Source organism: Neodiprion lecontei, chromosome 3, assembly GCF_021901455.1.
Source record: "Neodiprion lecontei isolate iyNeoLeco1 chromosome 3, iyNeoLeco1.1, whole genome shotgun sequence".
NCBI classification, from domain to species: Eukaryota; Metazoa; Arthropoda; class Insecta; order Hymenoptera; family Diprionidae; genus Neodiprion; species Neodiprion lecontei.
The window spans coordinates 15,590,806-15,662,894 of NC_060262.1; the positions used below are offsets into that span (position 1 = coordinate 15,590,806).

At 41.2% G+C, this 72,089-nt stretch overlaps 3 protein-coding genes across 3 annotated transcripts in view; 2 read left to right on the forward strand and 1 right to left on the reverse strand.

The window, feature by feature from the left end:
- Positions 1-18,010: 18,010 nt before the first annotated feature.
- On the forward strand, positions 18,011-18,406 carry LOC107227824. The gene has a single exon (XM_015669084.1). It carries the CDS (start codon positions 18,011-18,013, stop codon positions 18,404-18,406), a length of 396 nt encoding a protein of 131 aa, XP_015524570.1.
- Positions 18,407-44,779: 26,373 nt separating this feature from the next.
- On the forward strand, positions 44,780-45,433 carry LOC107216739. Its single transcript, XM_015654018.1, has one exon. It carries the CDS (start codon positions 44,780-44,782, stop codon positions 45,431-45,433), a length of 654 nt encoding a protein of 217 aa, XP_015509504.1.
- Positions 45,434-67,304: 21,871 nt separating this feature from the next.
- Positions 67,305-72,089, reverse strand: part of LOC124293441 (uncharacterized protein K02A2.6-like) — a 10,799-nt gene continuing 6,014 nt past the window's right edge. The window contains exons 2-4 of the mRNA XM_046734299.1: positions 70,186-71,429; positions 69,576-70,059; positions 67,305-69,476 (exon numbers count right to left, since the gene is read on the reverse strand). Of these exons, the coding sequence (XP_046590255.1) occupies positions 67,305-69,476; positions 69,576-70,059; positions 70,186-71,429 (3,900 nt within the window). The remainder of the gene's footprint in view (positions 69,477-69,575; positions 70,060-70,185; positions 71,430-72,089) is intronic.

Consider the following 72,089-nt stretch of genomic DNA (forward strand, 5'->3'; position numbering starts at 1 on the left):
CGGCGTTTCTTCGTCGCGAACACGCGTTCGTCACGCCGGCTCGAGCTATCGGTCTCCTCTTTGTGCGGCCATTCGTAAACAAGTCGCTCTTGACTCTCTCAGCTGTGTGTGTGGATAGGACACTTCGGACAATAGTGCGTGCTCTCTCGCTCTCGTTGCTGAGATCGATCTTCCTCGCGACTCTCGCGCTATATACACACGCGCTTGTGCTCGTCGGTATAGTGCTTCGACAAATATAACGGTTTTTCGCCTCACGCATTGGAGGCTCAGCTGTGTGTGTGGATAGGACACTTCGGACAATGGTGCGCGCTCTCTCGCTCTCGTTGCTGAGATCGACCTCCCTCGCGACTTTCGCGTTATACACACACGCGCTCGTGCTCTACGGTACACTGCTGCGTCATACGCCTCGTATTCAGTAGAGGCTCAGTGCAAGTGAACTCGAACACTTCGAACGGTGATACGCGCTCTCTCGCACTCGCGGCTGAGATCGCGCGCTCACGTGACTCGCGTTCGCGACAACCGCGTCCTTCGGGCGCTTCGGTTTTTTTTCCTTCGACCGTGCGGTTGTTCGATACTTCGGGTGATATTTTCGGGACAAATTGCGAGTGTATTACGTGACCTTGTGACATTTCGCGTTTTTCGGGCTACGGTTGGTTCGAGATTTTTTTTGGACAATTTTGCCTCGATTCGCGTTCTGATTCGCCGGTCCCTCCGACCTGAGTACTTTCAGTGACCTTCCGTGAATTTTCAAACACAGTATCTGCTCGAGTCTGGGCGTGGTTCGCGTCTGACAATTTCGTGCCGCAACTCGTTCGAGCTCTTCGGTCACTTCGCGTTCCTTCAAAGATCCGGATACTTCCGTGATGACGAGCAACATCGCCAAGAGGGAGCGTCGCATCGCCGGGCTCATCAGCACTTTTCAGTGCATTAAGACCCTCGCGGACAAGACCATTGCGTCAACCCCGCAGAATACGAATACAACGTTGGCAACAACACGCCTATCGTTGTTGGAAACCAACTGGGAAAGGTTTCAACGGGAGCACGCCATTCTTCTCGAGATGAACTGCGAGAACTTGGCGGAGACGGAATACTTCAAGGATTGCCTCGAAGCCCAATGCCAGCAGGCGTACCAGGATGCCAAGGTGGCTTTGCTCGCCATCAAGGAGCACTATGAGCAGGTCGATTCCACGGGGGCTAACCTGGCTGATCTTTCGGCCGTTCCGGGATCTTCGCACATGCGAAGTGCACTTCCAAAGATCAAGATTCCAGACTTCGATGGAGAATTTCATTCGTGGAGGTCATTTCATGATCTCTTCGTCTCCCTTGTCGGCCAGAACCCGGATATCACTGCGGTCGAAAAGACGCATTATTTTCGGCTCTCCCTGAAAGGCGATGCCGCCCAGCTCATCGCCAATCTACCGGTCTCTTCAGAATCGTTTATTACTGCTTGGGATCTTCTGGTCGCTCGGGACGAAAACAAGCGCCTCTTGGTCACTTCCCAATTGGACCGCTTCTTCGGAATCCCAACCATCACACCAAAATCGTACAAGTCCCTCAACGCGCTCATCAACACTACGAGTGAGGTTCTAAACGCGTTGAGGTCTCTGGAAATGCCGGTGGACGAATGGGGCACAATACTGGTTCACTTCATCGTCTCTCGCCTTGACCATCACCTACGAGAACAGTGGGAGTTGAGATTGGGCTCTTCAACGGAACCGGCGACACTTCCGCAGCTACGAGAGTTTCTGATAACCCGAGCTCGAGCCCTCGAGAGTATCGACATCGGAAAAGCCTTTTCGCCACGGCCAAAATTCTCGGGCACTTCAAATATACCACAGAAACGGTCGTCTTCTTCGGTCAAGGCGTATACGTCGCAAACAACCAATCCGCAGGCCAACTAAGCGGACGGCAGAAGCCGGAATATCGACACAGCGGCAGCGGTCGCAGCGACAGCCCCTCTGAATCCAGCCGGCAACGCGACACAGTGTTGTCACTTCTGTCTCGGGTCTCACTTCATAACAAAGTGCGGCCTCTTCAAACAAAAGAGCCCCCAGGAGCGCCGCCTCGTCGCTGAACAACGGCGGCTCTGCTTCAACTGCCTCGGACCGCATTCGGCTACGAATTGCCGCGTCACGGGAAGATGCTTCGAATGCAACGGGAAACATCATACGATGATCCACCTCCCGTCTTCTACCCAACCGGCCGCTTCAACCTTAAGGCAGTCAACTTCAAAGGATACTTCGAGCAACCGACCACCGACGTCGAAGCCAGTGGCCACTTCGTCGCCGAACGAGCCTCAGGCTTGACTCAGCGACAGTCACTTATGCGACGCGGTTACTGGCTCGCTCGACACCCCGGCACGACTTCTGACTTCGGTCGCTTCTGACTCTTTCAACCCTTCCGCAACTTCAAGGGACCTTTCAACGACACGGGTTTTTAGGCCATCAGTCCCACTAGCAACGAGCCAAGCAGTTCTGACGTCACCTTCCGGCGACTCGCATCGAGTCCGATTACTGATTGATCCCGGTGCTGAACTTTCGTTTATTTCAGAACGCACGGTACAACTTCTCCGATTAAAACGGATGGCCGCTTCGATCAATATTCTCGGAATCGGGAGTCGGTCTGCGGGCCGTACGCGGGGAGCTGCCACCGTCACCCTGTCTTCAATCTATGATTCAACTTCAACCTTCAAAGTGACGGCGTTTGTTCTCAACGTTCTCACTCCAACGCTCCCCTCGTTCACGACTTCAATCCAATGGGAACATCTTCAAGGACTTCTTCTAGCCGATCCAGACTTCTTAAGAGCAGGACTAATCGACGTCACCATCGGAGCTGACTCGTATGGTCTCTTGGTCGAGCCAGAAATTATCAAGGGTCGAGCCACTGAGCCTATCGCCCAACGGACACTTTTTGGATGGATCGTGCTCGGCCCGGTCAACGATTCTACTTCAAGTTCGGTTCGCGTTCAGCACACTTCAATCGACGACAAGATCGATTTATTGCTCACGAAGTTCTGGGAAAAAGAGGAACTTCCTTCGGATTCGGCCCCTACACCCGAGCCGGAAGAGGCATCTTGCGAACAACACTTCAAGGACACGCATACGAGAGACAACAACGGTCGTTACGTGGTTCGGCTTCCCTTTAAGGCACCTCCGTCTTCTCTCAGAGATTCGTTTGTGTTGGGAAAGACGTCGCACGATGTATGCGTGTATGAGTGTGTGTGTGTATGAGATGGTAATTTTGGCAACGCCCAAATTACCATATACAATTCCGAACCACCGTTGATCCGTGTGGATTAGTCTGAACGCGAGGCTCACCGAGAGCGCACCTGCACACAAATCTTTCTTCAAATATAATAAACACATATATTACAACAGGTTATGGGCCCAGGAGTCCAAAGTAAAGAATAAAACTAGTGGCCGTCGAAGTCGGTGTAAAAATAAGAATAAAAATAATGGCAGACACAGGGTCGACCAATATTGTCCACAAGCTCAATGAGAGCAATTACAAATTGTGGAAATTTCAAGTGGACGCCATATTGCGTGGAAAAGAGCTAAACAAATACGTCCATGAGACGATTGCAAGAACCGCGACTTCAGCAGAAGTCGATGAGTTCAACGAAAAGTTGGCAAAGCGATGGCCATCTCAATTGCAACATTGGAAAGCGACCAAGCAATGAATGTGTTAACATGCAATTCAGCAAAAGAAATTTATGACAAACTGAGTGCTATTCATGAAAAGAGAAGTGAAGTGAGTGTGATGACTCTTTATGAAGAATATTTCGCCCTGAAAATGTCCGAGGACGAATCTGTAACGACATACGTCTCGAAGGTGATGAAACTTGCAGCTGAGATTGAGGATCAAGGGGAAAAGTTATCTGATAATATTAAAATGTCAAGAATAATCAGTAGCCTCACGCCAAAATTTCAAAATTTCAAGACGGTGTGGTACAACATACGAGAGGGTCGAGATCTCAATAGCCTATTAGCTCGCTTACGGCAAGAAGAGGATCTAATAAACAAGACCAAGGCCGTTGAAGACGGTGCCTTCGCAGCAAGAGGAAAACAAAAGCCGTGGTCGAGACAACAAGATTACAAACCAATCGCGCAAAGGAAAAGGGAATCACAGTGTCATAAATGTGGACAGACGGGACACTGGCATCGAGAATGTTCAGAGAACGAAAATGTAAACAATGAGCACACAGACAAAAAAAATTCCAAGAGCTACACGGTTTTCCAAGCCTGTATTTTTCCCAAGAACGAGACAGCTTTCGTAGCAATGCCGAATGGAATCAAAAGTAGCCCGCTGAAAGACGTATGGATCGTTGACTCAGGAGCGACGCAGCACATGACGAGTAGAAAAGATTGGTTCAGTGAGCTCGACGAGACACCGACCGGGAGATATGTGCGTGTAGCGAGCGACGCCAAGCTACCGATACATGCCGTGGGCAATATTCATGCATCGATGTGGAACGGTTTTCAGTGGGACTCATGTGTGTTAGAGAAGGTACAATACGTGCCCGGTCTAGGACCGAACCTTTTCTCGACGGGAACGGTGACGTCTCGCGGATTTGTTGTTATCGAGAGAGAGCACGAGTGTGAAGTGCGATTCTCGGACGGAAAAATAGCAGTTGTCGGTATCAAAGACAGCATGAATCAATATCGTTTAGGCCTGCAAGTAGATCGATTATGCGAAGCATACAATGTGACCACTGAATCGTGCAGTAGGTGGCACCAGAGACTGGGACATTTGAGTTTTAAAATGATGCAGAACATGTTGAACAAAAACAGTGTAAATGGAGTATCATTCGTCGCGAAAAATAAGTTCTTCTGTGCGGACTGTGTTGTGGGAAAAATGCACCGCATGTCTCACCCATCTTGCGAAATCCGTGAGTGCCGACCTGGAAAAAGACTCCACGCGGACGCTTGTGGTTCAATGCATGTGACCTCAGTGGGAGGGTTCAGATACATCCTGGTGGTAAAAGATGAGGCCACAAGTTTTCGATACGTGCATTTCCTAGTACAGAAGTCTGACGTCGTCAGTAAAATAAAAGAGCAAGTCAGTGCAGTCGAAACCGTTACTGGAAATCAGGTGAAATCGTTCAGGACGGATAACGGCTTGGAGTTTACGAATGAAGATATGTCGAAAGTACTGCGAGAGAGAGGGATTGTCCACGAAAGAACATCACCCTACACGCCTGAGCAAAACGGCCGCGTGAAACGTGAGAATAGGACCATCCAAGAGTCTGCCCGGACGATGTTGCTGACCAGCGGCCTACACATGAGCTTGTGGTCTGAGGCCGTTCGCACAGCGGTGTATATCCTGAATAGAACCCCCAACGCCAAGAATCCATCAAAAACTCCTTTTGAGCTATGGTTTAAGTCTAAGCCCGATCTGGGCCACGTAAGAATCTTTGGCTCGGAAGCGTACGTGTACGTCCCCAAGGAGACCGGTCGAAAAAAGTGGGATGCCAGGGCCAAAAAGATGTACCTCGTAGGGTACGAGTCAAGTGCGAAGAATTACAGACTGTATGACCCAAGCAAAAGAAAAATAATTGTGAGCTGCGACGCTGTGATCAACGAAAACTGTGTCGCTACGTCCGAGGAAGAAAGCTCACCCATCGTTGTCCTGGCTGATGAAGACGCTGTAGACGAAGAGAACCATAGACCAGCAGACACGCGAGTTGACGATGATAAAAACGATGCGGAAACTTTTGTTGATGCAGTTGAGGACGCCCGTGAAGGAGCAGCACGCTCCAACTTGAGACCATATATATATGAACCAGATCGATATGAAGAGAACGGACATAGCGCGATCATCGAAGAAGTCAATACGTATGAAGAGGCAATGGTTTCTAAAGATGCTGACAAATGGCGGCAAGCCATATGTGAGGAGCTCGATGCTCTCAAAAGGAACGAGACGTGGGAACTGACTGCAAGACCGCCGCACAAGAATGTAGTGACGTGCAAGTGGGTGTTCAAAGTGAAAAGCGCACCAGGGTCAAACGAAGTGAGAGCAAAAGCTCGTCTTGTAGCGAGAGGATTCTCACAACGAAAAGGAGTTGACTACGCAGATGTCTTCTCCCGCGTGGTGAGATATGATTCGGTTCGAATCATGTTGTGTATCGCCGCGCAAGACGACTTAGAGATTGTTCAGTTCGATGTGAAGTGTGCTTTCTGAAATGGGGAACTTGAAGAGGAAATCTTCATGGAACCGCCACAAGGACTTGATATAGAAGGTAAAGACTTTGTGTGCAAATTGAAAAAAAATTTATACGGACTGAAACAGGCCTCGCAAATGTGGAATCAGAAATTCATTTCGTGTTTACAAAAATTTAATTTCGTGGCCAGTACAGCAGACCCATGTGTGTTCAGTGGGAGAGTGGATGGACACGATGTATTTCTGTTGTTGTATGTAGACGATGGACTCATCTTGTCAAAGAGTGGCATTGTTTTGAAAAAGGTGATTGAATATATGCAGAGCTGTTTTGAAATGACCGTTGGAGCATGTCGATATTATGTCGGAGTTGAGATATTAAGACAGAGACAACAGAAAATTCAGTATCGGGCAGAAATCGTACATCGAAAAACTCATCGAAAAATTCAACATGGTGAACGATGTGCCGTCAAGCACGCCGTCTGATGCAAACATTCGATTGACCGCTCCAAAAGAGACCTGCGCCAGTGTTTTTCCTTATCGTGAAGTCGTGGGGTCACTGTTGTATGCTGCGATGGTTTCAAGGCCAGATGTTGCGTATGCGGTGGGAGTAGCCAGTAGATTCCTTGAAAAACCCAGCACTGAGCGCGTAAATGCAGTCAAAAGAGTCTTAAGGTATCTCAAATCGACCTCAGAGTTTGGCATCACGTACAATTCTGCGACAGGTATCGTCGGATATACTGACGCAGACTTTGCTGGCATGGAGACTCGACAATCGACGACAGGCTTCGTTTTCACCATGGGAGGCGGCGGGGCTGTCACTTGGAGAAGTCAGAGGCAAAAGAAAGTCACACTTTCCACTACCGAGGCAGAATATGCCGCCAGCTGTAAGGGTGCGCGTGAAGCGTGTTGACTGAGACAGCTCCTCAAGGACGTTGGAAAGGAGTTGCGAGACCCAATTGATCTGAACATCGATAATCAAAGTACGCTGCGACTAATCAAGAATCCGGAAGTGCACGCCAGAACCAAGCACTTCGATGTGCATCTGCATTACGTGAGAGAGGCAAATAAAGACAAAATAGTGCAAGTGCAGTATGTATGCAGTGACGACCAGTTAGCCGATGTCTTTACAAAAGCTTTAAAAGTCTTTACATAGCGACAAATTCGTGAAAAATATCGAGCGCTTGAATGTGTGAACATATGCGAGTAGTATGATAATGTGTACATCGTACGCCGAGTGGGAGTGTTGGAAAAGGCGTCGCACGATGTATGCGTGTATGAGTGTGTGTGTGTATGAGATGGTAATTTTGGCAACGCCCAAATCACCGTATACAGTTCCGAACCACCGTTGATCTGTGTAGATTATTCTGAACGCGAGGCTCACCGAGAGCGCACCTGTACACAAATCTTTCTTCAAATATAATAAACACATATATTACAACAGTTTGCTGGCGCAAAACGTTGTCTTCATCAACTTCTTCGGCGGCTCTCGACGAACAATCCGTATCCCGAGCTCTACAACGAATTCCTTCGAGAATACGAAACGCTATCGTACATGGCTCGTGCGACCAACACGGACTCTTCAAGATCACGATTCTACCTTCCGCATCACGGCGTCTTTCGCGCCCACAGCACCACAACGAAACTTCGCGTCGTCTTCAATGAATCCTTCAAAATGACAAGCGGCGTGTCGATCAACGATATTCTTCTTTGGGCGGCCGAGCTCCGGTTCGCGCCCACATTCTTCAATGCATCACCTGTGCAAGACTTCGCGGACTTCAAGCTCAGCAGCTTATGGGACAACTTCCGCCCGCCTGAGTCACGCCTTCACGAGCCTTCCTTCACTCCGGTCTCGATTACGCAGGTCTCTTCACAATAAAGACTTGGCGCAGACGAGCAGCGAAAACCTACAAGGGCTACCTCGCCGTCTTCGTTTGCTTCGGAACTTCTGCAGTCCACTTCGAACTCGTCACCGACTACACTTCAGAAGCCTTCATTGCCGCGTATCGGCGGTTTTCAGGACGGCGAGGCATCTGCCACACATTGTACAGCGACTGTGGTACTAAATTCATCAGAGCTGACGCGGAACTTCGAGCTCTCTTCAGGGCTGGTTCAGCAGAAATGAACTCTACAATCACTTCTCTGACCAACCTCGGAACAACGTGGTCCTTCAATCCTCCGGCCGCACCTCACATGGGTGGAAAGTGGGAGGCCGCGGTATAATCTGCAAAATTTTATCTTCGTCGGGTTATCGTGGACGTTTCGCTCACGTATGAAGAATTTACGACTCTTCTTACGCAAGTCGAGGCGATTCTCAATTCAAGGCTACTTTGTCCATTGTCGGACGACCCTGAGGACACTTCGCCTCTTACACCAGGCCACTTCACGACCGGAGAGGCGCTGACAACTATGCCAGAACCATCGCTGATTACGATTCCGAAATCTCGACTTTCGAGTTGGCAATTTCTTCAAGCCACACTTCAACATTTCTGGCAGCGATGGTCAACGGAGTACCTTCAACGGAGCCTTTCAATTTCGAAATGGCGTCATCCTTCGCACGAAATCCAACTCGGCTCACTCGTGCTAATTACGGATGAATGACTTCCGCCTTCAAGATGGCCGCTTGCTCGAGTGATCGAGCTTCACCCCGGATCCGATGGCCTCACCCGAGTAGTGACACTTTGTACGGCGACTTCAACCTTCAAGAGACCAACTTCGAAACTGGCGGTGCTTCCAGTGGACTCTTCAACGACAACGGTCGCCGAAGGCGGGGAGAATGTTCAGGATTCTTCTGAGCGTTCGGAGTTCACTCGAGATGGCGGCACATACTGGCCGTCGCCTCGCTCGGACTTCGAACCCGACGAACAACCACCCCCCCCCCCCCCCCCCTTTTTTTGACTTTTCGACATGAGGCTCCGCCGCAATCTTCTTCGACCGGTATTCTTCGAAATGCCGCGATACGTTCAACTCATGCTCTTCAGTTTTCCAACAGTTTTTTACTAAAACATCCCTGGCTCACTTCGTCAAATTAAATCAACGAACTCTCGCGATTTACGCCCGCGATCCGTTCCGCGATATTGTTTCGTTTTTCGGTCTCTTCAGTTTATAAATATTCGTTGAGCTCTTCCAGACGAAAAAAACGCGTGTGCGCGAAAGGCTTCGCCATCGTTCGCGCGACCTCAGTTACCCAATTTTATATATTTAAAATTAATCCAAAATCAAGGGAGAATAAATCTCAATTATATTTCTTTGTTAATTTCTGTGTGCGGACTCTTCGATTTATTTCCGGCCTATTCATCTTTTCCATCCTCGATTTTCCTCACGATCACTCTTTACCAAAATTCGCGGTCTCTTCCAAACAGTAACATGAGATCGAGATTCTTTTCGTCGGTATCGATGGCAATTCTGTTCACCGAATTTGGTTTAAATCGAACTTTTCGGTCGCTACTAAGGTGGTGTATCTGATTCCTCTGACGTGCAATTGACTTGGTCGTTGGGCGGTTTGTCTTTGAGGCTGGCGTTTTGAAAATTTGCGTCTCGCTTATTACCGTTAGTATTACGGCGTTGCGTTGGTCGTTCTGTGGTCGGCGCGGAGCGTAACAGTTCTGGCTGTGGTGTCCTTTGGTTCCGCAGTTATCACATACTGCTTGTTGTTCATGGGCGGTCCGATGTGTGTTACAGGTGTGGCATTCACATCTCTGGAGTTCTTTATCTTTATATTGTTCCGCTTCATCGTGGTGGTGGACAGACGCTGGTGATCGAGGAGTTGACTTCGGCGAGTTCGTCGAGGTTCTTTGTTGTACCTAGAATCTTTGCGTATCTTATGCGCTGCCTGACCCGTAAATTTGGGACTTGTTCCAAAACGTGGGTTTCGAGGCTGTGTCGTTAGTGTTCATCAACTGTTGTTGATGCATTCGGAAATCCAATTCCTCGCCTTCGGCTTCTTTCGCGGCCTTCTGGGCTTCTCATAACTTGAAGTACTGACGGTTATTGACTTGATGGAATATCCTCGGATTGAGTCCGTACAGATAGTACTGGCACACTCTATTTTCGAGGTCTTGAAGATTAGGATCGATGTTCACTCGCAGTTGTTGATTCGAGAAGGCAGCTACGAGATCTTGGTAGATCTGATTGAATTTGAGGTTGTAGGCGTCCACAGTGTCGCCCTTTTGGCCTGTTCTGCCAAGCTTTATTTCCAATGTGGTGGCACTTTTCTCGACAATGACGGCTGATCTTATGACTTTGTGTAAGGTTGGGATTGTACGAGGTCTCCTCTGCTTGATGGTCTTCTGAAGAGCTCTTCCCGTCTTCAAGCTGATTACCATGCTCAAAAACGGGAAACGTTGGGTTGGCATAACTACCATATCGGCGGCTTTCACTTGCATGATCCAAGCGTGTACATCTTTGCCTGCTTTTCCTTCCAGTCTGCAATCAATCATCTTGATGACTTGAAACGCGGGTAGGAAATCTTGGATCGCGTAGGGCTCGTCCACAGGGCGATTTGGTTCTCCAGGGTATCTTCCAGCAGCATCGGGGCGTAGGCTGACATCGTTCAAGTAAGCTTCCGTTCGTGCATACGGGCCTGGGTCTCTTGGATTCCGAGGGGGAAGCATGGGGAATTCCTGTTTGGTTTCTTCGAGCGAGTTCCTCAATGTTCCTTATTATCTCCTGCTGTTCGCGTAAAGCTTCGGGATCACTCAGAAACTGGGTCATACTGAACGTCACAGTGTCCGGACGACGATCTGTTAAAGTAGCAGACATTTTCAAGGCTCTTCGAAGTTCGTCCTCTTCTTGCTGTTCTAGACGACGACGCGGGACGTTGCCACGGGTATTGCTACCAGTGCCTCGTGGGATTTCGTAGTACGTCGGACCAATAGGCCACTGTGGACTAGGCCTTGGTGTAAGGCATACGTTCGGCATCTGTGATGAACATCGGCTTTCCTGGAGAACGCGTTGCAGTGTCGAATCCGTATCCGACAAGATATCATGGTTTACATTGGCTCGCGCGGTGGAGAATCGGTCGTTTTCTAATGAGCGATTTTGGTGAAGGATCGGTATTGGCATCGTATTTATACCTTGATGATCCAAGTCTGAATTGGCTGGGGAGCCGACCTCATTGATGCGCGGTGTCGGTGGCAGCAATCGGTTTTGAGCGAGCCCGTATAATTCCGAGTAACGTGGTGGGTTTGTTACGGTTGAGGAAGCTATCTGAGTGGGACCTTCCACCTCTGATTCTACGAGACGCGCGGTATCTACTTGAATTCGCGGTATTGCTCTGGTATGGTTTCCGGGCGGTCTTAAAATATTAGAAACATTCGGATCATCGCTAGTTGTTAAGCGATAATAGTTATTGATTGCTTATCGATTTATTTTCACATTATTGCGACGAATGAAGTCGTGTTCACGGCGTTCTTGATTTCTCAATTGAATAAAACGGGTAACCTCTTCTATAGGCAAATCTTCACGGGGAGCAAGTTGACGCGCAGTTAACCTCTCTCCGTTTAATTGCTCTAGACCAAGACGGTATCTGCCCATTGCAGTTAAATCATTACGTTCGGTGGTTTCTTGTAGCCTATTCACAAGCTGAGTCATTTGGTTTGTCAAATCCCAAAATCTCTCTTCAAACCGGGATTCAGAAGTGACGGATTGTCCATTTTCTGCAGTCTCAACAATAGTAGGAGGTACTGCCGATCTCCGGTCATTGTTTTCGTTTACATCCATTGTGAATTTATTTTTAAATTCAATTTGAGTCAAGCTTTGTCTTTATTCATTTGAATGATTCAAGTTTGACCATCAAATTCTTAGTTTCGATTACGATTTTTCTTCGATACGTTTATAGTGACTCGAGTTGGTAACAAAATGCTTGTACTCACGCTAAGAGTAGCCAAATTGAGGTGTGAAGCATCACAATCGAAGATGGTCGTAGCCGTCGGTACGAGGCTTCGATGTCCTGGAGTCTCTGACAGGCACCGGAGGCGAGAATATAAGAGCAGTTCGAGTCTGAGTGTCCTTATTCTCACTTCACTTCACTTAGATGGTTTAAACGCGAAGTTTATTGTATCTAAGGATGCAGAATTTTATACTTGCTTCCTTTCCAATAAATACACAAGTTTACTATGGGAATTGTCCAGTGTAGAATCGGGCGGTCTACACTCAGTCCCTGATTATCAAGCGGTCTACACGCAGTCCTTGATTGTCTACGCAAGGCGGCCTTTCACTCTATCCCTTGCTAGGTGCAATTCGTAATAATTACTTATAAACGCGTAGCCGAAGGTTCGCGCGTGAATTTATTGGGCTTATGCACTCACTTTCAAAGTTCGTCACTATGATCCGGCCGTTTGATACGCGCGCCGCGTTCGTTGGTTTAAACCGAATCCTGGCAGGATCGCCAAATTTGTCATGCGAAAATCACGCAACGATTATAGTATATATTCATACGTTTATTCAAAAGAGAGAATTACGTCATAATTGATAACAACAATGGTGAGTGCGGGCGTTGCGTGATATTAAATTTATATATATGCAAAATTAGGCGTGCGTTACGCTGGGAAGCAGTATTGAGACTGCTTACACGGCCGCTCGCCGGGCTCAACGACAGTGCATATAAAGTGCATATAAAGTGCATATAAAGTGCATATAATCGCGTAATTTGAGCACTGCTGCCGATAAGGAAGCCAAGCGCGCAAGGCGGGCTACGCTGCACGATGAATTTCGTGCTCATTCAAATGATCCCCGGCATGTTCCTAGGAGAGGATATAAAACTGTTACATTTTATGATAAATGTTCCAGCTCTATCACAAACTCGCGTCAGATCCGTAGCGCGTCAGATCCGTAGCCTGATCGAAAAAGCGTAAGACGGATGGAGAGGGGGTAATATCCCCCTCTCTTTCCATCGTACGGCGAAAATGTATGCCTGCTCCGTCTGTCTCGTTTAAGTAGCGCTGGGCGCCTGCGCATGTGTGTTTGTACTACAGCCTGCTACGCGCATCTACAGATGGTGACTGCTGATGTGTCAATCGTCTGTATACTTGTGAAATTCGTGTATTTAAAGTGCTCAAAAGATGGAAAAGGAAGAAAGTGCATTTATTAACAAAAAAGGGATGAAGAAATATCGAAAGAAAATAAGTGAGTACTTTATAAAAATATACATATGTACCTACACATTATAGATGTAATATTTGTAATATGTTGATAGTTTATAGCGTTAACCTATATGTACGCGCGACAAATTTTAGCGACATATTTGAGGGAAATCGTTTCTTTTTTAGTAATAAATTAAAGCAATGCGCGCGTGACTCATTAGTTCTTGAAATTAGGAGTATCAATTGTGATACTGGCCACATTGACTTATCCAGTGCTTTGCTAATCGAGTGTAAAAACGTGTATTACGTAGAAAATCATAAAAAATACGATACCAAACATATAATTTAAAATAAAAATAGATGAAATAAAATAATAATAAATAATCTTCGTTTTTCAGAAAAACAAAAGAAAAAAAGGAATAGAAATCAGAAATATCAATGTGCATGGCGTCAGCGTAGAAAAAATTTGAAAAAAAAAGATTCGAAGGATGAAAAAAAAGAAGAAAAAAGAAAAGGACATCGTGAAAATCGAAGGGCATATTATTTATGTAATATAAATTGTCATGTTTGTCTACGATAGCGCAATAAATGAATATCGTATTTTACCACATATATGATAGTACTTTTATACTGATAAATAAAACAATTTGTGCGAAATTATTCCCTAACCATTCCTACATATTCAAATAACTTCTGCCGGCACTCCCTTAGTGCAACCCGTCGTTTTTTTCAAAAAAAACCTGTTTATTCTACTCTTATGAAATTATTCGTATATTTGATGACACACTACTACTAATACTACCACTATTAAACTGTGTGCCATTTGTTGACTATTACAGAGATCTTAAATAAAGAAAACACACATTATGTAATTTTCAAAATTTTAGAATCCTAGAATCATGAAGATGTATAAATTAGAAAAAACTTACGATCACAGATTTATATGCTTACATGGATGCGAGTTACGCAACATGCCGTCTTGGTAATATCTGCTTTCTTTCATACAATAATATAACGCTAGAAGGCGTCTGCACGCTGCACATCGATGGATTGCAGTTCTCCTTGTACATGACGACATCGCACGCACGACGGTAGACTATCGATGTTAAAGAATGTTATTCTTTTATGACTCGAAAACATTGCTCTCTCATCGAGACCCTCTTCTCGCGCACAATTTGCGCAATACACACCCTCTGGCCACCTCAAGTACATGACCCAACGGCATTTAATGGTGGTGTAGAAATTATGATGAAGGTCACGTCCTCGATCCGTCCAGCGGTTCCGCAACAGAACAACGGATCCGGACATCCGGATGATGGTTAAAATGACCAGATCATTATTATTAAAAAGACGCGCAATTCGAGCTGACAAAAATTATTGAAAGTTACTTTCTGAGCTATGTAATCTAAAATACAGCTTTTTTCAAAAAATAATCAATCTTAGTTTCATTCAATTGCTCAGCCATTATGATAATGACGACTCTCTGATAATTTGGACTATGACAACGACGATGATGATGATGATGATGATGATGATGATGATGATGATGATGATGGTGGTGGTGGTGGTGGTGGTGGTGGTGGTGGTGGCGGTGGCGGTGGCGGTGGCGGTGGCGGTGGCGGTGGCGGTGGCGGCGGCGACGACGACGACGACGACGACGACGACGACGACGACGACGACGACGACGACGACGACGACGACGATGATGATGCTGGTGTGGTGGTGGTGGTGGCGGTGGCAGTGGCGGTGGCGGTGACAGTGGCGGCGGCGGCAGCGGCGGCGGCGGTGGCGGTGACGGTGACGGTGACGGTGACGGTAACGGTGACGATGACGATGATGATGATGATGTTACGTCCGGCGTATTGCTCGGGCGTACCTTTTCCGAAATCATTATATAACTAGGACTCTTAATACGTGAAGTGTTTTTCAAACTTCCCTTTTAACGCTGTAACGGAAGCTATAGTCATAGACAACATCAACATATTGTATTGCCTTGACCGGCGATTACCACCCCTCCCGGCAAAAGTCACGTACAGACCAGCAACGATCCTAGTATAAGGTTCAACATTGTTTCTTATAACTAGTACCAAGAACTGAAACAAGAGACTGTTGAATTAGCACCAGCAGCGCTCAGCCTGGAAATATTTCTCTTTTTAAGTCAAAATTATCATCAAGAATTAGGATAAACCACTACCGTTGGAACTACCAAATTAAAATAGATTATCTGTCGAGATGTGTGGATGAATGCGTGAGAATTATCTTGAGATACCTTTTGTCAACATCTTACACGTGTGAGTGACGAGATTGAGAATCGTCGGAACTCCGTCGAAGAGCGCGAAGTAACGCTCACCGTGTAGATTTGGGCACCAGGAGGTCGCCCTCGCACTTCATTGGCTGATTATCGTTGTAACTTAATGCAACTGCAGCTTGGACCCTTAGGCCCAAGCAGCCTTGTCCTTCGTCTGTCAAGTCGCGAGGTGCGTGGGCGTCAACCCGTATTAACCCTTCTTAAGTAACAGTAGCGTTCGGAAAATCTTAGTTGTGACCGGCCTAAAATCTCTTGCTAATTCGTCAATTCAAGAAATCATATTATCTTGTGAATTGAAAGGACTCACTATCTCCTACCTTCCAAATTTTTTCCTGTTCTTTACTATTTCTTATATCTTCGAGAATAGACATTTTTATGATAATCCATTTTCCTCAAATTAAACCAAGTTTGGCCCAGATTCAATCCCGATCTGGTAATATTAAGCATTTACTTTAATAATCAAGAACTCAAAAACTTTCGTAAAATAATCATTAAAATAATAATATCAAAACCACGAGTGAAACATTCGGACATTTATTGTGAACAGTAACTTTTTGATAATCAACCTATCGAAATTAATCAAGACTGAGGGACCGGGTTCATCGTTTGCAATGTTATCCATCCACTCTTAAGAACTCGAGGTGGGCCCCTGCTCCAGAATACTACTGACGCAGACCGACACGATCCGACGGCTCTCAATCTCGTCACCACAAGAACACATCTAAAAATAAGTCAATCCGAGTGCTAATCTCCAACATCGAGCGAATTCTTGTTTTCACCTTTCTAATCAAAATTTACTATTATAATATCCATTTCAAAGCAAGACTAGAGTTGGTGGCTAGCTTCACTACCCCCAATTAGATCAAACGTATTGTTTCTCAGATTTAAACACAATTTGAAATAACAGCAGCAAGAATTAGTGTCCAGCTACAGACAATTCCCTTGGGAATTCAAAGAGTTATTCTCCAGTCTTTAGCTCGGCCCCACTTTATAATCATTATAGGATATAACCAACTGCATGGTAATTTAAATTCAAGATAATCTAAAAAAAGAGATACAATATCAAATAATCACGACCAGCTAGTTATAAGCATCATTCAGGATAGATGTTCTCGGTATCACTATCAATAATATCATTCAGAATAGAATAACACACTATTTGCTCAAACACGCAAACGGTCAAATTTAGTGATTCTGCAGCTTCTCTGCATTTGAATATAAATTCGTCCGTCGGTGTGGATTGTTGTATAAACTCAAACACTTTATAAATTGTTACTTTCGGCTTCTACGTCATTATCGTCATTCATTGTTACCAAACATTTCAATCACCGAATCGTTAAAGAATACACTTCATCTTTTACCAGTTAAATCATTTCAAACCATTTATTTTGAACGACGACCTTTTCCTATTTTCATTATTATAAATTAGCCTCAACAATTTGAACAAGCCTCACAGACCTGTACAGGACTATAGCAACACAATCCTACAAATTACGGGCTTATCGAAAGGTAGGTCTTTCTTAGTTTTAATAATTTTTTATTCATTGTCGTTACGTGGGAGCATCTTTGATTATTCATTAATCATTAACTACTACCGCTTAGTAAACTCTCACCCTCACGTATCAATGATGGTAATATTGATGGTTTTTGCTAGGGAAAAAGAAAAAACAAAGAATGCTCATCATTACGATGTACAGAACAAGAGACTGTGTAATGTCGCAGATCCCGCAAAGCCGAACAATGCGGTAACCTTGGAAATCCTCAGACGAAAATTCAACTCACTGCAAAAACAAATTGATGACCTCGATCAAATGATCAATGATTTGTAGATCACCACGGAGAAAGCCTTGGATACCTTCTACGAAGATTTTAGAGCAGGCAGAGACCTGTGGATTCGAAACGCAGAAATCATATCCAAATTGGACATCAGACTAAGAGCATTGGAATATAAACGAGAAAAAGCTAACGCTAGTGACGGAACTGCATAAGCCTGCACGCCGTAATTACCCACGTCGACGTGTGGATGTGCGCCGCGTCGACGAGACTTGGCAGGCAGATCTTGTTGATATGATGTCGTACGCTGAACAAAACAAAAGCCACAAGTATATGCTCACAGTCATTGATATTTTTTCGAAGTATGCGTGGGCTGTACCGATAAAGAGCAAGTCCGGAGATGATGTTACAAAGGCGATCTGTGCTAGTTCAAGGACGGGTACCGAAAAAATTACACGTAGACAGAGAAACGGAATTTTACAACTCAAAATTTGAATCTCTTATAACACGCTATGGAATCAAACTTCACTTCACGTATAGTAATTTGAAGACGACGATCTGTGGACGCTTCAATCGTTCGCTGAAAAGTAAAATGTGAAAACGGTTCAATATACAAGGAAGCTGCAAATGGCTCGACATCTTATCTGATTTGGTATCGGCTAACAACAACACCAAACACCGAACCATACGAATGAAACCATCGGATCTCACCGTTGCGAACGAAAGACAATTATTACGTCAGGCGTACGGAGGGCTTCGAGCGGTACCTACCAAACCGGTAAAGTTCAAGACTGGCAACAAAATTCAAATCAGGAAATTCAAAAACGTCTTCGAGAAAGGTCACACTCCCAAATGGACGACGGAGATATTCACGATAAGCCAAGTAGGCAATACCCATCCTATGACGTACAAGCTCAAAGGTTATCGAAATCAACGCATCGATGGCAGATTCTACGAACAGGAGCTCCTCAAGGTTGAAAATCTGGACATCCATCTCGTGGAAAAGGTTCTAAAGAAGCGTGGGAAAAAATTATATATAAAATGGTTATGTTTTGACAGTACGCTGATAAATGAATCTGACATGTAACATTATAAATTGAATAAATAAATTTTTGTTTTGTAGTATGTATGTCTTCATTTCACACCCTATAAATTGAGTATGCTTTGTTATTTGACGCCATAGATATGTTATATGTATACATCACTGTGCATTTTCAAATCACACCCTATACGCTACGATGCGGTAATTCTAAAGCTAAAGCATATCGCATAACTTGAGGTTCAGTTTATTTACATGGCCTATCGCCCCACGGAAACGTGTCGGTCGTGTCGTGGAATACGATCCGCTTGTCATCATTCCAGCTTACAATTAGTGCTAGCTTCTTCTGTTCTACAGTATAAGCTTCATGTTTTTCACTCAATATCAAATTTTGATTTTTTATTACATTTTGATGGTGCGAAGCACATTTCTTGTAATCGTTAGAAGTTGTTGTTTTCAATGTTGATCCTTTTACACCCTTGGCCCGTTTCTGATCTTTCTTGTTTCCTAACACTCAAAAGGAATATAATTTAGCTCTTAATCCAACAAATACTAACATTATCTTTCCATTACTCTCGTCTTTCATTAAGCCGAGGACTTTTTTTATTTGCTGAAGTCATTCCATAGACGGTATCGTGAGGGTTATCAGACGTGTCGAATTTGTACAAGTCTTCTTTCATACACTGGTATATGTCAGGGATAGTGAATTGATAAATTAAACTATCTGCATTGGTGTACATTAATTTTGCATGGTTTCCAAATTTCGTTTTCAGATAATTATAGTGAAAATCGTAAAAATAGGTTTTCGAAAGATCTAGAATGAAGAAGCCTACATACAATGGCTTATTTAATTTGACTTCTGTTTCACTTAATTCGACTATTATAATGTCTTTCTCGAAAACCGTGCAGCTATGGAAATTTGGTTTAGCAATAGCAGCTCTAGCACCGTATCTTCCATCCCATTTCGTGATCAGCCTAACATCTCTGTACTTCCTAACATTTTCCATCGTTGTACCAAAAATTGCGTTATTCATTAGTTTGTAAAAGTTTTGTTCGAATACGTTGACGGATTTTTTCCGTAAATATGTATTCAAATCTGTATCATATTTGAGCGATGGTGTTTGCCAGAATTTCAGAACTTTGTGAATTTTAGCTAACCTTCAGCCTATTTGCAAACATTGTTTCAACACGTGATAATGAATAACGTAGTTTTGTTTGGAACGTAGCGTGGTCGTCAATTTTGACTGTTTACTATTTGAAATCGGAGGTAAGTAATGCTCCGGACACAATGATAAATCTTTATGCATTTCATGCACTGCGTCAGGATATTTCAAATCTACTTCTAATATGTAACCGAACTCCGCTTTGTCCGAGGTAGTAAGAACGTCACATTGTCTGAAATCTGATACCCATTCAAAGGAACTGCATGGCAGAGCAAAGCTCGTAGCACCACCGTACAAATTGTGAACGTCGAAGTACATGTGATAAGATTCTTCGACTTCTGGATCAAATGCCTCTCCCATATATCTGTTGTCGGCCTTTGCATATCGGTTCGAGCATTGCGACACACCGTCACGAATAACTTTTTCGATAAACATAATCATACCTATATCAGTGAGCATTTAGCATTCCGTCAAACGATAGCCAGGGCGCGGTGTAATAATGTAACGGGTCCAGTCTATACGTCGTCCAACAGTTCTGTCAACAATTTTGAAAAACATAAGCCAGTAAAAAAACGTCCATCTGTAAATACAAGTCTGAATATTCTCCCAAAGTTTGAACGTTAAAAGTTTGCCAAACTTTGCATGCGCGCGCGCAATCGTCATCTATTATGTCCTTGTCGTTTAATTTAAAATGAAATTGTTCTTTGGTTCGTAGTCGTCTACTCTCGAGCTTCTACCAGATATCGATGTATTCATACGGGAAAATACCTTTTCTGGTCAACGATTGAAATTCATCCAAGGCACTGCAAAATTTGCGTGTAATTATTTTCTGATCATCACCCAAATACGATGCTAATTTCTCAAGGCTACGGGCATAAAACGAATCGAATCTAGGAATATAAACTTTACATCTGTTCCCGCGACATATTTGGTGAACGAAATGTACTTTTCTTTATTAACGGGTAAAAGCTAAATAATACCCACGAATGATGTCGCCAATGCTTTGAATAGAAAATGTGCATCGTAAGCTGATGAATTATGGAATACCACTGGGATAGCATGTGAGTTTTGATGATTTAAATTACAGCCCGGATGAGCAGCACCACGATACTTTTCTGTGAAATGACAGTGATCACGATGTTTTACGTTTTCGGGCGTGAAAGGTTTTTCACAAATATGACATATTTTAGTATATTGAAATTTGTGAATTTGACCACGCATCAGAGGTTCCATAGGTACAACAGTTTTCAAATATACTTTCAACGAATGTGCCAATTCCACTAACTTATTCATTAACCATTGAATGGAAGTCTCTCCACGATTAATTTTGAGTTTTGAAATTGAATCGTTAAATGCACAATGCAGATAATAAGCTATACTGTACGGAATGTGTTTTTGATAAATGGTTCGTTTTTCCCCGATAGTTTTAAGAGTAGGTTGCAGTCAACATTCAAAATCCACGTAAATGCAGAACGGAATGGTTTCTTTATGCTTAAAATTTTCGAATTATCGAATCTTATCCTATTCTGTTGGTAAAATAACTTTGTTTCTGTTCGAACTCATGCAATCAACTCTGTGCTCCAATAAACATCTCTCATATTTAAAGTGAGTTGGACATCTATCACATAACCAAATATGATGTGCGCATTTCGAAATTTGAGAACTTGTTAATGGCGATAAATTTCGAATCCATGCAAAATGTTATGTTACTTTCTTTACATAATTTTCCATATCATCGTTATCATCATCATCATTAATTTCAGTCTGTAATACTAAAAGATGAATTACAGGTTTATCAGACTTGTTTCGGTTTAAGTAAACGGGTACAATTTCACTGTGTTTTTGTTTTCTTTCAGTACATTCTGTACCATAGACGTTCATCGAAAGTTTGAGTTTTTCAAATTTCGGAATTTGGTCTAAAGACATTGAAAAATTCAAACCATCGTACCGTAGCACTGAGCTGAAATGGCGGTAAGAGCTGACTTCGTTGGGATTCTTATTGTTGGCTGGAAAGAGGGCTGCGGTGACCGACCAAAGAAAGCAATATGAGTCGCTGTTACGAATGTTGACGACAGTCTTCTTATCTTGAATATCCTTAGGTAGTGGTGTGTACGTGAACACACCTTCTCGTAATGGCACATACTTGTTAATATTCACAGTCAAATTGATTATTTCGATCAACGACCAGCCAGAGTCTTTTTCCTGGAAATCCTTCACTTAGGTCAACATTTTTTGCTTCACGTTCTCTTCAAACCACCCGTGTATGTCCGTTTGTTGGAGGATGACTTGATTTTTGGTATTAAAAAATATAATTTCTTCTACAATTTCAGCGTTCTTCGTTACGCTGAATTTACAGGACAAGAAGCAGTTCGCTTCCAAACTTCCCGCCTTTTGCAGCATCTTCTTCAGTCTTCCAACGAAGAGGTGTTTCGCATCTTCCAAGAACTTGTTCAAGTCCTTATGCCGCAGATTCATTACAGCTCCCGTTGTAATGCGGCTCTCGAAAGCTGTCTCCAAATCTTCGCACCGTACTCTATCGCTTCTTCGTCAACTTTCTTATCCGTGACCCACTTTTTGAAACTGTTGAAATTCAACTGTCAACAATTTCAAGATTCCAATTGTGGTCAAAATTCGTGTCTTCTGTCCGATCGTTGAGGCGTTGTTTCGTGAAATTTTATTCAAAAATTTGGTACTTTGAGTTCCAAAGCGAATCCACTTTTGAATTTCTGTCGGCGAAGATTTCTCAGATAAAATCTTAGCGCTTTCTCCGTGATTTTTAAAAATTTCAAGCACTTTTCAGAATCCATGTTTGTTTCTTCTTCTTTCAATCGCACACACTTGACAAAGCTATTAGAGACATATTGAGCCTTGTCCGAAAAGCGAAATATATATTGTAACGTGGCATTTTTGATGCCCGTTACAAGGGGCTCCTTGAACCCTGGGCGGAACCAAAAATTTGGGAATTTCCGAAATTGAGTCGCAAAGTTTTTGGAAAAGAGCGCCAGGACTAGAGTCACGCATCCGAAACTACGAGAGGGGACACTTTAGCGACCAGCGTAAGATATTTCAGTTTTTTTTGTTTTTTTATTTTTCGAGCTACAACGGCATCAGGCAAGAAGTCGACACCGAATTCGAGGAAAGTGCGAAATGGCGGACTAGCAACAATTGCGAAGGAAGGATGTCGAGGCTGCGGAGGGGGAGCCGACGCAGATCCCCGCATCACGGGAATCCAAGGTGGACGCGATTCCCGCTGGCGGCCGGCGCGCCGCAGCCTCTCCCCCTTCACCCCGCCAACAATTGACCAGCGAACTTGCGACGGACCGACTAGCGACGAGGGAGCACCACGCTCACCGCCAAGACATCATGGAGCTGCGCGGAGGACGAGATTGCGACCTAGCTTTAAGTTCTGCGCAGCGATGCTATCGAAGGTGCGCGTCGAGTTGCGCGATCGACGAAATCGATGACGGATCGATTATTGCGTATTCTTGGGGGTATGACGTCACGTGTGGGATGGCGTATCGAGATCCGTGTTGCGGCAGGTGGTAGGTTTTTGAAACCACTCTAGTTCTGGCGGTCGTGATTAGTAGTCACGTTTTGGGGGAGTTTCGCGAAGCAATGGAGTCGCCCAAAAATCGCGAAGGGAATGGAAAGGGGGTTGCAAGGATGTAGAAGGTAAGCGCTGCTTCTATCCCCGCGATTGCATTTCGAGCATAATTGTGAAAAGGCTTGCCGAGTAACGGATAGCCGTTTTGGATTTGCGTTGTAGAAAAGTACTCGAAATTCTTTTGCCGATTCTCTTGCTTGATGACCGTAGCCTGAGTACGCGGGTTAGAGTAAAGTAAATTTTGAGTTTCTGAAAAAGTTGAGTAGAGTCACGGGTTTTAGTTGAATCTTTCTCGTTAGTGAAACCAAGAATAGCCGAATTTCGCCGTACCGGGTCGAGCCGCGTTATCGTTTTCTTTTTGTGTCACCTCTCGAGTAGATCGGGAAGCACCGAATTGGAGTGCTCGGATTAGCGGGTAACGTTTTGGAGGATTTTGAAAAGAATTAAGTTCGGATGCGTTGCGACTGCGCATAGTTTAGGTTACGTTTAGTTCCGCCTGCACTGAGTTCCGTACCCGTTAGTTAAGATAATGTAGGTTGAGTTGAGTTACTTTGAGCTTGTGTATAGTTGAAGTTAAATGTAGTGGTGCTTGCGCTTAGTTAAGTTTACGTTTAGTTAAGATAGTGTTTAGTCGAGGTTAGGCGATGTATAGTCGAAATTGCCGTTGCGTTGCGCAGCAGTTGAGACGAGAAGTTTGAGCATGGTGTTTTAAGTTGCGAGACCAGACGGCGCACCGTCGAATAATTAGTTTTAGTTTCGTTTCGAGCAATAATCGCCATGGAGAACAAATGGCGAAGTTACAAATTGAGAACTGCGTATGAGGATTTTGTGATCGTCGAGGGACGTTTTAGTTAGGGAGCCGCGAGCTCATTAGAGTAAGAAATAGAGTAGGTTACGTGTAATTTTCTGTTTAGTTTTAGACTCGCGATGAGCGATTTTTGAATTATATTTTTTTTGTTTTGCATCACCGCTATTGTGAAATATAAGGTTTTATATTACTTTTGTTAAATAGCATGTATATTTCGAGTGTCTCTCTCTCTCCAAAAATTACCCCTCCCCTCTCCGCGGTACTGAGCTATCGAGCATATGCCCGAAGAATAGCGTATTAATGATTTCGAGGCGTGTTAATCACGCCAGGCGCCCAACAAAAACTTTGCGATATTGTTTTAGATCCAGGGTACATCGTGGACGCCAAATTATTGTGCACGCGGTAAGTTCTCGGTCATTTTCTCCGAGTGACCGAGGAGTGGGAAAAATCCACGTCACAATATATATATATATATATACAGGGTGTCCCTAAATTGCCTCCCACGGACTAGCCAGCATGATACCTCGTTAAAATCCAACCGAGAATTTCTTTTCCGGAAGCTCGTCCGACGCATAGTTTTTGAATTATAAGCGATAGCGCTAGGCCAATCAGAGTGCACCATTTCATCTAGATTTGCCGCCACGGAAATTGCTGTTTTGTTCGGCTGGGTGAATTATTATTATTCGTTTACGAATTAAATATTGGCACCTCCCCTTTCTCCCTGTTGTACCCCTTCTCGGGCGCTAACCTCGGTATTGTTGCCGCGGACACGCTGCCGGCCGCACATTATGTATATATATATATAGCGCGTCGATCGAATGCGATGTTGATAGGGAAGCAAGTGTGGTGCGGGTGCAGCCATGATGATGAGCGGTTTTAGCAGTTGCGAACAAATAGCGAAAGAGAGCAGACGTATTTGCGTGTAAAGCGTACGGTAGCTAATGGCCGTCGTTAGGCGACGATCGAGTCGCGTAGTCGAATAGTCATTATTATTTATCTTCGTAATTATAATAATATTAGTGTGTATTAGTCCTGAAATACAAAGAAGAAAATAAAGAAAAACAAGGCCTTTAACAAAGCTATAGTTACAAGGCTTGTTCCAGAATGACTGCTCTACACTAGCACGGTCCCTTTTATGGGCAAGCAATAACATGACTCACGCATTGTCGAAAATTCGCGAACAACCGTATGCAATATTCTTCAACGGAAATTTCAAAATATTTCTAGAACGAACCTGCAGCGCGTGTAAGATGGTAGGCCAGTTCTTGGAACTGGGCGAAAAAGTCTCAGACGCCTCACATCCGAGAGAACTGGGATAGTGAACTAATGGCAAGAGTGATACACAAAAGTGTAGTGGTATTAGTAGATATCATTCGCTAAGAGCGTTATGAGGATGTTCCACTTTGCCTATGGTGTTGGGTTCACGATTTTGAGGCCTATGCACTAGTGTAATAGAACAGAATGAGACAGAAATATTATGCAAATGTAATCGACAAGTGTCAACCACTTCGTGATTTTATATAGGTTTCATTGTAACCCTGAACACATGAGAAATCTGTACGAAGAGTGGGATGCCTGATGCGTCTGATGAAAATCGTTTGCGGTCGAATCATCGCAGCGTGTTCAGGTGGGTGATGGAAATCAGTGCAGTTCTAGTCTTTACGTTCCTTGTGCAACTTGGGATTTTACTTGAGTCAACAAAAATAATTTAGCGTGTGTGCGTTTTTTTTCAGCTTTCTTCAACGAATTGTTCAAAAAATGTCATCATCATCTCGATCGATGAGTTGTATCAGAATATTAGAATTTTTTTTCTTTTCTTGAGGTTCTGTGATGGGCAATCAAGACTTTGGATTTCTGACGGAATTATTTTCACAAATTTCAATGCTCATTGATAGACAATCAAAATTTCAAACGCGTGTTTCGATTTTTGGAGTTTACTCCTTAAGAAACGATTCAAGTTATAGGGCCCGGTACGGAAATTATATAAGGAGTAAAATCTAGTGTAACACGAAAACTTGAGGCGTTATAGAAAGAGACAAACATATATATTGAACGTGCAAAAGAATGAGATTGAATACATTACACAGCGTATCCTATACTCGGGATCTCTTCTTTGTGCGGTGCTTCGTAGTCTCACTGTGTGATTCACTACCTCTGGTGTGAGAGTTGAATGTGTGCGTATGTTTGTACGTGTGTGTTGTGTGCCTGCGTATGATTTTATAAGACGTGACGTTATCGCATCAAAATATTTGAAAATATGTAAGATATTGATTTAGATGATAATGAAGAAGAATCCGAAAAACACATGGATGCGGTTAGTTGGTAAGCTTATCGTTTACATTTATGAATAATATACATTTCAAATACGATCAACTAAATCTTTTATTCAGTGTTTTTATTATTTTTGATTAATTTAGAAAGTTGGTACTCCGGGGTTTTCGGAGTCGCTGATTACGAATCCGCACTCAAAAGTTAGAAATTCGAGATGGCGGATCCAATATGGCAGACCAAAACGCAAAAAGTCGTTTGATGGGAACGAAAGTTGGTACTCAGGGGTTTTTGCGGTCACTTATTACGAATGCGCACTCAAAACTTGGAAATTTTTGAAGTAATACAAATAATCCGAATAATTACAGTTTGTTTCTGTTATCATTTCGAAAGATGCGTTCATTTACCTTCTTTTTCTATTCGACATATATCATAATTATCGTTCGTAAGGAGTAAACTCCAGTCGTGCGTCGGAGTTGACACACGCACTTTTTTTTATTATTTTTTTTCTCAGACATGGAATACGTTCGGATCACGGCTAACATCAGAGTGCCGTGAGAATGGGCATGTCAACTTCCGGTTAACTTACTTATGAATGGAATTGAAATGGCAATCGCTGCATATCGGAACAACAAGAGTGACATTTATGTTCATCAGGCAGCAGTATTGACGCTGCTTGAACGTGAATATGACGGAACCTGGTGGTTTCGAGAAGTGTAAGCTGATATTACATCGTAACAAAAAACAACCATTTTTTTTTTTTCATTTTCATATTTTTTGCAGTAAGAAAATTAGCATGCTCTAAGAAAGAAATATTCATTTGTTGGTTAATAATATTATTTTTATGATGTATTTTTTAGTTTTCAAAGTATCGGGTACTACGACAGTTTCATGACGTTGACAAAATTTATTTGCTCTCTTTATTTTTTACCATAACAATTATGAAACTTATATGATCCTAGGTTTCTTGAATTTTCTAAAATTACATTATTTATTTTTTCTCTGTTTCAGATCACCACTGGATTAAAACGTGGTTGAAGAGAAAAAAAGCAATTGTAGACATTTTTATCGAATAAAACATGTTTTACTGATTTATATCATCATCATCAGCATCCCCATAATTCTCTTAAATGATATTTGTTATTATGATTGATTCTTTTTCTATACATATACATATTATTGGAACAGAGATAACGATTAAGATGTTTATTTGATGAAACTTACTCGAGAGTCCACACATCCGCAAATTCGACTTGGTTGTACTACAACCCAGGTATCTCACGAACAGTCGATCGTCCTCGGTAGCTTGCGCCATGTTCTGGAACAGAACGTCGTCCTCGCAAAGGACTTTCGCCATCTATGCTGGGAGGAACAAGCTGAACGTACCATCGATGTCGATAGCCACCCGTTGTCCGAACCATGTTTGTACTCTTCTTACGCTTTTAACTCGGTAATTTTTGAAGATCTCCAAGTCTACCAGCTTTCTTGTGGGTGGAAATTCCTCCAGTTTACCAATTGTATTGAGTTTGGTAAGACCCACTTTTTGGACAGTTTTTTTCACTTCGTGCTTTCACTCTTTATTAAAGTTCAAATACTCTAACTTTTCAATCAATTTGTTGAGTTCAAATTTTTGATCAATAATATTTTTCAAGTTTTCTATATTTTTCAAGAATATGTATATCTATTCGCTGCCGCAGTTCTCTTAGTTTCGAAGTGCTGATTAGCGGAGATGTGAGACTAATGTTCTGGCATGAAATTTTGACTTTCATAGCCGCATTTCTCCTATCGAGCGTATCTATTTGCTGCCACAGTTCTCTTAGTTTCGAAGTGCTGATTAGCGGAGATGTAAGACTAATGTTCTGGCGTGAAATTTTGACTTTCATAGCCGCATTTCTCCCATCAAGCGCACAATCCTTTAGAAATTTCTAGAAGCTTCATAAGATACAGACAAAACGTCTGCGGAACTTTCCAGAAATTCAACGTCGCACCGAAATCCTTTAACCACAGTCCGCTCAACGTCAAATCTAATCTCGTTGGACGATTCCGAGTATTGCTTTCGTCGGACGATTCCGAGAATTGTTTGTCGACCTAAAATTAGTTCAAGGTCGTTGCATGAGCCTTCCAACGTGTACCTCCCCCTCGAAACCTCTCGATCGTCAAAGAATCTTTTCGAACCTTCTGCAAGCTCTCAAAATCTGACACGTGCGAGGATTCTCAGTCGAACGTCCATAGATTCACGGGGTGCGCTCGAATGCTCGAGGGTTCACGGGTGCGCTCGGTACTGTAGTTACTTGATCCCGCTCGATGAGCATGATAACCGAGAGCGCTATTTATCTGGTAAGAGTAAGATTCAAGGTAACTGATAGCTAATTTCACACACTTCTTACCGACGAAGAACGCACGTGGAATGAAAACTATGGCAATTTCGGGGATTTTTTACCAACGATCACGGTCATTTGGGGGATTTTTTACCGACGATCATGGTCATTTAGAAGATTTTTTTCACCGACGATCGGTCAGCAAAGCACATCTTATCTTACGAGGAGCGGGGGTAACCTTCGAAGGTTTGCGTCTGGGTAACCTTCAAGGGTTTGCGTTTGGATTTGCCGGTAAAGAAGTTGTTTCTACGCAGAACCGGCCTTGTATACCTACTGTCATTTCACGGGTAAGTATCGCGGCCCCGCTCACAAGGGGTGCAATTCAAATTTCCAGAAGACACACACCATTCCCTTGGTGTTCTACAATTTGTCGGGTTATGATTCCTATTTTGTAATAAAATCTTCACCTTTGAAAAGAATCGGTAGAATAACCTCTGTTGCCCGTTAACAAAGAAAACTACATCTCGTTCACGCAAATGGTTGATGGAACTCTCATGAGCTTAAGATTCATAGATTCGTTGTGGTTTATGGCAAGTAGCGTGGAGAACTTTACCTCGTACATCGATGCGGCGGATAAGGGGATAACTCGTAAGTTTTACCGCGATCTCGAAAAATTCGATTTGATTACTCGTAAGGGTGTTTTTCCAAACGAGTACGTTGATAGTTGGGAAAAACTGGATGAATTAGAATTATACCGTGTAAAGAAGATTTCTATTCAGCCCTCAGCGATTCACACGTAACGGAGTATGATTACCAGCACGCGAAAAACGTTTGGGATGAATTTAATCTGAATACGTTGGGCGAGTACTCGGATTTATATTTAAAAACAGACGTCCTTTTGCTTGCTGATATATTTGAAAATTTCCGCGCTAGTTGCATGAAAACGTACGATTTAAACCCCCTGCATTACTACAACGCACCGGGGCTTGAATGCGATGCTATGCTGAAGCATACCGGAGTCAGTCTCTAACTCTTAGATGACCCCAAAATGGTGTTGTTTATCGAGAGAAGCCTATGGGGTGGTGTGGCGCAGTGTTCGAATAATATACGCCCAAGCGAATGATTGCTTTATGGGAGCCAATTTCGATCCTGACAAAGAGGAATCATACTTCACCCGCTGTAGCGCAAGATGTTAAAATTTCAAAATAAGTACTGGAAAATGTTGATCAAATGAAATAAAAATACACATGTTTCTCGAAAAATGATATTTTGTTTATTTATTCGAAAAAAATAGGGTTAAAGGGTGTGTGACAGAAATGTCACACTGCATCAAAAGTGTAACTTAACTTAGGTGAAATTGTATGAAACAATTGTTGTGTTTATTGTAGCATAGAGCAACGCCAAATTTCTCGCACATTGTTTGTGCGACACCAGAGCAGTTTGGAAATTTGCAGCGTGTTCTCTTTTCTGTCTGTTGGTAACAATGTAATAGGTGTATGTTCTTTTCCTTTTATATTTCTATGCTGGTAACACTGCGAGTACTGTTCTATTAAAAATAGTATGCGTTACCTATCTAAACCTATTAAAATACTTATCTTTAATAAAAGTCTTCGTGCAATTAACCATTGTTTTTACTTATAATCCAAAAGGTTATGGGCCCAGACATATAAACCTAAGAAGAAGTAAAAAGCAACTGTTTCGTCAAGGAAATTTTTTTTTTCGCCGAGTGCGTGGCATTGAGGTTAGAAAACGAAAATAGTTGCGAGCGAGTAAGCAACAAGCAAGGTCGGGACGAACAGGAAGATGGAAGACGACAATAGTTTTAGACTCCAGACGCACACAAGGCTCGAAGGAGCATCTAACTGGAATATTTGGAAGTTTCAAACCGTCGTTTTACTACGGGGTCAAGGTTTGCTAGAGGTCGCAGACGGGAGAAGTGTGAAACCAGAGGCGGTGGGTGAGAAGGCTGCATGGGAAAAGAAAGACGCGAAGGCTCAATCATGGCTTGTTACAAGGATGTCGGAAAGCGTGATGATGCATATCATAACTTGTACTACGTCAGCGGAAATGTGGCGAAAACTTGCGAGTGTGTATGAGCAAAAATCTGAAACAAGTATCCATATAGTTCAACAACGTTTCTTTCAATATAAGTACGAGGAGGGCACCGCGATGTCTACATTCTTATCTAAAATAGAAGAATTAAGAAACCAGCTCAAACAGATGGGAGAAGACATTTCAGAAAGGTTCGTCATAACAAAAGTGCTAATGTCACTTCCAGATGCGTATAAGCATTTTGTGTCGGCGTGGGAGTCCGCGCCGGACGAGAAACAAACGCTAGATAATCTCGTCGCGAGATTATTGATAGAAGAGGAACGAATAAACGAAAAGGAGCCTCAAAACTCATCAGCATCGGCGTTTGTAGCTAAGAAAAACATTAAGTGTTATAAATGCAATAAGCTGGGACATTATCAAAGTGAGTGTAATCAAAACAAGGGTTCGGGACACGACAATAGACCGGTAAAAAGGTGTTATTACTGCAATAAAGTGGGACATACTAAAAGTGAGTGCTATTTCAAGAAGAATCGGGAAAAAGACAGTAAAAGTAACGCATTTATGGTGATGAATGTAAATAGACACGTCCAACAATCTCAGTGGTTAGTGGACTCGGGCGCTAGTCAACATATGTGCCGTGATCGCAACCTATTTACAACATATTTATCGTCGAACAATAAAACAGTGATCATTGGAAATGGCAAGGAAATTAGTGCACTCGGATTCGGACAGGTGGCGCTAGAGGTATTTAATGGCCGCGAATGGGTGAACACAACCATAGACAACGTACTCTTCGTTCCGGAATTAAAAACAAACCTGTTTTCTGTCAAATGCACGACAGAAAGAGGTTATGTTGTGAAAGTGGACAATAACTTGTGTAAATTTTACAAGAAAAATACTGTGTGTGCCGTAGCGTGTCGTAACGGAGATATGTACTATATGGACGTGCGTTATAAGTGTGAGATAGCAAATGCGACTGAAGTGAAATCGGGACTTAAAGAGTGGCACGAAAAACTTGCTCATCAAAACTTACAGTATGTGAGAACAGTGCTTAAAAACAACAACATTAAAGTAAAAGACGCGGACTTTAAGTGTGAAGGTTGCTTGGAGGGCAAAATACAGCGTTTGCTTTTCAGTGCCAGTGAAAATAAAACGAGTAAGCCATGTGAGTTGATACATGCAGATACTTGCGGACCCATGGAGGTACCATCCGTGGGAGGCTCCAGATATTTTGTTATTCTTAAAGATGACTACTCAAACTACAGATCAGTGTACTTTGTAAAAGGCAAAGATGAAGTGAGAAAGTGTATTGAGAATTTTTTGTACAAGGCCGAAAATGTAACCAAAAACAAAGTACTGTGCTTTAGAAGCGATAATGGATTAGAGTTTGTGAACAAAGAACTGCAAAACCTGTTCGAGAAACGCGGAATAACTCATCAAACCACAGTGCCATATACACCTGAACAAAATGGCAAGGCAGAGAGAGAGAATCGAACTCTAATAGAATCAGCACGTACAATGTTGTGTGCAGCAGGTTTGCCCAAGAAGCTGTGGGCAGAAGCTGTTCATACTGCAGCATATGTGATAAATAGAACAAGTAAAAGCAACGAAACAGGAAAAACCCCATATGAAACGTGGACAGGCAAACAATTTGATACAACGGGTCTTAAAATTTTCGGAAATCCTGTGTATGTCCATGTTTCAAAGGAGAAGAGGAGAAAATGGGACCCTAAAGGAGAGAAAGGAGTTATGGTTGGGTATGGCGAAGATGTCAAGGGCTACAGAATATTCTTCTCGGAAAAGAATAGCGTTGAAGTAAAAAGAGACATTGTATTTCTAGAAAAAGGGATGAAACAGAAGGAGCAATTAGTCATGCTGGATAATACTGTGGAGAAGAAGGAAGAGACAAGTCAAAGGCATACTAAAGACAGAGAAGAGAAGAATGAAGATGAAGAAAAAAGGATGGAAAATGAGAATGAAGTACCGCCTGTACAGGAAGAGGAAACCTTCAACGTATCTAGTGAAGGTGACAGTGTCTATGTACCATGTTCCAGTGATGAAGAATCCAGCTATGATGATAATGAAGAAAGACCGACCCGTGAGAAGAGTACTAGAATAAGGAAACAGACGTCATTTTACAAATGTCATCATGTCTATGTCGAAGGAAATGAACCAAAGACTTACCAAGATGCCATGCAACGAAGAGACGCAAATAAGTGGCAAGAAGCAGTTCAAAGAGAATTAAAAACTTTGAAAGAAAACAACACTTGGGCTGTTTGTGAAGAACCTGTTACTGAAAGGACAGTAGGTGGTAAGTGGGTATTTAAAATCAAAAACTCGAATAATAATGTAGAGTATAAAGCTAGATTAGTGGCGAGAGGTTTTGAGCAGTGTGATACAATGGACTTATATGATATATATGCACCAGTAGCTAAATTGTCAACTTTCAGATTGTTCGTTTGTATAGCAGCAAAGCTAAATTTACCGATTAGTCAAATGGATGTTACAGGAGCCTTCCTATATGGAGATATTGATGAAAAAGTGTATTTAGAATTACCAGAAGGTGCATATTGCGACAATAAAAAGATTGTTAAGTTAAATAAATCTCTGTATGGGTTAAAAAAATCACCAAAATACTGGAATGATAAATTTAATTCAGTAATTATGAAACAAGGTTTTATAAAATCAAAAAGTGATCCTTGTCTGTACACAAAATGTGAAGGTAATGCAAAAATATATGTTTTACCGTATGTAGATGATTTACTAATGTTTGGTAATAATAAAAAACAAATATGTAATCTTAAGTCACTATTGAATAATGAATTTAAAATGAAGGATTTAGGGTTAGTTTCAAACTTCTTAGGTATTCATGTAAAACAAGATTTAGATACAGGAATTACTGAATTAAATCAAAAGGAATATTTGGAAAATGTATTGCAAAAATTTGATATGCAAAATTGTAAAGAAATATGTACACCAATGGATTTGAACTTTAACACTAAAATATTAGAAGAAAAAAACGAGTCTGTAATTGATAAAAACATTGAAAGAAAATGTAGACAAATTATAGGTTGCTTGTCTTATGCAGTGTCAGGGACAAGGCCTGATTTGTGTGTTGTTATGTCAATGTTAAGCAGGTACCAAAATAATGCAAATAATGCATTATTAACTGCATTAAAGAGAGTATTAAGATATGTAAAATATATTACTAATTACAAACTTGTTTACCAATGTAATAGCAACTCATTATTGGGATATTGTGATGCTAATTGGGCAGGAGATTTGAAGGATAGAAGGTCGACAACTGGCTATTGTTTCATGTTTGCAGATTGTTTAATTTCTTGGTCTTCAAAAAAACAGGCCAGTGTCAGTCTGTCTTCTACCGAGTCAGAATACATGCCATCAGTATGGCTGCTAGTGAGGCGTGCTGGCTAATTAACTTGCTTAAAGATTTCAATATTGTAAAAGTGTGTCCTGTCACAATGTTTTGTGACAATCAGAGTGCCATAATGGTAGCGAACACTGAAAGTGTTAAAAGATTAAAACATATTGATATAAGATTTCATTTTATAAAGGAGTTGATCAAAAGCGGAAAAATAATTTTAAAATATATTAAAACTGAAAACCAAACCGCAGATATGTTCACAAAAGCGTTAAATAAAAATTTACTATCAAGGTTTATTAAAAACTGTGGTCTGTATGAATAAGTTTATAAATAAATATCTATTGTAAGGGTATATTACATTGAGGGGGGGTGTTGGTAACAATGTAATAGGTGTATGTTCTTTTCCTTTTATATTTCTATGCTGGTAACACTGCGAGTACTGTTCTATTAAAAATAGTGTGCGTTACCTATCTAAACCTATTAAAATACTTGTCTTTAATAAAAGTCTTCGTGCAATTAACCATTGCTTTTACTTATAATCCAAAACTGTCCAAAAGGGCCAGTGCACTGTTTGATCTTGCCTGATTGCCATTGGAGGAACATGCCATCTACATTTTTTGTGATAAGCTAAGTCGATACATTAGTTTGTTACAGATAAGTTACATTGACGCAAAATCGGTTCGAAAGAATACTTGAATTTTAGTAGGCGGATAATCGGTCTGTGACAGAAATGTTACACGGCGCTAGAGAGGGTTAATGTACTTATCATGAAGAAAGATGACGAGGATTTAAATTATTTCAAGACAAGTTTTATTTCGGAGATAGAAGAAACTTATCTAGACGAACGAGGTAAATTTTTTGAAGCGCTTGGAAAATTAGGAAGTACAGTAGCGGTCAGTGCCAGAATCAACACATCATCTAACGCCAGCGCACAAATGTCAACATACGACTCAGGCTCTGGACAATAGGTTATATCAAGAATGGTACGTAGAAGGTTTCCTTCGATCAATCCTCCTAGTTTCTCGGGTGATTGCTCTGGATGGACGGCATTCAAGGATAAATTTACGGCATGCATTACTTGTCGTCCTGTCTAGAAAGGGAAGCATCAAAGTTATTACAGAAAATCCCAATCATAACTAAAAATTATGCTCGTGCGTGGAACCGCTTGACTGAATACTATGATAATAAAAGAGTTTTAATTTCAGCCTGTCTAGATGCACTTTTCGATCAACCGAAACTCACGCTTGAATCGTCTCAAGGTTTGAAGGCGCTCCACGACGGAACCATGGAAGCGATCGAGACTTTAAAGGCGCTAAATCGAAATTCATTCGAGGACATTCTTGTTTACACGACGGTTCAACGATTAGATTCTCGAACACGACGAGATTGGGAAACATCAAGAGACAGTTCATCTACTCCGCTGACTTACGATGAACTAGACGACTTTCTGCTGACTCGGATCAAGGCGCTGGAACGAGTAGGGAAAACTAAACCTATGTCATCATCCAATTGAAATCAAAGGAATCCCTCGAATTCCAACCAATCGAAGCAATAAGCTTTGTTTTAACTGTTTAGGCGTGCATAAGGTACGTAACTGCCACTCAACGAAGACTTGCTTCAAGTGCAAAGGAAAAATACGCTGCTACATCGGCCGTCATCATCAGCGGATTCTCAAGCGGCTAGCAGTACATCAACGGCTCCTCAGGCAACTCCACCCTCGCCACCAGTCGTAGTTCATGCAGCTCAACTTGCATCGACACCGAAAAATGTCATCTTAGCAACGGCTAGAGTGTTGGCGATCAATGAATCAGGAAGGAGCACGGGAATTCGAACGCTCATCGATCCTTGCTCTCAAGCCTCCTTTATTTCGGAATCATTAGCTCAAAAGTTAAAGTTATCTAGAAAATCTACCTGTATCCCTGTTTCAGGTATCGGCGCTGCTCCTTCGCCAGCTGCCCGAATGGAGGCAACGTTCTTGATCTCATCGCTCATTGAGACAAGTGAGCAATGGAGAGTTCATGTACTAGTATTACCGCAGCAGATAAACAATCAGCCTCGAACTTGACCTGTAAAATCATCAGCTAGCTGACCCTCGCTTCAGCTCCTCTGATCCGATCGAAATGATTATCGGAGTAGATCTTTTTACGAAAATCATATTATCAGGCCTCAAGAAAAGCCCAATAGCTGATCTCATTATTCAAAAAACAACCTTGGGTTGGATTCTCACGGGTGCAACGAAACTTGAAGAAAGCACCTCACACGCGACGTCGCAGTCTCTATCTACTGTAACAAGTCTATCATGCTTGGTAAATACGAATCTTTCAAACTTGTTGCAGAAATTTTGGGAACAGGAAGAACTTTCATCAAATATCACAGAACTCACTCAAGAGGAGGCTCAGTGTGAAGAGCATTTTATCAACACTCATCGTCGCATCAGGAAGGCAGGTACATTCTCTGCTTACCTTTTAACGAAAATCTCTCAAATCTTGGCTGTTCCTTCAATGCAGCCCGATCAATGTTGTTGCACATGGAACGAAAGTTCGAATCAAATCAAGAATTATATCGCCTCTACAGAGATTTTATGGAAGGATATCTAGCTCTGGATCACATGAAATTAATTGGAGAAGAAAGTAGCATCAAACGAGACAAAAGTTCGTTTTATCTACCTTATCACGGAGTGCTGAAGGTAGTCGCTGATGAACCAAAACTTCGTGTGGTATTTAATGGATCGATCAAACCCAACCAAGGTTACAACATCAATGAATGCTTGTTGCCGGGTCCCAAACTCCAAACGGATATCGTGGATATTTTGCTGTGATGGCGGATGTTTAGATACGTATTTTCATCCGACATCAAGAAATTTTTTAGACAGTTTCTTATCGCCGAAGATCAGAGATATCAAAAAATTCTCTGGAGAACCTCCCCGGAAGAACCGATAAAGGTATATCAACCAGAAACTGTAACTTATGATCTAGTGAGTTCTCCTTATCAAGCTATACGTTCAGTGCTGCAGCTTGCATCTGATCAAGAATCAAGATTTCCGAGGGCATGTAGACTTCTTAAGAATCATACCTACGTCGATGACATTCTCGGAGGTGATGACGATCTTCTAGAAACAAAAAACCTCATTTTCGACTTGGTGCAGCTTCTCAAGGCGGGCGGCTTGCATCTTAGCAAATGGACATCGAATCATTCCTCGCTTCTTGAATCCGTACCTATCAAAGATCATGCCTCTTCATCGCAACGTATATGGTTACTCGAAGAGTATCAAATGTTAGGCATCTTGTGGCAACCAGCTGATGATGCATTTCGATTTCATGCCAATTTTAAGGCACCAAGCGATCCGATCACCAAAAGGAAAGCCATATCTCTTACGGCTCAACTGTATGATCCTCTCGGCCGGATAACTCCAATCATCATTCGATTTAAAATATTTATGCAGTCACTATGGCATGCAGGTTTACAATAGGATGACCCGTTGCCCATACTTCACCTCGATTGGTGAAATAATCTCACTTCTCATCTGAATGGTTTGGATATGATATCTACACCCCGATGGATCGGAACTACAAAATCGCTCAAGCATCAAGAATTACACGGATTCGCCGATGCATCGGAATGAGCCTACGGAGCAGTCATTTATCTTAGAACAATTGACTCTGCAAATCAAGTTATGACTCGAATACTTTTAGCAAAAATTAAAGTATCTCCGTTAAAACAAGTGTCGCTGCCGCGTCTAGAACTTTGTGGAGCAGTTTTCCTTGTCAGATTGGTCAAAAGAATCCAAAAAACTACGCAAATTGAATCACTCCGGTGCAATCTTTGGCTAGATTTAACGGTAGCATTATCCTGGATTCAAGAATATCCAACGAGGTGGAAAACGTACGTAACAAATCGAGTATCGGACATCCAGCAAACCTTGCCAGATGCATCTTGGCATCACATTCGAAGCGAAGAAAATCCTGCAGATCTAGCCTCACGCGGAGCATCACTTCAAGATCTCGCTGAAAATACTCTCTGGCTATGCGGCCCGAATTTCTGGACGGACTCTGCCGAAGCTTGGCCCTCAAGTGTTAATTCTGACCATCTCATCGACTGTCCGGAGCAACGATCAGTAGCATGTGTTGTTGCTCACATCGTATCAAAGGAGTGGGACCTCGTTAACCAGTTCTCGTCACTCAATAAATTATTCAGAGTTACGGCTAGATGTCAAGAGTTCATTCATCGCTGCAAATCTAAGTATAAAAAAAAATCTCAAGAAATTCAAGAACTTACTCCTACTCAGCTTCACTCAGCAAGCAAGTATTGGATAAGTCACATATAATCTATCTGTTCTGCGAATGAACTTAACTCTTTGTTAAAGAATCAACCGCTTTCTCGAAAAAGTTATCTTCTACGTTTATCTCCGTTTCTGAATCAAGAAAGATTACTACATGTTGGCGAGCGATTACGTCACTCTATCCTTCATCCAGACGAAAAGCATCCCCTCATTTTACCAAGTGAATCGACATTTGCAAAGCTCTTGATCCGGGATGCTCATCAACGGACTATGCACGGAGGAACTCAGATTACTTTGAATTTTTTAAGACAGAAATATTGGATGATACATGGCCGCAGGGCTGTAAAATCGATCATTTTTCAATGTTTCCCATGCTGGTGGCAAAATTCTCGACCGATGACGCAACTCATGGGCGATCTACCAGCATCGAGGGTACGACCGCAACGACCTTTTCTGCATAGTGTTGTCGACTACGCTGGACCAATCAATCTTCGTCTATCTCACGGTCGTGGCACCAAATCATACAAGGGCTATATCTCAGTCTTTGTATGTTTCTCAACTAAAGCAGTTCATCTTGAAGCTGCATCCAGCTACTCAACTGAAGAATTTCTCAATGTTTATCGCCGTTTCACTGCCCGCAGAGGCATCTGTGCCACTTTACACAGCGACTGCGCCACGAACTTTGTCGGAGCTGATCGAGAGCTCCGAGAGCTTTTTCAGCAAGCATCGATTCAAAATCAAGAAATTGCTCATCTTCTAGCCAACGACGGAACGGAATGGAAATTCAATCCACCCTCTGCCCCTCACTTCGGTGGTATTTGGGAAGCAGCGGTGAAGTAAGTTAAATTTCATTTGAAACGAGTCATTGGAGAAGTGACTCCAACATTTGAAGAAATGTCAACCATATTAGCTCAGATCGAAGCCTGTTTGAACTTGAGACCGATTAATTCACTGAGCGATGATCCGACTTGTCTCGACGTACTCACACCAGCTCATTTTTTGATCGGAGCTCCAACTACATGTATACCGGAACCTTCTGTCTTCGACCCGTCGATATCGATCTCATTCCGCTGGAAAATGATCAGAAAAATGCAAAAAGATTTCTGGAAACGATGGTCTGCAGATTACCTGCACGAACTTCAATACCGACCGAAATGGGAAACGGAGCAACAACCTGTTCAAGTGGGAGATATCTGTCTTTTGAGAACTAACTTATCTACTTCTAGCAAGTGGCCTCTGAGAAGAGTCATGGAATGCCTACCTGGCTCAGACGGAAAGATCAGTGTTGTCAAATTACGTACATCATCATCGACGCTAACTAGACATCTAGCGAAGCTCAGCATCTTGCCATTTATGGATCATTCGACGGGGATCGTCGAAGGCGGGCGGGATGTTCAGAAATAATAAACGTTATAGAAAATTCTCTTGATTCTACACATATTGTACACATTTAACCACGCGACACATACACAAAAATCGTCTGTTCGTGTAAACAACTGACACCTCGACATTGGGTCTGAGAGGGGAGTCTTTCTGAGAGCATCGCGCGAGAGACACGCAAACCATTGTAATTAAATGTTTTACTAAACTAGACTTTAAATTATTTTATTAAGTTCAATGTTGATCTAGATTACTTATTTATCTCCCGTACCCTGCACTCAATCCGTGACCGATCACGAATCAATCTCTAAATTACATGAAGTTTCAATCTCTAGAATCTGATAAAGGAAAATCAACGAGCATTACAACAAACCACCGTTTGTTAACAAGGCAAAACTTAATACTTCAATTAACAAAACTTTGAAAGAGAATCAATATTTAAATATTTGATCGACACGTCAATTCAATTCCGGGTTTGCTTGTTTACTAATTCTTCGTTCCTCTTTTTGATAACAGCCGCCCTTCGGAACAATATAAGACAGCGTCGAACGGCAACTTCATTATATCGTCATTCTTGACATATATATATTTGATGAAGTTTCCGGACGTGTATGTACGGCTAAAGCCGATTCATAGATGAAAGTGTTAGTCTGGTCCACTTAATGTTTCGCAGCGTCCTGACGTTTCACAGCTTCAAGATACGTGGCTTCACCTTTTTTTCCCCCGAACGATTGATAAAACGTGTATTGCAACCATGTCGATCTGACATCCATATTTTTCATTAACTGTAACGCAAGATGGCTTCTTGAAAAAATCATTCCATTGATCGCATTCAACTTCTCAGTATTCGCTTGCAGCCGCTTGTCATTGTCAATGATTCTCAGCTCACTAGCGCCGGCCATGGTCTCCAGAGCAACAATCTTAGCCTCCAAAGCGTCGGTTTTGGTTTCAAGTACACCGCACGCTTTCCGCATAATATTCTCAAGAGTATCAATTGTCTGCTGCAAAACATTCATCATGAATTTTGCAGAAACAGCATCGTTAGACTGTTATGGATCGGCTATGTTACACAATCGTTTACCGTCCAGATCATACTGATTGGCGGGGGTGATTTTGAATCCTACGCCTGGAGGTCCACCAATAAAGTTTTCACCCCCACTACGCTTCGAATGTCGCCCAAATATGTCTATGCTCATCACTGGACGGTCACTGAAGAAATGATGATTCTATATTGATCTGCCGCTAATAAACGATTCCAGCTTCCCTCAACTCTTCAATGATAGCGACTATTTCGTTGAAATGGCTGGTATTGCCTACAGCCTGCGACGCCATAAGTAGTCAAAGACGATCTACAATTTCATTTGGATCATCTCAGTAGACGTAATAAACATCTTGCCCCTCCTTTCGCGCAATTTTATAGTTGGGTGAGACTTAACCAGATTTTTTCGGCGAGCTGACCTGTTGTGCGATAAAATTTCTATACTTTGCGCTTTTTGAATCGTCTCGAAGACTTCCACCGGCTTGGTAAAGTTTTCGATGCGCATTTGTCATCGTTAGAATTTTAATGTGATCATTCTTGTCCGCGTCATTTAGAATCGATGCATCGGGCGATTTTTTCAATAATCATTCAAGTAATCCAGGTGTTCTCCTGTAACTTATATCCTCCATGTTGATCAGATTATCAATAAAACTGATTGGCGTATCACCAATTATCATACCTTCTGTCAACTTTCGAATACCGTATTTGGTATCCAAATCCCTTTTTTTGCTTGTGCTGAAAATTTTCAGATATCGCGCCATGGAATCCGTTGTTTTCTTCACCGGCGTACTTGTAGTAGAAATTTCACCAAACTTTAGTGTTTTATCATTTGTATCCATGAAATTCCCATCGTCCATATCCTCATCCTCCTCATCATCATCATTCCCGGTGCTCTCGCCATCTTTTTCTTCTTTTTTTTTTCATTGTAACATCCGGTAGTTCCGTTTTGATTTCTTGTTTGATATGCTGCTGCTGCTGCAGCTTTGAGGTATCCACCAATTCTTGCAACGGTTTACTAAAGGCTTAAATACCTCTCCCGTAACCTGTTCGGTCGTGTCCTTGTCCAACTTGAGCAACTTGTGCTTCCGACATATGACATCGCATGCTTTCGATATTTCACTTCGGCTGAATGAGAGATTTCGAATAAACGTAGACATTTTCGAATCGCAATCCATTGCCGTGGGTGACGAGTGAGAGGAGAGCGTTAGTTTTACCACAATTGGACGGCCTGCTAAAATTGCACTCGCGATATTTGGCAACAAGTTTACATAAGGTTTTTCTATCTTCCTTTTTCCACGCCGAACCATTTTGTCGAAATTTGCGACAGGCAGTTTATCAGGCTGATCTTAAGATCTCATGATGCTAGGTTACCATGACAACGAGAACTAAGATGACAGCATATAAATTCATCCGTGTATAGAACTCTCGTTAGTTGTTTCCCAACTATGAGGAGGTGCACACGAAAGAGGCGCGGTGGTGGTTTGCTAAATAATATCATCGATCATCTTCCTGTTGAATTGCACGTGCCTGGGTATCAGCACTGCGGACCCAGAATGAAATTGACCAAGAGGTTGGCAGGTGGTGATCTGGGAATCAATCTGCTGGACGCTGCATGTGAAGACCATGACATTGCATACGCAAGGAATCAAGATATCGCAGCGAGAAATCTTGCCGACAAAGTGCTCGGTAAGAAGGCGTGGAATGGCCAAGGACGCTAGTATGGGTGAAAAGGCTGTCGTCTGGGGAGTCAGCAACACTATAAAAGCTGAATCTAAGCTTGCAATGGGCTTAGCTGTGAAGCGGTCGAAACTTGGAGCGGCTGCAACAGAGAAATCTACAGCAGGCGGGAAGAGTAAACAGCGAAAGAGAACGGTGAATCTTGAATCCATCATCACAACTGCAAAGGTCGCCATGCAACCGGATCATGAAGCTGTCGACTCGGCGTTAGCGGGTGCTCGTGCGGCCGCGCGTGGGACTGGGAAGAATGTTCGTGTGCCTCGCGTGATACCTGTGCCTGATAAAATTGGCTGCATCCTACAGCTCTTCGTTCCAACTCTGGCCAGTCTAAGCGCTACTGGAGCTTTGGCGGGTGGTGCCGCGGGTATAGCTAAAGCGTTCAACGAAGCTAGTATCGCAAACATCGCTTGAACGGAACCAAACGGCACAATGCAACAATGGAGGCGATTGCGCTGGGCAAGGGATTATACCTGAGCCCCTACCGCAGCAGCATGGGTCCGTATTTACGACCGGCAAAAAACTAGCAAAGCTACCACACAGAGTTCTCACCGACATTAATTTACTCAAATATGCTGAAAATATAAAAATTTTACATTTTTGCGGCGTTTTCATGCGAAATGATCTACCGAAATCAGGGCCAAAAATGCGAGAATCTGCAATTATTAATCTTGACAATAAAAACGGTTCAGGGACACATTGAGTTGCGTGTAAGAAAAATCGCGATCACGTTGTGTATTTCGATAGTTTCGGTGATTTGAAACAACCTACGGATCTGATGAAGTATCTCGGTGTTGGTAGCGTAAAATACAATCATAAGAGGTATCAAGAATATGATACTGTGATTTGCGGCCACTCGTGTCTTAAATTTCTCAGCGGACAGTCATGAAAAGACAAGTGTCACATGAGCAAGCATTTGTCATGTCGGAATCGTTGACGTTAACACTGTCAGGTACATCCTCTGTACTGGAGGCTCAATATTTCCCCCCAGTTGAGTTATTACCGGAGAAAAACTATGTTCTCGGACTCATCGTATTCCTGACATTCAATTCAATACTCCATATTCATGAGACGTAAAATAAATTCTACCTGAAACAAGCGGACAACAGCAGAGAGGTCATCACGATACACACGGGAAGCTATAAAATTAAGGATATTGAAAATTTTCTGCGTAAGGAGCTACCCGCCGATATCACCCTTAGTCTGAAAGTCAACGACAACGAGCTGAGCAGTGAAGTCATGTGCAATCAAGTCGTAGACTTCAAACCCAAAGGTTCTATCGGTCGATTATTGGGATTTAAAGCGGTTGAGATAGCACGAGAAGCTACGCATAAATCAGAATTACCGGTAGCCATACTGATGGTTGATATTTTACGCGTTAAGTGCAACATAACCACAGGGGCGTACATAAACGAGCGTCAAGCTCACACGATTCACGAATTTTGCCCAACCATTTTATCAGGATATAAGATTGTCAAAATGCTTGGCAACGTCATTTACCTACCAATCGCCGTACAGTCGATACATCATTTACAGCTGAGAATAGTCGATCGAGACGACGAGCTGATTGATTTTCGCGGCGAAACGATAACCGTGTGTTTACATGTGAAAGCACTAAAATGATGGGAATCGTGTTTGAGACGAAAAAGTTGGGCAAAATTTATAAAAGTGAGCCGTCATTGTCAAAAATCATTAGTCGCCCAGCACCTCTGACAACGCTTACATCCCGAACGAGGCTCTGAACGTTCGGTTTCTTCAGAGCCTAAGCCTTCTATTATGTGGAAATTTTGGAAAATAAGAATTTGTATTCACTGGATCCTGTGCGTGTTACCATGGAAGAAATGACAAGAATACAGAAACCTGTGGTATTCGACGAATCGATTGCGCACTCTGAGATTCATGCTCATCAGACGTTTGCATCATCCACCTTCCAAAATAACGATGAAATCCATATTGTTGTTCAACATCAAGACTTGTGCCTACTGCCCAATCAAAGCTCTCTCCACATTCACGGAAAAATCACAAAGGGTGATGGTGTGATTGCGGTGACGACTACGAAATTGATCAATATGGCTATTTGCCATTTGTTTGAAGGAGTTCACTCCAAGTTGAACGGTGTGGACATCAATCGGAATAAAAATGTTGGTACCACCAGCGTTATGAAGGGACACTTATCCTTGAGACCGGGCAGTAATATAGTCTGGAAAATACCGGTTAGTTGAGTGATGAACCGAACTAACTGATGCTTTTGGAAATTTAAACGTTGTTCTACCGGTGAATTATATACTGGGCTTCGCCGAAAATTATTGTCGAGTCATCGTCAATGCTAAACACGAGTTGATTCTTACACGTTCCAACACCGATTTGAATACTGTGATTCACACCCTGCCCATGGAAAACTTTAAAATTACCCTTAATAAAATCGAGGAGTTGCTGCCATACATCAAACTGGCTGATAAACCGAAAATCCAACTGCTGAACTACATGCCCAAGGACCCGGCCATATCCATGAGTTTTTGTTCTTGGGAAACGTACGTGTATCCGATGCTTCCGTCAACGACCCGACATGTGTGGGCGGTCAAAATATCGACCCAGTTAGAGGAGCCGAGGTATGTCGTTCTGGGATTCCAAACTGCAAGAAGAAACGATCTCCAGAAAAATGCTAGCGAATTTGATCATTGTCGAATCAGAGATGTGAAACTCTTCCTCAACTCGCAGTGTTATCCGTATGGAAATTTGAATCTCGATATATCCAATAATCAGTACGCCATTCTCTATGACATGTATGACCAGTTTCAAACGGCCTACTACAACAAAGAAGTCGAACCTTTGTTATCGAAGCGTGAATTCATAGACCAAGCTCCCCTTATCGTTATCGGTTGCTCGAAACAGAATGAATCGTTGAAAACCGGACCGGTGGATATTCGATTGGAATTTGAAGCGAGCGTAGAATTTCCCGCAAACACTGCAGCCTATTGCATGATCTTGCACGATCGTATCATCGAGTACAGCCCGATTAGTGGCACGGTCAAGGAATTAGTATAAGTCAATTTTGGGATTAAATGTTTAATTATTATTGTGCGAATGAAGAAAATATGTGGAAGGTTATTTGCTCAATTTAAAATAACATGATCTATCAACATTATTATGTACAAGCTGAAAACAGAATGTAATAGCTGATAAATAAAAAACATCTATTCAGAGCATACAATTGTTATTTTTTGAAACGTTCTATTTCACCCAACCACATGATAAAGAAAGTCACCATCTTGCGGCGAGCATTGGAAACAACGCAGTCGATCGGTGGAATATCGATTGATCGATAATCCGACAAACCTGCGGCAACACCCAATGACACCAACTGTCGGTAAGATCGAAGATAACAATTCGGTCAGTAAAAAATGTGCGCCATCTAACGGTAAGAATTTGAAGTGTTTACTTATCCGACGGCGAAAAAATCAAAATGGCTGCTCATTCGACAACACAAAAATTTCCTTGTCAAACTGTCTGTCGGTGAAATCGAGCAAAAATACGGGTGGCCCCATCTAAGTCAACCTTACAGTCGGTCACAATATCGCAGGTAGGGCTTACTAGCGCGGAGGTAACATCCCGACTGTCGGTAAGGTAGGAATTGGGACTTCTCTGCCGGTACGCCGCTATTTTTCAAGTTAGAACTCTTATATCTATACTACTGAGAATAAGAGCACAATTCATTTGATTGAAAATCGAGAGTTCCACGAAAGAACTAAACATATTAACCTACGGTATCACCAGCTGCGCGAGATAGTAGAGTCGGGATAGTAGAGTTGCATGTAGTTTATACGTCTTCAGAAACACAACGCAGCGATATATTCACTAGAGCGTTGCCACGAAACAGATTCCTATGTCACAATGACAGTATGAGGCTGTAACGGGTACAAAAACATGGAAAATGTTTAGACGGCGGAAGTGTTGAAGTGAGCCCACAACATTGTCTTTGTATGGATGTGAGCATGCGTAGATAAGCTTGTGTGGAAAAGTAGCATGCGTGCCGATCGCGCGTCAGTCGCTCTGGATCCATTGTAAGAGCTAGTCGAAAATAAAGAATCCAATGTTGACCTTAAACTGATAATCATTGTGTACTCCTGGACGCCTTATTCCTTCTCCTCTCAAAACAGCAACGGTTACCTCAACAGAACATGTTTTTAGACAGCATAAGCACAATCAGTCATTCGATTTTGATTCATCTTAACTTTTTTTTGATTTCTTGATAGTTATTTTCTCTATAGTTTACAAAGAGGTTTTTTTAATTTTTTGATTGGATAATTTTATATGAATTATTAAACACAAATTCTTTTCTTCAAATTATGTACTAAATTTTCAAATACCGTGATTTATTCATTGTTATAAAACAACATTCACGTCGGCAGACTATAAATACCACATGATTTAAAAAGATACTTTTTATTTTTGTAGATTGGACAATTTTTAGTGAAGTTATAATATTGTTACGTCCGTGGACGCCGTTTATTCTCGAGCAGTAAGGAATAAATTGGTTCGACTTCGCTTTTACGTCCGGGGAGAACCAGAAGTTAGTATGAGGGTTGAATAACCGTTTGGATGATTGAGATATCAACTACATATTTGTTTAAAGAATTTGTGGATTAGTTTAAACGGAGTGTGTAGATCACAATATCGGTAATCAAAGTTATACGTGAGGTTGTTGAGTGTGATATAGAATCGATCGTGTCGAACATTGGAATAAGAATGAATCTAAGGTAAATAGGAGTACCCGTAAGGTGCGCAAAATGGTGTGGAATAGAATTAGTAGAGTCGACAAAACACAAGTGGCGTGAGCCAGAATGAAAATAGAAGGACAGGAATGAGATGATGAGGTCACTCTAAGGATCGTGGGAGAGTGACGAGATGGGGGAGAAGTATTGCAATACGCCGGACGTAACAAGCCCCCACTTGAAGGGAACATTCGTTGATGTATGGCGAACGAATGTTTAGAATGAGAAGAAATGAATCGGATAGCCGGAAAGGATCCGAGTCGCTTGTTATATTCTATTGTACATAACTTTGTAATGTGTTTGCGTTATTGTGAGTGAGTGAAGCTTACACTTGTGTGTGTTATCGTATTAAGGGGGTATTCTAGTGTAGAAATTTGAAAAAATCGATTTTTTTTTTTTTATATTTTCAAAGCTTAACCTTTCAAGAATGTGTCCTTAAAAGGACAAGTCAAAATTTCAATTATTTTCAGAGATATAGCTATTTTAGTGACACGTCTTCAATACTGGCTCGGCTGGAACGAATTTTACTCGAAACTTTAAACGCGTTTTTCTCAAAACTACATTTTTCAAAACGGTTGACATGATTTCTCAAGTTCTATTGAACCGATTTACTTGAAATTTGGTGAGAATCTTCTCAATACATGTCTCTATCGAACGAACTATTATTATAACGAAATAATAATTTTTACTATTTTTAAAAAATTCAGAAACGTCCAAAAAAGTAAAAAAAAAAACGTATTATTTTTTCGGACAGCCGTAATTTGACAAAAAAAAATTTTTTTTCGACTTTTTTTTAGTTAGTACGATAGCTGCATTTATGTAGATTAATAATCTTTTTTTTTTTTTTCTGATTTTGAAAATGCTTGCAATCGTGACAACATTGGCGCGCCATTTTTTTTTGTACCCCCCACTTCAACAACTCATAGCACTTTCAATTTTGTATTTTTTGACTTGTTTTTTTTTTTTTGTAATCGTGAAATAATAATAAACGCCTGATAAAAAAATGGATGGTAAGAATATTTTTTGTTTTTTGTTTATAGCACTTCAAAAAACACCTCAAATTCATGCCTCTACACTAGAATACCCCCTTAATATGAATGATTAAGATGGTACATAGTATGCATATGTGGAAATTGTCAATACAATATTTTGAGAATGCATGATTACAAGGTGAACATGTTTATAGCGATTTAAATTAAGGACGTTGCCTACTCAGCTCGCGCGGGAACTTTGGCTTCCCGCGCGACTCAAGCCAGGTGGCAAAGGGGAAGAGTGGGCGGGACTTAAGTCAATGCCCCTCGCGTGTTATGGCCCCCTACTCTGCACTCCGTTGGGACCAGGCCGCTTGCACTTGAACGTTCTGAAGTTCTGACGTACGAGGAATATAACTGGAAGCCCGTATGAGTTTCGCGTGATTGATGAATAATAATGAGTTACAGAAATCATTGAATAATCGTCGAGTTTTCAAGAGGTCTATTGCATAACTCGTTGCGGTAAAGTGAAAAATACTACCAGAGAAATTACCCGAAACGGCAGTTAGCTAATTCATGACTTAACACTAAGGATCGGCGATATCAAGCAAAAGATCGATTCTCAGAATCGATTCGAATTGATTTCGGAAAAATCGATTCATCGAAAAAATCGGATACAAAAGATTGATCTTCAGAAGATTGATCGTTATTTTTACTTTTTAGTTTAACTGGAAACCGGTAGCTATATTGGAGACTAAAAATCGTGTCACACAAATGTAGTACTTATTCAACAGTTTTGATATTTAACAATAGTTTGCTTTGGGTTATATTTGTTTATCACAGCAATAGTTCTTATATACTGTAACGTGGCATTTCGGTTAGGCCTGCCCGTTACAAGGCACTCCCTGAACCCTGGGCGGAATCCAGGAATAAGGGTTTCGGAAATCGAGTCGCGAGATAATCATAGAGAGCGCCAGAACTGGAGTCACGCATCCAGGCTTCGACAGGGACGAAATAGCGAATTACGAATAAGATATTGCAGGCTTTTTGTTTTTATTTTTATTTTTTTGAGTACACCGGCCACAATCCAGCGACCAACTCCGACGCCGAAGATATTTCGAGGCAAGGCGAAACCACGGAGATCTCGCGGCAAGGATACCGAGGCTGCGGAGGGGAAGACAATGCAGATCCCTGCAGCGCGGGAATCCAAGGCGGAAGCGATTCCCGCTGGCGGCCGGCGCGCCGTAGCCTCCCCGCTCACCCCGCCTACACCCAACCGAGGCAACCGCGAGAGACCAGCTAGCGACGAGGAAGCACTACCCCGCCCAACCCCAGGACCCCGTAGAGCTGCACGGAAGACGACATCGCGATCTAGCCTTAAGTTCTGCACCGCGTAGCGACGACAGGTGCGCGTCAAGTTGTGCAATCTCCAAAATCGATGACAGATCGATTGTTGCGCATTCTTAGGATGATGACGTCACTAAGGATTAGCGTAACGAGATCGGCGGTGCGGCCGATCGGCCATCTGGGATCACTCCAGTTACGCAAGCGTTTTTATTATTACTCAAGAGTAATTAAGGTATTTCAGTGGTTGCGCGGAAAAGTTCATTGGGTTGCGAGGCACGATGGACGGGCACCGACATGAGGGAGTTGGAAGCTTCGTGAGCTAGATGTGGAGCGGTAAGCGTTGCTGATATCCTCGCGATCGAATTTCGAGAGCAATTGAGAGAGGACTTGTCCGAGAAAGGATAGCCGTTTGTAATTTGCTTGTCGAGAAATCCTCGAAATTCGTTTGCCGATTCTTTCGTTTGGTGACCGTAGCCTGAGTTGCGCGTAATAAAGTAGAGACAATTTCGAGTGATCGAGAAGGTCGAGTCGAGCCACGTGTTGAGCCGAGGCACTATTGTCTCGAATTTGAGTGTAACCAAATTCCGTTACACGGGGTCACGTCAAATCAGAACGACAAAATATCATTTCTCGTGTAGGTCGCGAGCCATCGAAAGGGGAGCGTTCGAATTCGCGAACCGCGTCCCGACGTCGCGGAGAAAGTTGAGCTCGGGTGCGTGTTCGTAAGAATTTTTTTTTAGAGGACAGTCGCAGGTAACGCGACGACCCCTTTTTTCGTTTGGGGCTTTTGCATTAATGGTTAGTAATAAGGTGGCGATTAACGCCCGTAGGCATAAGTAATTTTTTTGAGTTATTACCGATCGCGGTCAGCGTGTCGGTCGGGATTTCGGTTCCGTTTTCGTCGAGGAGTTTATTGTTAGGTTAGCGATTAGCGCCATTCCGTAGAGGACGATCGCGGGCAGCGCGTCGGGTTCAATTTTGTTTTTGATTTTTGTGAGTTAGCGGTTATTCTTAAGGCAGCGACTAGCGCGCGTAGGCCGCAGAGGTCTTCTAGATTTGTTAACTTTTTTTTTGTTTTTGTTCTTTCTTTTCTTTTGTTAAACTTAAGTATTTGTATTTGGAATCGCGAAGAGCGACTTTTGAAGAATCATTTCTTTTGTTTTGTATTATCGCTGGCTGGAAATATATTATTTTAATTTTATTATTGCTTTGTAAAATAACGTGTTGGCGTACGTGTGTCGTATTTCTCTCTACCCAAATTACCCCTTCTCTCTCCGCGGTACTGAGCTATCGAGTATATGGTTGCGGTATATCGCATTACCGATTTCGAGGCGATTTGATCACGCCAGGCGCCTAACAAATTTCGCGATATTGTTTTAGGTCCAGGATATCTCGCGGACGCCGATTTATTGTGCACGCGGTAAGTTCTCGGTCATTTTCTCCGAGTGACCGAGGAGCGGGAAAAATCCACGTCACAATACATATTACACAAATCCAGCCGACTGGGTGGAAAGCTTTTTTTACGAGTTGTGATATTAGATTTATTCAGCGCTAGAAATTGGTCGATTCTTTTGTATTCTCAAACCTATATTATCCATAAAATACAGAACGCCAAAAGGGACTTTCAAAAATTTTTCTAATTGAAGATTTAAGAACCTAATCCGATCCTTGCAGACTTAGAATCGATTCTAGAAAAAATCGATTTGTAAAGTATCAATACAAAAGATCCATTTTCTCGACCCAAAAGTTCGATTCTTGAGTGGATCGATCTAGAATCGCGCACCCCTACTAAATACATTGCCATCAATGACCCAGGTCTCACCACGTGGAGGTCGCTGCGATGAAGAGACCCACCCTATCCCGTCCCAACCTCTCAACTATGCCAGGAAAAATTAAAAGTGTTACATACATCGATAGTAGGGTGGGCCAAAATGAATTTTTAATTTTTTTTTCATTTGATACCATGAAAATATCTTCCAAAATGACGAAAAAAAAATTCTGCTAAAGTTTGAGCTCTCAATATTAATATTAAGAGGTGGCGATTTGTAATTTGTGATTTCCCATTTAAATAACACAGGAATATTTTTTTATTTTCTTTGGATTTTTTATGCTTATGAATGGATAACTGTCGAGTGAAAACAAAAAATTATTCTTGTAGAGAATTTGACGATCTACAAAAAAGGTCTGATATGATTTTTTGCTAGGTTGACTCCTTTAAAAGTTATTCGAAGTTTAATTCCAATTCATAATTGTAAAAAATCGTATTTACAATTTTTTGAACTTTATTAAATAATGCCTTAAATGTATAGAATATCTTCTTTTTTATTACTTTTGTATTTCTTATTCGATAAATTCATTGTAAATTTTTTTTTTATCGATTTTGATTTGAATGAAAATAGATTTTGTAACAACATAGTTTAAAGGGTTTAAAAGATTTTAAATTTGATCATATTATACAATGGATAACTTTTATTACTGTTTTAATTTTTTACCGCTAATATCACTGTAGTCAATTATGGCGCCACCTTCATGACGTTATTAACATGTATGTTACGCCCCGACGTACCGCCTTGGCGTAACTTTTTCAAAATTCCATTTCATTTCATTGCTTTAATTTCTTCAATGCACAGATATCATTTCATCAAAATCTCATATTCTAATAACGGCGAGTTCCACCCCTCCTGGCAAAAGTCACGTAGAGACCAACGATGATCCCTAGTATAAGGTTCAACTTTATTCTATTTATCTGGTACCAAGAACTGAGATGAGAGACTGCTGAGTTAGTATCAGTAGCGCTCAGCCTGGAAATATTCCTCTTTTCAAATTAAAATTATAATCAATAACTAGGATAAACCACTACCTTTAGAACCACCAAATTAAAATAGATTACTTATTGGAATGTATGAATGAATGTGTGAACATTGCATGTAAATATCTTTTGTTCATATCTTCAATGTGTCACCGACGAGATTGAGAATCGTCGGAACACCGTCGAAGAGCGAGAAGTAACGCTGACCATGTGGATTTGGGCACCAGGAGGTCGCCCTCGCACCTCATTGGCTAATTACCGTTGTAACTAATTACAACTGCAGCTCCTTGGACCCTCGGGCCCAAGAAGCCGCGTCTTTCGTCTGTCAAGTCGCGAAGTGCGTGGACGTAAACCCGGATTAGCCCTCTCGAGCAAGAGTAGCGTTTGGAAAATCTTAGTTGTGACCGGCCTAAAGTCTCGCGCTAATTCGTTAAATTCGAGCATTCAGTTATTCTGTTAATTGCAAAAGACTCACTATCTTCTACATTTCCATCTTTTCTGTTCTTTACTAAATCTCGTCATTTCGTGAATAGACATTTTTATCATATTCCATTTTCCTTAGTTAAAATTGAGTTCGGCCCTGATTCAAGCGAATCAGGTAATCTTAAGTAAAAAATAATAATAATTACACTATCATTTTTAATAAATAATCGTTCCAATCAATTTTAACTTATCATCAAAATCACAAACAGACACTTTCAAACTTTCGATAACAAGATATCATTCTAAATTCACAAAGACTAAGTGACCAACGTTCAACATCATTCGATTCATCAACTCTTCCAAATTTGAGGTGAGGCCCCTGGTCCAGCATTCTACCGACGCAGACCGACACGATCCGACGGCTCTCAATCTCGTCGACCGATTCACCCAAAAGCTAAGTCAATCCGAGTGTTAACCCTCAAAAAATTAGACGAATTCTTGTTCACCTTGATAATCAAAACTACTTCAGTAAATTCACAAAAACCAAGCATAGAATTGGTGGCTAGCTTCACTACCCCCAATTAAATTCCACTTATTGTTTCCAAGAATTAACAAATAAGACTAAACGATTAAATATATATATTAAATATATATATATATTATATTAAACGATTTAAGATAATCTAAAAAGAGAGATACCATACAATAATCACGACCAGCTAGTTATAACCATCGTTCAGAGTAGATGTTCCTGGTACCAAATAATATTATCTTCTAGAATAGTATAACACGCGATTTTTAATTCAATTTGAAACCTTTATAAATTGTTATTTTTGGCTCAAATATATAATTATCACCATCGATTGTTACCAGATATTTCAATAACTAAATTGAACCAGAATATACTTCATCTTTTACCAGTTAAATCTTTTTAAACATTTATTTTGAGCGACCTTCTTCCCATTTTCTTTATTATAAAATAGCCTCAACTATTTAAACAAACCTCACAGACCTGTACAGGTCTATAGCGACACGATCCTACAAATTACCGGCTTACCGAAAGGTAAGTCTTTTCTTAGATTTAATTATTATTCATTGTCGTTACGTGGGAGCTAGATTATTCAATTAATCATTAACTACCACCGCTCAGTACACCCTCACCCCCACGTAACACAAGAATTGGTGGCAGCGGTGGGATTTTGTTGCTAAAAGTGAGATTTGTTTAAATAAAAAAAAAAAAAAAAAAAAAAAATTTTCTTTAGTTTTTGTGTTAAAATTGAAAAACTGGTCAAACGCATGAAAAAACAAAGTATCTTTCTTTCTAGATAATAATTATATAATTAACGACAAATTGTGCATGAAACTCTGCGAATCATTATTTGTGTATTTGTTTGTATATGTCATAATATCCTGATATCGTATATTGCCGAATTTTCCACTGGTCATTTGTGTATTAACTGTGTTCCCAATATTTGCCTAAAAATTGGCCTGAATTATTTCGTGTGCATAAACAACCTTTTTCGATTTTGAAATGCCTAACGAAACGGGAAACCAGAGCGCGGACCGAACCAATGTATCCGCTCTAGACGCGAGTAATGCGATGATGACGTCGATGGCGGAGTGCTTTGCGTTGCAGCATAGTACATTAAATATTCCATACTTTGACGGGAAAAACATTCGTTTGAAAGATTTCTTACAAGACGTGCAAAACGGTTCAGTGTATATTCCGCCGAATTCGGAAGGCGCATATGTAAAGTGCGTTCTAGGAAAATTGCAAGGAGCAGCTCGCGACAGTACATATGGCGAAACTTTCAATACGGTCAACGAATTGATAAAACATCTGAAAAGTCGATTTGCAGCTGAAAAGACTTATCCGTATTATCAACAAGAGATCGCGAATATACGGATGAAACGTGATGAAAACGTGAGCGATTTCTACGATCGATTAAAAATCTTGATTAGTGCAGCTCGCGTAGCTTTAGAAGACGAGTACGGAAAAAGCGAAGTCGACGCGGTAATGAAAGTTCTACAAGTGAACGCGTTGGATGCTTATATTCGAGGACTACCTGAAGCTATCGAAAGATATGTTGAAGGACGTGTAAAGACATTGGAAGAAGCGTTTAAGTTAGCGCGAAAAACAGAAAATCGTATGCGCCAGGGAATAATATCTTCCGGAGAAACGCAGAGAGTACAAATTCCGCAACCGAACTCTCCAATGATCTATAATCAAAATAACGCGCCGCGATTGTATTCGAATTATGGCATCTTAGACGGAGCGGAGACGCGCGCGAGAAGCCCGTCGCCGAACGCGGCAATGTACAGACACCCGACGGCAAACGTCGCCGATCGACGATCACCCGAACCGAGGGGTTATTACCCATACGGCATGCCCGCTCACTCACAGCTTCAGTACCAGCAACCGCGTGGTTATCAATATCCGCCTTATTTTCCACAACACCCGTATTATTATCCGCCGATGACATATCCGTATTTACCACCTTATGGATATCCGCCCACAATAAATCCTACATCGATTCCACAGAGATCGGGATCGCCGGGAGCAAATTTAAATACGAGCAGACCGAATTCGCCAAATTTAAACACCCGTTCATACGACCCGAATCAGCAGTCCAGTTTTAATCAAGCGAGGTTTGATAATTCGAACGTCAGAACACGGTCACCATCTCCGCGTAGAACGTCCGAAACAGCTGAATCTTTAAACTTGAACGCGACTCGTCGTCCGGACGCAACGGCGAGGTACGCGACGCCCGAGCGTCAACCGACGGTCCGTTTCGCGGAACCGCCGGCCGGTGCATTGATACGCGCGGACCAGATCGAGAATCGCCACTGATCAGGATGACAGCTCCTGAATTAAAAGAACACTCAGCTATTTTTCTAATAGACACCGGCGCAGATATCAGTCTTATTAAAGCTAATGTTTTACATCCTGACGTTTTAATCAGTGTAGACGAAATTTCTACGATTACGGGAATAACAACCGATAAAGTAAAAACTTTGGGAATAACAAATTTGACTTTACAAAACGAACCAAGTAAATTTCACGTCGTACGATCAACCTTTTTGCTAAATTGCGACGGTATATTAGGTAAAGATTATTTGCGCGAACGTAAGGCTGAGATCTCTTTCACACATAACACCTTGGTAACGAAAACTGACCCGATTAGACCGATACGATTTATCGGATACGAAGAACATTCCGATACCGAAACAAAACCGCAAAAACGATTCTTTAAAATTCGTGCGCGCACAAAGCAAGCCATTGGCATTGACGTAATCAGTTGTGGCACAAAAGAAGCATATTTGCCACGCGTAGAAACCATGGACGGAGTATACATTGGTGAGGCTGCAGTCTCGGTACAAGATGGCTTATGCCATGTTCTTGCGATTAATACCTTGGATAGAGATATTGAGATAGAGATTCCACCACAGGATGTGATACCTTTTGAATATCACAACTTTCCGGAGGAGTATGAATATCACGATTCAAGTTCAGAAGACTTAAATTTAGAACCTGTAGTGACTGATCGATTTACAGAAATTCAATCAAAATTGCATTTAGATCATTTAAATATAGAGGAACGCGACCACGTATTAGATATCATTGAGGAATATCCAGAATTATTTCATTTACCTGGAGATAAATTAAAATCTACACCCGGAATTCAGCATCGTATACCAACCGAGGATGATATACCGATTAATACGCGACAATACCGGTTCCCTCCAATCCACAAAACCGAGATTGAAAACCAAATCAAAATTAAAATTGACAACGGAATAATAGTTCCTTCAAATTCACCGTATAATTCACCCGTGTGGATTGTACCCAAAAAACCAGATTCTGCGGGTAGAAAACGATGGCGCATGGTAATTGATTTTCGGAAATTGAATGAAAAGACAATTGGGGACGCGTATCCATTACCTAACATTACAGACATTCTTGATCATCTCGGTGAAGCGCGATATTTTTCAACTTTCGATCTTGCCAGCGGTTTCCAACAAATTGAAATGGACCCCCAAGATAGAGCAAAAACCGCATTCACAACACCAAACGGTCATTACGAATATCTCAGAATGCCTGAAGGGCTTAAAAACGCGCCCGCTACATTTCAAAGATTAATGGATCAAACATTACGCGGACTACAAGGTGTCGAAGTTTTCGTTTATTTAGACGACATCGTAGTTTATGCAAAGAATTTAGAAGAACACGGGAAGAAAATCCGCCGGTTATTTAACAAATTAAAGGACGCTAAATTAACGTTACAACCAGATAAATGTGAATTCCTAAAAACAGAAGTGGCTTATTTAGGCCACATTATTGGCAGATCAGGAGTTAGACCGGACCCGAAGAAAATTACCGCGGTTCGACATTTTCCACAACCTAAAAATCCTAAGAACATTAGACAATTTCTGGGACTCGCCGGTTACTACAGGCGTTTTATTAAAGATTTTGCGGGAAAGGCTAGGCCTCTCACAGACTTATTAAAGAAGGAATCACCATTTATTTGGGGTAAAGATCAAAAGAAAAGTTTCAAAATTTTAAGGAAGTGTCTGTGCCAATATCCTATCTTGCAGTACCCAAATTTTAAGAAGCAATTCACGTTAACTACCGACGCATCCGACTATGCAATCGGAGCCGTTTTGAGCCAGGAAGTGGACGGTTATGATATGCCCGTCGCCTACCTGTCTCGTGCTCTGAGCAAAGCGGAACAAAATTATTTTACAACTGAAAAAGAGTGTTTAGCAGCTCTATATGCCGTACTACATTTTCGACCTTACCTTTATGGCCGAAAATTCACACTGGTTAGTGATCATGAGCCATTACGCTGGATCGACTCGATTAAAGATCCCGGGCAGCGACTAATACGATGGAGGCTCAAGTTACGAGATTACGAGTATGAATTCAAACACAAGGCTGGACGACTTAACAGTAACGCAGATGCATTGTCGCGCAACCCAGTCCCTATTACCGACGGCATTAACCAATCGCCGGAGTCATCTGATAGCGGAAACGACAGTGACAACCTAATAATTAAATCTGTAGATTCATTTCCAAAGTATTCAGACTATTTGAAAATAATTAGAACAGCTGATATTGAAAATCCAAACATTATTGAAGTACACGAAAGCGTTTTCGATAGACTTGACAATTATGCGCATACCGTTTCTGTAGATCTTGAAATGAGTTCCGGTATAGCAAGCGATTTTAGGAAAAAGTATGGGGTACCGGAACACCTTCGCAGTCAAGCTGATATGCATTCAGTAGCTAAATTAGAACTGCCAGATCAGAAAATTTATTACATTATGACAAAATTAAACTTTTGGGACAAACCAGAATATGAAGACATGTACCTCAGTCTGATCAATTTTCGGAAAATTTTAGAGTATGACTCTGTTAAAACAGTTAGAATACCTAGAATGGGATGCGGTCTAGATAAACTAGCATGGAACAAGGTAAGAACCATGTTACGATTCATTTTTGGAGGAACGGGAATCAAAATTTTTGCTTGTACAAATTTAAAATTAATAGAAAATCAAAAACTCCAAACGATATTTGCTATTATGAACCCTTGGTCAAACTTGAAGGTCAGGAGTAAACCGAACCAATGGAAGATATTACCCATCGATTCGAAAATTTCAAAATTACCTGCTCCAAAAATAAAGCGACCATTAGCTAAATCAGACTCAGTCCCAAGGAAAAAATCAGCTGACGAAACATTCTGTCCAAAAACAAAGACTACCATAGAGCGTGATGAGAACGCGATCTCAACAAGAACTCGATCGAGAGCTAGGACAACAGCAGGAAGTAGGCAAGCTGTTTCTGAAGACTCATCCGACGATGAATCTTCCGAACCGCCGGCCTACCGGAGGCAAAGAAGTGTATTACCGAATTTAGGTCTTGAACAACCTACTACATCCCAGGGAACACAACAACCTGAACAAACAGACGTTCAGACTGACGACGACAACGTTGAATCTGATTCTGAGCCTGAAAATATAACAGTAAAATTAAAATCACCGCGTGATAGAGATAGCGATTCGGATGATGATGTATTTTTGCAAACAGAAGCGAGTCGTAAAGCTAAATTATCTATAGATCCTAAAGAATTAAGGAAATCATTTGACCTCTTTAATAAATCTTTGCGCGAAAGAAGTAATCTGAATCCGAAGGAGTTGCAAGATTCATTTGAACTCTTTGACAAGACCTTGCACGAGAGGAGTCTTCTAGACAACTCCAATAAATCGGATGCAGATGAAGTAGAGTTACCAGGCCATATATCAGAGGGTGAAGAATTAGACGAAACCATACGTGAGGTACTCGACGAAAAAGACGAGACGGATGACGACGAACTGAATAACAAAATTGAGAGATTTTTAGAAAAAGTTAAGAGAAATCAAGGAGACAATAGCGAGGCTGGACAGACTAATACCAATCAAACTAATTTGAATGAGTCAGTAGTTAGTCGACCTTTGCAGAAATCGGCATTACCAACACCTATAGTCGCACCCAGACCAATAGCACTCTCAACCCCGTATCCTTTGAATATGATACCTGAGTTGAATGAGACAGGGGACATTTCAGTGAAAAGCAAGGTCAGCAAAACGCCAAGGCGTTTACAGCCGCAACTAGAATTCCGAGATTTACCAACGCGAATTGAAATTACGGAAAGTATACCACCAGACTTAGAAACAGTATCGCCATTAAAATTTCCCAAAACAGGTTACTATTCAGGGAATAGAATCTCATTCAGTCGTGAAAATTTGACATACAGAAAAGACAATTATGTACATTTCATATCAATAGATTCAGAATTTTCTACACCAGTCAGCAGACTATTAAACGATTTGGAATTAATAAATGCAGACGATCATCGTGATGCAAAACCAAAATTAGGCCAAGTTATCATTACAAAACCGGGAAAATATAGCATATTTGGCCTCGTAGTTAAAAGAAAACATTTTGACAAAATTGAATTACATAACGTCAAGGTAGCTTTGGGAAATTTGAAAACGACTTTATTAGATTTGAAAATAAAAACATTTAGAATTTCAAAATTAGGGGATATGACTGACGAACTATCAATAGACATCTCAAATTTATTAATAGATATTTTTGAAGACGAAGACATAGACATTACAATCTGTTCAGGTATAACCGAGATACCACCATCGGAAATAAGACCAGGCATAATTTCGGAAATGCATAGTGGACTAATGGGAGGACACAAAGGCGTGACCAAAACTTATCGAAGAATCCGCGAAAGATTTTATTGGCCACGAATGAGAGAGGATATCAGTAATTTCATTCGAAGATGCGAAAGCTGTCAAGAACAAAAGCTAGTTCGCGTAAAGACTAGGGAGCCAATGCTAATAACGGACACTCCATCTGAGCCGTTTCAGAAAATTTCACTAGATACAGTAGGTCCACTTCCGCAGACCCCTAGTGGCAACAAGCATATCTTAACTATGCAGGATAATTTGACAAAATTTTGTATCGCCGTGCCTATTCCCGATATAAGAGCTGAGACAGTGGCTCATGCAATGGTAAAACATCTGATTTTGCAATTTGGATCGCCTAAAACTATTCTAACAGATCAAAGAACAAGCTTCGTAAATAAACTATTACAAGAATTAGCTAAACTTTTCAAAATTAAACATATTACAACTTCCAGCTATCGACCACAATCAAATGGCGCATTAGAACGTAGTCATATTGTTTTAACAGAGTACATTAAACATTATATTAATGAGTTTGACGATTGGGATGAACTAGTTCAATTTGCTATGTTTTCATACAATACGGCAGTTCATGAAGCCACAAACTTCACACCGTATGAGCTAGTTTTCGGAAGAATAGCGCGCTGTCCAACTTCGTTTGATACTGAGGAAAACCGTTTAACGTACAACTCGTATCTTGAAGACCTAATAATCAGATTAAACGAAATGCAGGCCTTGGCTGCGAACAACTTAGTGCAGGCGAAGGAAAGGTCGAAAATGTATTACGATCGGACAGTACATCCGTTCAAAGGCAAAGCGGGAGACATGGTACGCGTACAGATAGAAGCTAGGAAAGGAAAATTTAGCAAACGATACCAGGGTCCATACAGAATTGTTAAAGTCTTGTAAAACAATAACGTAGTATTAGAAGGTAACAACGGTGAAAGATTCATTAAACATGTAGACAAACTCGAATTGGCTTACTGATGGAACGCATTGTAGACTGATTAATGCGATTACAAATATGAGATTGGGAGTAATGAACATTCATTTTCGAGGGAAACGAACTTGGAGGACTACATGATCACATCATTTACCAACAATCCTGGGATATTTCTAAGTAATTTTAAGCTTAACGCCAACGGATGGGGCGTGACCAACCGCAACGTGGGATATTCAACTGTAACTAGCTCTAAGTTTGAAGCCTAACACCTAAGAGGGAAGTTCAGCGATGAACTTGATCTGCCCTTAGAGTTTGTTCAGAAGCTTTTGAATGGATCAACTCAGTGTGATGTTAACCTTGAAACCTTTCCTTTCTTTCAAATTCCTTTCATTCCAAATTAATGTTAAAAATGCTACAGTATATTAGAAAAAATGACCATTGGAACTTCGGCAATTATTTAAGGCAAATGGCAATTTGGTGAAAACTTTTACAAAACCTAACAGGAGAAAAGGCGAGTTCGAGTGGCTGAATGCAGTCGACGAGCTGTTTGGGTCCAGAATGCACTACTCCAAAGGAACCCAGATGCCAAAACAAGGCAGCACTTAAAAGTACTGCCAGGATTCCCGTTCGTCAACCTATTAACGAGTATCCGCTACGAGGGTACACATACGACTACGACTCTCAGTGGGTCACATGATACTGGGCCCACCACAAAGATCTAAATGCACGGAATCCGGCCTCTACCGAGGCGTGAGGCTCTCCAGCTAGCCGAGCATCCAGATCTCGTTCACCAATCAGAGGACACGGTACACCTGATGTCCAGCAGCGCCAAAGCCAAATGTCAAATAACGCAGAACATACTAGCCGTTCCACCAACGTTTCGCATAAGTCATTTTTGCTATGAAGAACTCGGCTGACCAGTCTCACTGATCATAAAGAGTTATTCTCCCGCCGACCTTACATCCTAAATTGCGGTAGCAGCGATTGTCACCATGTTATAAAATATTCCACCTTTAATCATGATATTACTCCATTACGTTAGCCTAAGATGTAGTTGTCCTTAATGTAAAGGCCGGTTGACCAGTTTACTGATCACAGAGAGTTATTCTCCCGCCGACCTTACAGCCTAGATTGTGATAGCAACGATTGTCACCATGTCATAAGATATACCACCTTTACTCCCTTACGTTAACCTAAGATATAGTTGTTGGTAATGTGAAGGCCGGCTGACCAGTTTACTGATCACAGAGAGCTACTCTCCCGCCGACCTGAAATTTGTTTTTATATCTATATAATACGTTAATTCATCATTATCATTGTCACACACACACATACATTATCATTTTGTTTACTCTCAATTTTCATATACCTACTAGACTTTAATTATTCATCAACGGGGACGTTGATGGTTTCTAAGTGGGGAGGGATGTTACGCCCCGACGTACCGCCTTGGCGTAACTTTTTCAAAATTCCATTTCATTTCATTGCTTTAATTTCTTCAATGCACAGATATCATTTCATCAAAATCTCATATTCTAATAACGGCGAGTTCCACCCCTCCTGGCAAAAGTCACGTAGAGACCAACGATGATCCCTAGTATAAGGTTCAACTTTATTCTATTTATCTGGTACCAAGAACTGAGATGAGAGACTGCTGAGTTAGTATCAGTAGCGCTCAGCCTGGAAATATTCCTCTTTTCAAATTAAAATTATAATCAATAACTAGGATAAACCACTACCTTTAGAACCACCAAATTAAAATAGATTACTTATTGGAATGTATGAATGAATGTGTGAACATTGCATGTAAATATCTTTTGTTCATATCTTCAATGTGTCACCGACGAGATTGAGAATCGTCGGAACACCGTCGAAGAGCGAGAAGTAACGCTGACCATGTGGATTTGGGCACCAGGAGGTCGCCCTCGCACCTCATTGGCTAATTACCGTTGTAACTAATTACAACTGCAGCTCCTTGGACCCTCGGGCCCAAGAAGCCGCGTCTTTCGTCTGTCAAGTCGCGAAGTGCGTGGACGTAAACCCGGATTAGCCCTCTCGAGCAAGAGTAGCGTTTGGAAAATCTTAGTTGTGACCGGCCTAAAGTCTCGCGCTAATTCGTTAAATTCGAGCATTCAGTTATTCTGTTAATTGCAAAAGACTCACTATCTTCTACATTTCCATCTTTTCTGTTCTTTACTAAATCTCGTCATTTCGTGAATAGACATTTTTATCATATTCCATTTTCCTTAGTTAAAATTGAGTTCGGCCCTGATTCAAGCGAATCAGGTAATCTTAAGTAAAAAATAATAATAATTACACTATCATTTTTAATAAATAATCGTTCCAATCAATTTTAACTTATCATCAAAATCACAAACAGACACTTTCAAACTTTCGATAACAAGATATCATTCTAAATTCACAAAGACTAAGTGACCAACGTTCAACATCATTCGATTCATCAACTCTTCCAAATTTGAGGTGAGGCCCCTGGTCCAGCATTCTACCGACGCAGACCGACACGATCCGACGGCTCTCAATCTCGTCGACCGATTCACCCAAAAGCTAAGTCAATCCGAGTGTTAACCCTCAAAAAATTAGACGAATTCTTGTTCACCTTGATAATCAAAACTACTTCAGTAAATTCACAAAAACCAAGCATAGAATTGGTGGCTAGCTTCACTACCCCCAATTAAATTCCACTTATTGTTTCCAAGAATTAACAAATAAGACTAAACGATTAAATATATATATTAAATATATATATATATTATATTAAACGATTTAAGATAATCTAAAAAGAGAGATACCATACAATAATCACGACCAGCTAGTTATAACCATCGTTCAGAGTAGATGTTCCTGGTACCAAATAATATTATCTTCTAGAATAGTATAACACGCGATTTTTAATTCAATTTGAAACCTTTATAAATTGTTATTTTTGGCTCAAATATATAATTATCACCATCGATTGTTACCAGATATTTCAATAACTAAATTGAACCAGAATATACTTCATCTTTTACCAGTTAAATCTTTTAAAACATTTATTTTGAGCGACCTTCTTCCCATTTTCTTTATTATAAAATAGCCTCAACTATTTAAACAAACCTCACAGACCTGTACAGGTCTATAGCGACACGATCCTACAAATTACCGGCTTACCGAAAGGTAAGTCTTTTCTTAGATTTAATTATTATTCATTGTCGTTACGTGGGAGCTAGATTATTCAATTAATCATTAACTACCACCGCTCAGTACACCCTCACCCCCACGTAACATGTAAATAAAACTTAAGGTTGCACCAATCTTCTTTAACTTTGTTTACTGAGTCAGATCTTCTCTAGTTTGATTTGTATTCAATTGTCTTTAATAAGAATCACCTTCATTGTTTCAGTTTTTTCATTTCCAAATTTAGTTATTTGAAATTTTTAAGGCTATATCAAAATGAGCTGCAAACCTATTTTTTTAATCGGTTCTCCAAACCCAAACGATTTTGGCCGTAAATTACCTACTGTTAAAGAGGTTATGGCTACTTTTTTTTACCATCATAAAGTAATGAACGAGACAATTAATAAAGGTGCAGTTAACACAATAATCAAAGTGGAAAAACAATGGCATTCTTTGGGATTGCCGATTTGTGGAAGACAAAATGCTGTGAAAAAATTACGAAATTTACATTGTAAGTGGAAAAATTTACAGAAAAGTAGCAACAAAAAAAAGTCAGTAATTCAAAAAAAAAAACCAGTCTCTCTTTCAAAAAAAGCTGAATGAACTTTTTGATATTACGGATCACAAGAGTCTTGAATCAATTGATCATGATAAAAGGATTTTTCTAGAAGGCCAAAAAAGTTTGAATCGAAGAGGAATTATTAATTTAAGTTCACAACCAGACACCGAATCAGATGTCATGATAGTTGATGAAATAAGTAAGTATTAAATTTTATGAACACGTACGAATATTCACAGTACTCAAACTGATATTAATTATTAATGTATTGTTAAAACTCATTCATGCGCTGATCAAGAAATATCTGTAGCTCTAATTTTCTTAAATAATTAAAACTCAACGAATACAAATTCCAATTACTTCCAATTTTCAATGAATAATTTTATATCTCATTCTAAAATTGGCAAATCATTTTTTTGTGTATTGAATAATTTTTTTTACTCATAAAAATATTTAATTTTTAAATTGTAGAGCAGCCAGCAAAAGATGAGCATCTCCCAATCATTAAACAAGAATCTGACATAATAACATCTCAGTCATCAGTAAGCATAACCTCGAAATAAATCTCGGATTTTGAAAACGGATTGACACCACCTGTTATTCCTAAAATTTACGTGATGACACCAGAATTAGTGGCTGCATTAGATCGATCGAATGTTTCTAGCAGGAACGCAATGTACATTATTGCTGCGACTTTGAAAAGCGTTGGAATTGATTTAAATAGTGTTAACATCAGTTATGAAACAATTCAGCGTAGTCGAAATGCTTTACGTCAAGAAATTGCAAAGGGGTTGAAAGATGAACTGAAAATTGAAGACAATTATATTGTGCATTGGGATGGAAAACTGTTGACAGACATCACTGGAACAGATCTTGTGGATAGACTTACAATCGTTCTGACATCATGTGGTATTGAACAATTGTTAGGTGTGCCCAATCTGAAGTCAGGATGTGCCAATGATCAAGCAGTTGCTATTCTTGAAACTCTCAATCAGTGGGGTGAGAGTTCATATATTAGAGGAATGTGTTTTGACACAGCAGCTGTTAATACAGGTTAGTTATCAATAACATATAAGGTAATTATTAACATCATTCATGTTTTTCGTTTGTTTCACTTGTATTCTAGGAATTCATCATGGAACTTTTGCTGAAGTAGGAAAAGGTTTAAATCAAGAGTTGATCCATTTGCCTTGTCGCCATCACATCTTTGAACTCATTTTGAAAGGTGTGTTTGAAGTATATTGGCCAACCTCATCAGGTCCAAATGTTCAATTCTTTTCTTGATTTAAAAATAAATGGAACGAGCTTGATAAATCCAACTTCAAGGCTGAGATGGACGATTGTATCGTTAGTGAAATATCGTCCAATAGCAAACAAGCCTCTGTCAACTTGATTGAAGAAAATTTACAGGTATAAATTCGTAAATTTATTTTATCATAAAAATTATGAGAGCAAAATGTTCTTAATCGAGTTGTCTAATCTTCTTCAATTTATAAGGCAATTATAATTTAATTTATAACGTATACTTAACAGGTTCATCAACCGAGGGATGATTATAAAGAACTTTTAGAGCTATCACTGATTTTCTTAGGGGAGAAGCCCAAAATTAACTTTACGTTTAAACATCCAGACCCAGTCATCATGCTCGTTGGATGGCAAAAGCCATTTACTCGTTGAAAATATTCCTTTTTAGAGAAGAATTCAAATTATCAGCTCGAGAAATTAACGGCTTACGTCAAGTATGTATTTTTCTTGTAATAATATATTTAAAAGCTTGGTTCACTGCTCCATCTGCGATTCTGGCACCACACAATGACTTAACTTTGATGCAAGACTTGATTGAGTATAAAGCTATAAACAGTTCCGTATCAAAAACAGCTTGTTTAAAAATGATAAATCGCTGTGGTACTTAAGTGAACAGTTGGTCATTATTTCTCTCTTCGACGATAACGTATCTTTATTTGTGAAACAAAAAATGATTCGAGCTTTGAACAGAAATGAGCAATGAAACTGTTCCAATGAATATTATGGAATAAAAGATGCAAACATTCAGCAAACGAATATGAAAGGTCATTATTCAGAAATTCATTCATTTCTGAACTTGAAAACATAATGTGAAAACACGTTGTATCCGAGCAAAATTTTGAATGGGCTGTAACTGAAAAATGAAAATTTAAGAAGCAGGATATACATGTGAGGGTTGATTTGTAATACAAAAAATAAAAAAAATGGCCTACATACAAAGAAAACAATCCTTCAATCAAGAATTAAAATATTCTTGAATCAAGTGCTGAGTATTCTTCATTCAAGAATATGTGATATTTGTATTTAAAAAATAGCATACTCTTGATCCAAGAAATAAAATATTCTTGAATCTGTTATGTATGTGCAAAATATGGCAGATGCAGGAGAGGAGGTTATAAATAATAACTCGTGAATCTCAAAGATGTCTTAGATTTATTCAGATATAACTTACACTCTAGATACAAGCAGTGGCGAGCACGATAGCCATTTTCAGTCTGCCGGCGCTCGCGTTGCCGCGCTGCGCGCACGCTCCTGTACACACATACTTGTTCACACACATACGTGCGAATTCGCTCCCACTCTCATAAACGCTATGCTTGCGAATATAGCATATCAATACATACCTAACACTTCCCCCTGTGAGAAAGGAAAGCTTTAGGAGCTTTTATCACCAAAGTAATTTTCAGAATCCGGGAAGCGGATAGGGCTTTTGGTTTTACGCTTAGGTCTAGAATTGCTTGCATCATCAGATGAAGCATCTGGCTCGTTAATTACAATAGTTGGGTTTGTCGTGGGCACGCTTGCGGAGGCATTGTTAGATTCATACAGAGAAACGTGCTCCGATTCAGGTACGAAGTAGTCGTAGTCATTACATTGTTTCAAGGTACCTTTTATAGCAGAGATTTGATTAGCATGCCTAATCCAGATTCTTCCGTCGTCTAATTTAATTTTGAATAACAGATTGCCCCTGTGTTCTAGAATCCTACCGAAGACCCATTTATTATTTTTAGTGTAATTACGGACTAGTACTCTTTGATTTATAGAAAATTTACAAGCTTTTACATTGATAGCTTGTTCTTTGGCTACTACTGGCTTCAACAAATCCAGTTTACATCTTATCTTACGCCCTAAAAATAGTTCTGCTGGAGTTTTACCGGTAGTGCTATGCGGTGTGTTTCTGTATTGGATTAATATTTTCCTTAGACTAGCATTCACATTCTTTTTATCGTCGACTTTTTTTAAAGCAAATTTGATCATTTGAACGAACCTTTCAGCCTGACCATTTGAGGCGGTATGGTGGGGTGCAGAGAATTTATGAGCAATACCGTGTAGTTTTAGGAATGATTCGAATTCTGAAGAAATGTAAGTGCCGCCGTTGTCAGAAACAAGTACTTCCGGAAAGCCGAATTGAGCAAAAATATCGGTAGAAACATCTATGGTAGTTGAGGCTAACATGTTTTTGACAACGCGGATTTCTGGCCATTTGGAGTAGGCATCTACAAGAATGAACAGGATTACGCCCATGAAGGGGCCTGCAAAATCAATATGTATTCGCTCAAATGGTCTGGTGGCAGGTTCCCACAAATGAATAGGCACTTTTGCTGGGTTATTTCGGTTGCGCAAACAAGACTCGCAAGATTGAACCAAGTTCTCGATATCTTTGTCAATATTGGACCACCAGCAATGGCCTCGCGCTAAACTTTTCATTTTTACGATGCCGAAATGGCCGACGTGCAGTTCCTCAAGAATTCTCTGTTGGAGCTTTTTTGGAATAACAATTCTATCGGACTTGAATAAGAGATTATCTTCAACAGAGAATTCTCTGGGGTCGACATTCCAGGTGTCTTTAGGAGATAAATTTTTACCAGCACGCAAATTTTCGATGACCGATTGAATTTTCGCATCATTTTTTACAAGTTCTCGCATATCGAAGACGTCAACAGACATTATATGTAGGGTCTGCGCGTGATAGACTTCTATAACATCTAAGGTGTGAGGCGTGTCACCCTCCATAGCAAGAGGTAGTCTCGAAAGGCAGTCAGCATTACTGTTAGATTCCGACCTGCGATACTTGATATCGTAGATAAACCCGCGTAGGAAAATAGCGTAATGTTGCATGCGCATGGCGCTGTAAGCTGGTAGGGGTTTATCTGGGCTGAAGATTTGTACAAGAGGACGGTTGTCGCAAATGTGAGTAAATTTGTGACCGTATAGGTACTGATAAAATTTTTTAACACCGAAAACAATGGCGTAGGCTTCACGATCGATTTGGCTGTACTTTTGCTGAACTTTGTTTAATTTTTGAGAAGCAAATTGAATAGGCCTTTCGGTACCATCCTCGAAGCTATGGGAAATGACAGCACCGACCCCGACTGGACTTGCATCGGTCGCAAGAATAAGCGGTTTCTTTGGGTCAAAGAATGTCAAGCAAGTATCTTTAGTAAAGGCAAGTTTGATGGATTCGAAAGCATCTTGATATTCTTTTTTCCAAGAGAAATTAGAGTTTTCTTTCAACAGATTGTATAACGGAGCTAGTACAGTACTTGCATTTTTGATGAAGCGATTATAATACATCACCATGCCGATAAATGTACGCAATTCAGAGATGTTTTGAGGTTGGGGCATATTAGTGACTGCCTCGAATTTGGTAGGATCTTTGTGTATACCTTGAGCATTAATAACGTGACCGCAGAAACAAATTTCCAAGTCGCAGAAGGAACATTTACGTAGATTAATTTTAATGTTGTGCTCATCGAAAATTTTTAACACTACATGAATTAAAGCAATTAACTCGGGGAGAGTTTTGGCAGCCAACCTCAAATCATCCTGGAAGACGCAAACGCCTTTTATAGAGCGGAAAAGGAAATTCATTCTTTTCTGCCAAATAGCTGGCGCAGCAGCTATACCAAATAACATACGTTTTACCCTATACAATCCGCGGGGCGTGTTGATGGTAAGAAGGTCCGCCGTAGCCTCATCGACAGGCATGTGAATGTAGGCCCAAGAACAGTCGATGCGGGCGAAACAGATACAACCCGCCAGATCCATGAACATTTCGTCTGTAGTAGGCATGTGGCAGTCGTTGATGATGAGTTGAGGATTAATGGTGACACTGTAATCGCCACAGATGCGGACATCTCCATCCTTCTTCAATATTGGGACGATAGGAGTTGCGTAGAGAGAGGCGGGCACCGGTTCAAGTATGTCGTAAGATTCCCAGTTATCCAGGGCTGAGTCGACTGGCTCGACGAGGCGGAAGGGCACGTTCCGAGCCTTGTAGAACACCGGCTTGGCGTCGGGTTTGAGTTTTAGTGAGACAAGTCCCAGTCCTATAATAGGGGAAAAATCTTGCCGAACTACATTCTTGTATTTAACGGACAATTCTTTGGTAAACGCAATTTTATCGAAACTGGAAATTTCTTTGACATTAACTTATAGTATAGGTGTAAATAGGCTTTGCGCGCCGTGCATTTTTATGAAACTATGTATCCATTCGCGACCGCATAACGGAGGGCGGTTTACATCAGTAAGATACAAGTCTAAGTTGAATTTAGTGTTTTCAAATGTTACAATGACTTTAATGAGACCGCGTACATTAAGATTAGTTTTACAGTATGTTACCAATTGTATTGAGGCGCGCTGCAACCGGGATCTTGGGAAAAGCTTCTTTGCGTCTTCGAGCCACATCAGTGAGACCGCTGCACCGCTGTCTAACTCGAACTCGACCTTCTGGTTATTGACGATGAATTGCTTGATGAACTTTTCACGGAGAGCCAGGCAGTTGACGTCCTCAGAATCCACTATTTGAATGTCCACGATCTCCACGCCGTAGTAATCCTCATCAGTGTACTCGGTATCTTCAACTTGGTGTACTTGATTAAATTTAGATTTGCAAACTCTGGATAGATGTCCAGGTTTCTGACAAGAAAGGCAAACTGTAGACGTAGGTAGTCTGCAAGTGAAGGCTTTGTGGTTTGGATTTCCACACCTGAAACAGTAGGGCTTAGTGAAATCCACCGGAGGCACTTGCTGTTTTGGAGCAGAGTTTGCAATTTTCTTTTTCGATGCGTCAGATCTCTTCTTTTGAGCATTAAGGTAATTAACGGCTGACGCACTGTCACGTATACAAGAAGTTCCACGATCGCAAGTATCCATTGTAAGAGCCGTAGAGAGGGCGGATTCGAAAGTGAGATCTTTGGTTTCTATAAGCCTGCTTTGTATACGAGGCGTAGCAAGGCCAAACACAAACTGGTTACGTAAGGCTTTTGATGTGTGATCGCCGAATCCACAGTTGGCGCTCATTTTTGTCAAAGCCGTTGCAAATTCTTGAATACTTTCACCAGGTAGCTGTTTGCGCGAATTAAATTTAAAGTTTTCGGCGATTTCTAACACCGGAGGAGCGTACAATTCTTTTAACTTAGCCGCAAGTTCGGCGTAGGACTTCTGATCGACTTGCGTTTCACCAAAAGTATCACACAAAGCATTATAAGCTGTATCGCCGACGAAATGGAGCAGATACACTACTTTATCTGAATTTTCGATTTTCATAATTTTTAAAGCGCCCTCGAATCTGTTCAACCAACGAGCCCAAGACGTCTCCCCCGGGATAAACGGTGTGATATGTAATGCATTTGAAGTCGTAACTGCTACTCCGGTTGCCGCTCCGGCTGCTGGGGCAGGTTGCTGTGGTGCTGACATTTCAGTGACCGATGCCAAAGGTTTACTTTCGGTCTCACTCTCACAATCACTTTCACTTTCGCTAGTGCTTCCGCCTCCAAGCTTCGCGAACGATTTGAACAAATCAATTTTGGAGAGATTGAGATGAACTTTCTGCACTCACGAGCACTTGCAATAACACACACAGCAACAAACAAAAAACTTTTTGGAGCACTAAACACCGTTAAATTTCACAACATGAAAAGTACGCACGGATGTATGCACAAGTGGAAAGGCAAGAGTTAAACGTAGTTAAATGTATGTAAAGTATTTTTCACTATAGTAATTAGCACTAAATCACAAGAAGGAAGCTAAGCGAAGTTCACTTGCGAGACACGTGGGTAGGCTTGAACGTATGTATAATGTATGCAACACGTGGAGACTTGAGCGAAATTTTATTGAAGTTTTTGGCACCGAAAATATAATGAAAATGTTGATCCTCGTCGCCAATTTGTTATGTATGTGCAAAATATGGCAGATGCAGGAGAGGAGGTTATAAATAATAACTCGTGAATCTCAAAGATGTCTTAGATTTATTCAGATATAACTTACACTCTAGATACAAGCAGTGGCGAGCACGATAGCCATTTTCAATCTGCCGGCGCTCGCGTTGCCGCGCTGCGCGCACGCTCCTGTACACACATACTTGTTCACACACATACGTGCGAATTCGCTCCCACTCTCATAAACGCTATGCTTGCGAATATAGCATATCAATGTGAA

Excerpts from the sequence above, each read along its gene's own strand:
- LOC107227824 (XM_015669084.1), top strand. The coding sequence starts at position 18,011 with ATGAAACCATCGGATCTCACCGTTGCGAACGAAAGACAATTATTACGT.
- LOC107216739 (XM_015654018.1), top strand. The coding sequence starts at position 44,780 with ATGGAAAACTTTAAAATTACCCTTAATAAAATCGAGGAGTTGCTGCCA.